Source organism: Aquarana catesbeiana, linkage group LG03 (assembly GCF_042186555.1).
Source record: "Aquarana catesbeiana isolate 2022-GZ linkage group LG03, ASM4218655v1, whole genome shotgun sequence".
In the NCBI taxonomy this organism is placed as follows: Eukaryota; Metazoa; Chordata; class Amphibia; order Anura; family Ranidae; genus Aquarana; species Aquarana catesbeiana.
Window position 1 is genome coordinate 99555930 of NC_133326.1, and position 72089 is coordinate 99628018.

The 72089-nt window shown below is 41.9% G+C and overlaps 2 protein-coding genes across 2 annotated transcripts in view; both read right to left on the bottom strand.

Moving 5' to 3' along the window:
- Window positions 1-234: 234 nt before the first annotated feature.
- On the bottom strand, window positions 235-27530 carry LOC141133919 (transient receptor potential cation channel subfamily M member 1-like). Its single transcript, XM_073623535.1, has 8 exons — window positions 27525-27530; window positions 25580-25869; window positions 24475-24703; window positions 22725-22847; window positions 13975-14106; window positions 11593-11721; window positions 10730-10981; window positions 235-492 (listed from the first exon to the last, which is right to left on the bottom strand). Exons 1-8 carry the CDS (start codon window positions 27528-27530, stop codon window positions 235-237), a joined length of 1419 nt encoding a protein of 472 aa, XP_073479636.1.
- Window positions 27531-68361: 40831 nt separating this feature from the next.
- The window catches only part of LOC141131512 (transient receptor potential cation channel subfamily M member 1-like), an 18062-nt gene continuing 14334 nt past the window's right edge, over window positions 68362-72089 (bottom strand). Inside the window, exon 6 of the mRNA XM_073618873.1 lies at window positions 68362-72089. This exon is cut by the window's right edge and continues 3428 nt beyond it. The gene's annotated coding sequence lies outside the window, so the exon portion shown is untranslated.

Consider the following 72089-nt stretch of genomic DNA (forward strand, 5'->3'; position numbering starts at 1 on the left):
GGAGGAACCCTGGTTAAAAATGTCTGCTCTACATTATGAAACTCCCAAAGATAACAGATTCAATCCCAGTCTATTCTATTCTTCCAAAACACTCAAGGTAACTTAAAGAGTGATGTACCATTTTATGGCACCAGATAACATTGTTGATCACTGCTTATTTCTTATGTTTCTATAAATTGTACATCTTTGCTAGGTTTGTAGTAATTACATCTGCTAAATGGTATGTTTTCCAAATTAAAACAGGTAGTCTGTTAATTTGGACTGATCATCTGCCTGGTTAACAGGAAGCAGAGTCTTACTATGAACTCTAGTCTTACGGTCTATCTGGTCCGCAAACACCTCTCCGTAGATCATCCAGTAAGGCATGTAGAAGATGTTGCGGGCCAATCTCCATGATGGTTCCTCATCTGGGTGCAAAATGGCCTGTCGTGCTACTCCGAAACTCATAAGCACCACCAGCATGATGATCACAAAATATAGCATGTCAATCATCTAGAAAAGTGACATCATCTTTAGATATGGAGCCAAAACCAATCAAGCATTGTCATACTTCAATGTCTGCATTCACTGCATACATACTGTAGATACATACATCTAATTAGTTGATTATTAGTTGATTAAAGTTTATATGTAGATATTTTTTTTTTTACTTTCAGATAAAGTAGTCAAAGGTTTTACTGCCTATATCTTGTTGCAGACGTTTCCCTTTACTTCATGTGCCAGAGACACCACAGGAAGGGAAATGTCTCCAAAGTAAAGAGAATTTATTATTCATATTATACGGGATTTATTGCGCTTTACAATATAACATGTACAGTTGCAATACAATTCAATACACAAGGAATCAGAGGGCCCTGCTCATAAGAGCTTATTCCAACTTATCTCAATTTACACAGTTGACACTGAAACTGGCAACCCCATTTGAAGATGTCCCCTTACCTCCTGTTCCAAAAATAATTACAATTTTGTAATACTGATTACTATTTTTCCCAAAGACAAAAATAAATCAAGCAACCCCCTGTAAAACAATATAGGCAACAATGGGAGCGTGACCTGGGCTTGGAGCTGGATCCTCAGGACTGGCAAATCATGACTTTAGCTGTCTCAAAGTGTTTGAGAAATGTTCTTTTTCTTGAAAATGCATACAAAGTGCTATACCGCTGGTATTATACACTGGCCTGGTTGGATCGCATTATCCCTAATTATCCCTTGACATGTTTTCACGGTTGTAACCAGCAGCGAACAATGGCGCATATCTGGTGGAATTGTCCAAAGGTGAGCAGACTGTGTATTCGGGTCTATGATTTGCTTCGTACATTGTTACACTCTAACATTAAGAGAAACCCTTTTGAGGCTCTTCTTTTTGAGCCTATAGATGGCATGGAAGTCCCCGATTCTTAGTTTTAAAGTGGTGAAACACAGAATGACAAATTTCTTCAAGTTTGTCAACCTTGGATATCGTATTCCCATCCTTCCCATTTTGATCATCAGTTATTGGACATTTAATATGTCTGCGCCCTTGACCCCTGGGATGATTTTGTTACTTCTTCTGTTTTCTCCTCCTTCTCTCTTCTTTCCCTTTTTTCTCTCTTTTCTCTTTCTTTTTTCTCCTCTTGGGGTTTTCCCCTCTGGATTACTCATTATGTATAGTCGTCCTTCTTGGCTGGCGGTTTTTGGTCCTTTTTCCTTTTTACTGTTGGACAACTTTCACCTTATATGTGCGATCACTTCTACTTGTTTTATAGGTGGACTTTTATCTGCCCATTGTGTACCTAATTTCATTCTCTTGTATCCTTTTTATTTGTGCACTATTTTGATCATCTTTGAATATGTGCAGTTTTTTGTATATTTTCTGTTGCTATCCATCAATAAAACTTATTGTAACAGAAAATCACAAACGATGTGAGATACTGTATATTGGTTTGCTGTCTTATTACAGCTTAATTCTGAGGATATGAAAAAACTACCATTGCAGTGAGGCTCCCCCTCTGCACTGCAACAGTTAAAGTGATTCTAAATGCTCAAGGTTCATTCTATGCATTAAGGTAAAAAAAACCTTCTGGGTGCAGCTCCCCCCAGCCCCCCTTATACTTATATGACCCCGATGTCGAACCAGCAAGGTGCATGAGAGTGGTGGCTTTTCGGGGTCCCTGTCTTCTGCCATTGGCTCCTGCTGCTGTCAAGTGACCCAATGAGGAGAGAGTGGGGGTGGGGCTGAGCCACAATCTTTTTGTAAATGGACACACAGAGAGCATCTCAGAAGCAAGCCTGTTCGAGTGCTCCTATAGCAAGAGACTTGCTATTGGGGGCACTCTGCAAAAAGGAGGGCCAGGACCGCCGGGGGGGACCCCAAAAAAAGAGGATCAGGGCTGTTCTGTGCAAAATCATTGCACAGAGCAGGTAAGTATGACATGTTTGTTATAATTTTTTTTGATTCTTTCCTTTGGAACCCCTAAAATGCACATTTTTGCCTAAGGTACCAGTAAATAGCACTTTTACTTAAGCCAGCCACATAGGCGTGCGCACAGGGTGTGCCGGGTGTGCCCAGGCACACCCTAATCACCCCGTGAACATTATTGTTATCGCTCTGTGTAGCAGCAGAAACAGGGGAAAGATCTCTCTCTTACCGGCTCTGCCATAAGAGAAGTGTTTATGCTCTTCTCTTTCACTGTGCTGGCAGGGAGATCAATGTGCCAGGGTCATATATATGTAGACACCCGCACACGCATGTGTGTTTGAACTTAAGGGTGCATACCCTAATGCAATAGGCTGCGCACACCTATGGCCAGCCATACATGGATCAAAATTTGGCTGGTTTAGCAGAGACCAGACAAATTTTGATCCTTGTATGGGCAGGCTGGTTGTACAGAAGTTGATCTATAGATTGATTTCTGTACATCCAGCCTGCTCCATCAGTGCCACCTGCTATAGCCAGCAGAGCTGATCAGTATATTCTGAAGGCGGGGAAGTCTATACAGAGTCTATATACAATAGCTCAGCGGGGAGGATACCCCATCCACCTCGAGTGTGTGAATGAGGGAATGAAGTCTTTTTTTTGCGTTCAACCTGCTTGTTGCATGAAAAAAAAATGACTCATGTATGGGCTGCCTTACCTTGGCCCTTAATTCCCTAGCAGCTGGGGCTTCCCTCGCCCTCCAACACACCTGCTTGTGAGTGGGACTCTGAGGAACACCACTGAGAAGAGGTTGTGGAGGACCAGTCACATGAAACATTGAGCCTTCTGGAGTCAGGGATAAGGTAACTAATTGTGCTTTTTACTGATACCCTATAATAGGCTCCAAAAAAGGGTGGGCTCGGGGCACAGAGCACTGTGCAGGTGACCCGACCCACGGCTGCTGTGGGTGCATTGTTTGCCACCCCCCCAAAAAAATATACCACCAGCCACCACTGTATTTAACCCTTGCAGTGCATGGAGAGCCCCACTGCAAGGGAATTTTCTTAATTTCTCTGAAGTTCAGCTTCAAGGTATCTTGCTTATGATTTGTAAATTACTGTTGTACTTTACACATTTGGCACCTTTCGGGGGGGGGGGAGCAGGTACCTGTTTTTGACAGGTACCCATCCCCCCTCCTCCTTTCCTCTCCGCCGGACAATTCACAAAGCGCAGTGGGGATCCGGTTGTGAAGCCGCAAGGCTTCACTGGCAGTTTCCCTTACAAGGAATGGCGGGGGCAGCACCCAAAGAGCCGCCTAAAAAATCGGCTGGGGTGCCGACATTGTGGGATCCCTGGACAGGTAAGTGTCCTAATATACAGCAGCGAGCACATTTGGGTTTTTTTTTTGTTTTTTTTTACATGTTTGCGTGGCCCCTGGGAGTGATATATGTTAACCCTTTGGCTGCCATTGTGGTTCATATACTTCTGAGTATGGCTGAAGTAGATCGTTAACACTTTTATATATAAAGTGCTGTTGTACCTCTTGTAATCTTGAGGTCTAATTCTGAGGTGAGCAGTTTGTCTTTCACGAGGTGGAGAAGGGGAAAGCTTGTGGTGGTTCTGGATTTTGTGTGCAAAAGAAGATCACATGGCAGACTTTTTTTTTGCAATAATTTTTACACTTGGGAAGTCTTCATTTGGTGCACACAGATGTTTTTGCACACTTAGGACATTCATTTGATATATAGAATATACATTTTTCCATTATTATATCTTATGTATGCTGATGTTGTTTTTTTTCTGCTGTAGATTTATGTCTTAAGGGCACATTGCACACTATTTTACATAAGATGGATTGATATTGTTAATTTTTCTATTGACGATTGCACATATACGCCGGAAAGTGTGTTAAATCGACAGCAATTATTTATATTCTCGTGTATTTGATCTTGATTCCAGCCATATCTGGGATAAGATATACAGAGGGGACGGAAAGTATTCAGACCCCCTTAAATTTTTCACTCTTTGTTATATTGCAGCCATTTGCTAAACATTTGAGTTCATTTTTTTTCCTCATTAATGTACACACAGCACCCCATATTGACAGAAAAACACAGAATTGTTGACATTTTTCAGATTTATTAAAAAAGAAAAACTGAAATATCACATGGTCCTAAGTATTCAGACCCTTTGCTGTGACACTCATATATTTAACTCAGGTGCTGTCCATTTTTTCTGATCATCCTTGAGATGGTTCTACACCTTCATTTGAGTCCAGCTGTGTTTGATTATACTGATTGGACTTGATTAAGAAAGCCACACACCTGTCTATATAAGACCTTACAGCTCACAGTGCATGTCAGAGCAAATGAGAATCATGAGGTCAAAGGAACTGCCTGAAGAGCTCAGAGACAGAATTGTGGCAAGGCACAGATCTGGCCAAGGTTACAAAAAAAATTCTGCTGCACTTAAGGTTCATAAGAGCACAATGGCCTCCATAATCCTTAAATGGAAGACGTTTGGGATGACCAGAACCCTTCCTAGAGCTGGCCGTTCGGCCAAACTAAGCTATCGGGGGGAGAAGAGCCTTGGTGAGAGAGGTAAAGAAGAACCCAAAGATCACTGTGGCTGAGCTCCAGAGATGCAGTCGGGAGATGGGAGAAAGTTGTAGAAAGTCAAGCATCACTGCAGCTCTCCACCAGTCGGGGCATTATGGCAGAGTGGCCCGACGGAAGCCTCTCCTCAGTGCAAGACACATGAAAGCCCACCTGGAGTTTGCTAAAAACCACCTGAAGTACTCTAAGATGGTGAGAAATAAGATTCTTTGGTCTGATGAGACCAAGATAGAACTTTTTGGCCTTAATTCTAAACAGTATGTGTGGAGAAAACCAGGCACTGCTTATCACCTGTCCAATACAGTCCCAACAGTGAAGCATGGTGGTGGCAGCATCATGCTATGGGGGTGTTTTTCAGCTGCAGGGACAGGACGACTGGTTGCAATCAAGGGAAAGATGAATGCTGCCAAGTACAGGGATATTTTGGACGAAAACCTTCTCCAGAGTGCTCATGATCTCAGACTAGGCCAAAGGTTTACCTTCCAACAAGACAATGACCCTAAGCACATAGCTAAAATAACGAAGTAGTGGCTTCACAACGACTCCGTGACTGTTCTTGAATGGCCCAGCCAGAGCCCTGACTTAAACCCAATTGAGCATCTCTGGAGAGACCTAAAAATGGCTGTCCAGCAACGTTTACCATCCAACAGAACTGGAGAGGATCTGCAAGGAGGAATGGCAGAGGATCCCCAAATCTAGGTGTGAAAAACTTGTTGCATCTTTCTCAAAAAGACTCATGGCTTTATTAGATCAAAAGGGTGCTTCTACTAAATACTGAGCAAAGGGTCTGAGTACTTAGGACCATGTGGTATTTGAGTTTTTCTTTTTTAATAAATCTGCAAAAATGTCAACAATTCTGTGTTTTTTCTGTCAATATGGGGTGCTGTGTATACATTAATGAGGAAAAAAATGAACTTAAATGATTTTAGCAAATGGCTGCAATATAACAAAGAGTGAAAAATTTAAGGGGGTCTGAATACTTTCCGTCCCCACTGTATATACTTTATCTTGTTTTGTATATTTACACGCACTTGAGACTGATAGGAAACATATACATACGTTGCATATATATGCAGGTATGTATGCATGTGTATGCACATTATAAATATATATGTATAAAAAATTTTTTCTTGTCTTCACAAATGAGGGCTATAATACTTAACAGAAGGGATTAATTGGCTATGTATTGTTGCTTTATTAAACTATGTGTTGTTTATCATTTTGTATATTTAATCTTCATTATCTCTGTTTACTTTGTAGTGTGAATTTCTATTTTTGATTAATCTTCCTATTAATACAGGAACTTAATGTACCACAGAAAATTCTTTTATGATATGTTTGTAACTATGCTTATTTCCAGAATATATTTTTTATCCAATGTTTAATACAAATTTGATTTTTATACAAATTTATGTTATTAGTTTATAGATTACCAGAGATATATTTAAAGTCCCACCCTACCTATACATTTCCATTTTCTAGATTTCGGGATGATATCTCATGGCGATCTGAGTCCTATTTAATATACCAATATCCCACCTCCTTTACTCCAAATGCACACAGGGCTGTCTTTTCGCATGGGCACGCTGGGCAGTTGCCCGGGGGCCCCCTTGCCTGGGGGGCCCCACCTGCCCAGCGAACCCAGCCAGGGCCGGACTGGCCTACTGGGAAATTTCTCGGTAGGCCGTCTGCCCTGGGGCCGCATTGAGTTGCGGCTGCAGTGCTCTGCTCTTTCCCTCTCTCCTCCTCCTCCTGTGTATCATGGAGCTGGCAGGCTCTGTGTTCAGTGGCCGTGCTGTACCAAGGTCCTGCCCCCCTAGACCGGCTCATGTAATAGTAGATTGAATCAGTGTTCTGCCTATCACACGAGCCAGTCTAGGGGGGCGGGACCTTGTTACAGCGCGGCTGCCGAACACAGACCCAGCCAGCTCCGTGATACACAGGAGGAGATGCCCGCTGTGTGCGTGTGATACCAGGCAATGGTGAGTCTAGATTAATTGGCACATTGATGCTGCATTCATGGGCACAGTGAGGATGCAATTGTGGGCACAGTGAAACTGCATTAATGGGCACAGTGAGGCTGTAATGGTGGGCACAGTGAGGGTGCAATGGTGGGCACAGTGAAGCTGCAATGGTGGGCTCAGTGAGGCTGCATTCACGGGCACAGTGAGGCTGCAATGGTGGGCACAGTGGGGCTGCATTCATGGGCACAGTGAGGCTGCAATGGTGGACACAGTGAGGATGCATTCACAGGCACAATGGCGGGCAAGGTGAGGCTACAATGGTGGGCACACTGAGGCTACAATGGTGGGCACAGTGAGGCTGCATCCATGGGCACAGTGAGGCTGCAATGGTGGGTACAGTGAGGCTGCATTGATGGGCACAGTGAGGCTGCAATGGTGGGCACAGTGAGGCTGCATTCACGGGCACAGTGAGGCTGCAATGGTGGGCACAGTGAGGCTGCATTCATGGGCACAGTGAGGCTGCATTCACGGGCACAGTGAGGCTGCATTCACGGGCACAGTGAGGCTGCATTCATGGGCACAGTAAAGCTGCATTTGATGGGCAATCATGTGTGATTGTGTAGACAGGGCCCCAGCGCACTGTATTGCCCGGGGGCATATAATGCTCTTAAAGTGGAAGTCCAGCGACCAATCTTCTTTTTTTTTTTTTTTAGGTTATTGAGACACTTTGCTAATCCCAAAATAATACTCACAGTTTGGGTGTAATATTTCCGCCTCTGTCTGTTTTCGTACTGAAGAATAACTTTAAAAATGTGATGCTGGCTGTTTCCATCTTGCTTGTGGGCATGTGAAGCCCACAAGCATTGATTTCCTGGATGCGGTGAATGCTGTTCATTCACAGCTTGTTCACAAGCATGATCATTGTTCCCGCACTGAATCTTGGGAAGCCTGACACTAAGCTCCCAGGAGACATTGCGGCGCCGGGGAAAGGCAATAAACACGCCTACTCCCATGGGAGGAGAGACAGGAAGTGCCACAATAAAGTACAATATAAAGGTAATTACAGCGATAAAAAAAAAATTTGTGCGGCATTTGAACATCTATGCAATTAACTGAAGGGGGTAAGATTAAGTTAAAAATTTGAGTAGAACCCCACTTTAAGATGGCACTGAATGCACATATACACAGTTTTGATACAGCATCACACTTTTTATAGGTAGGTGTGAAATACATGTTGAGTGCTGGCTGGCTTTCTCATACACAGGTTTACAAGTGGATTACAAGTTGTACATACAATTGTCTTTTGAGTTTATCACCTCTATTTAAGCCTCATACACACTACCAGTTTTTTTTCGTTCAACCCAGGGGGTTGAATGAAAAAAAACTGACAGCCCTGCTGTACTAATAATCCAAAGCTAGCACCACAATCTACCCTGCTGTGCTATTGTGTTCTGACAGGGCCCTGCCAGAACACTCAGGTCAGCGCTCTCAGCCATTGGCTAAGAGAGCGTACCGAATGGGAGCCGGTCGGCAGACCGTTTTCAGTCATGCCCCTTCAAAAATGTTTTTTAAAAGGAAGGGGGGACTGAAGACTCTGATCTGAAAAAAAAAGGGGGGGGGGGTTGCTGAGAACTCTAATGTGAAGCGGGGAGATACTGAGGACTCTGAAATGAGTGGGAATAGAAAATAAGGACTTTGATGTGAGTGTGGATGGAAAATGAGGACTCCCCATTTTAGACTCAAGCTTTTGCATACTTTCAAATGGTACTGTGGCTGGAAAAAGGTTGAGAAGCACTGATTTAGAAGACAAAACAAATTTAGGTTTACACTCCAGTTAAGAGCTACAGTATGTTTAAGGGTTTAGTTTACATTCATAGTTAGGTTAAAAAATGAAAGTACAGAGAAGTGTAGCACTGTTACCACCTTATCACCACCATAAAATATCAGATTGATGCATCAGATAGAGGGATCCGGATTTAGAGAGTTTCCTGAATTCTTGTGCAAATAGATGGAAATAACCCTCTCCATAAAAGAAAGCTGTTTTCTGGGTACAGTAATATTTTCAAAGCAAGCCTTGAAACGTATCTAAATTAGATTGTACTTATCTAAAACAGAAATATTTTAGTTATTGCAGCCTACTAATCTATAGGCTTCATGTACACTAGCAGGTCCTAAACTTGAGTTTAGGAACTTTTGCCGTTTTTTGCCAAAGCTACTAAACTCAACTCCATAAAAGCCTATGTGTCAATGTACACATAGGCTTTTAGCAGAGTTTGGGAGCTGCCTCCCTCAACCTCCCTCTCCTGAATGCAGAATTAAGTGTAGGATAGGAACGTTTTGACCGTCGGCCACAGGAAAACACAAAATGATGTGGTGTGATTTTGCATCGATTTTGCCACGCTTTTGCTGCGTTTTGCCTTTTCTGTGCCTGTAGTAAATGTAGGCACGGTGTACATGAAGCCTGAAATGTGATGGCTACATTATTTTTCTTTGTTTATGCTTCTTTCCACCATTTTATTTTTACCAGGTGATCCTGACAGTAACAGGGCCTGTTCACATACGGTATAGTGTAGTGACCTGCGTTTTACTGCATTGTCAAACGCAAGTCACCACTAGGACACACAAAAAACAATTGTTTTCTATGTGTCCTATCCACACTGCAACACACCCTGTAGGTGCGGTGCAGTGAGCTGCGAAAAAATGCAGACATGCTGCATTTTATTGCAGCATAGAGGAAGGGATCGCATGTCATTGTACAGCAGTGCAATGCATAGTGCTGCTTTACAGGGACATGAATAAAGTGACACTTTGTGCACTTCAAATAATATTGAGACAATAAAAAAGAAAACCGTGTGATGTGCTAAAACACACACTATGTCTATGGAGGAGCAACTTAGCTGCCCTTGGACAGAAGCATTGTAAGCCTGTGGAGAAAGTAGTGTTAGAAAGACTACTAGATTTAGATGGACTTTACATAAGTGACTAACAAATTAAAGACTAATCCCATATAACACTTTTTAAGCTGTTACAGCAACGTTTTTCTTTTGCTTTTAAAATAAAGGTTTTACATAAATGATTAAAAGCTGACCATTGTAAGCAACCCTGTCAGTGTTAAATGGTTTGTCTTAACCCTTTGACTAACAATTTTGCTGGACAGCTTGGTCTGTTATAGAAAGTTGAAACATAACAGACTTCCTGGCAGGATTTCCAGGTGACAATAAAGGAGAAAAGACAAAAAAAGGAAAACCAATTTAACCATCACATCTAAGGATTTGTATCCTGCAACTTATTGAACTTTTGTTTTGGGGTTTAAACACACTTTAAATGAGGGCCTGCCTAATCATATTTTTTTTAAACCACCACATTGCCTTTGCTCCTCCAGAACGCCGACCCATGGTCACTACTGCTTCAGCCAACTAGGTCTGTTAGCATGGATCAAAAAAAAAAACTCTTCTAGGTAAAGGTCATCTCTTCATTTTAAGAGAACTTCCAAAGTGTGCTCATACAAATCATTATGTAAAACAAAAGACCACAGGCTGCAACTACAAGTGGCATACTTTAAATAACTGCTCAAAAAAAATTATATAAGTAGAATTTAAAAGGCTTTACATTTACATGAGTGGACAAATAAAGACATTTATTTTTTCTTGCAAACTAAATCAGAAATATTTCTTAATTTGCAGTCTGGTTAGCAAATCTCATAATTAGATGTAATCAGTAAAGTCAAAGGTAACTATTTTCATATGTTTACTTACCATTTTTCCTATCATCATTACATAGGGACCAAGGTACTTGTTGACTCCAAAAATATCCAAGACACGAATATACCAGAAGATAATATCTACACAGTAAATGACTCTACCATATCCCATGTATGGCTGATTTTGAAGTCGTAGAATTGCTCCAATTATAAATATTGAAATGGCCACAAGGTCTGTAATATTCCAATACTCTTGTAACCAAACTTTCACCTTTTGGCTCAGCTTCCCTGGTTCAGACATTAGAATCTGGAGAAAAGGTAGAGTAGAAAATACAAAAAAAAATGCTTATGTCATTACATAATTTGAACAGAAGTCATGTGGTGAAGATAGTATTTCATGCAATAAATATGAATGCAGTATTATATAACTAAAAATGTTATTATCGTTTGCATAGCTGAACATATTAGTAGGTTTCTTCCCCATCTCTTCATTGCCACCCCCTGTCTCGGTCGCAGCACATTCTTCCACTGTCATATCACCTGGCCACTGCCACATCACCTCAATGGAGCCGGTTCACACACCTCCAGGGCAGCCGCGGTCCGCATTGGAAAAGGGTCCTGTGCGCCTATGGCTGTGTTTCAGGTCCGAATTCAGGCAAAAGTTTGGACCTGATTCGCTCCTGAAACGGAGAACAGGGACGCACTGGACCCCTGCTTCAGAGCTGGGGCGGCAGCAAGTGTGAACCCGGCCTTAAGGACCTGTAAGCTGCAATATATTACATTTTTGTTTTTGGGTTAATTACCACTTGAAGTTTATTTTAATTTAGTCCATATATATATACTTTGCAAAAATTGTATAATTTATTGTACTTATTTGACAGTGCATACGTTTATCATAAAAGGCAATATTGTTCTCACCTCCCTTACTTTCTCCAAACCAAGGGTTAAAATATATGAGATGACAATCCATTCCTGCAGAGAAGGCCAGCGCTCCATCTTCACCAAAATTATATAATTAAATAACAATAAATATCCTAAGTACGAAATCTGGAAAATAAAAGTAGATTTATGTATCTGATATTTGATAGTAGGTATTAAAATAGTTCATTTGTTTGCTTCTGCATGACCCTATTGCTAGTTTCCTAAGCAACAATCTTGAATTTAACTATATTATTGTATTACATGAAGGCCTAATTTATACAGGTGGCAGAAACAGGTGGTTTGGCTATGTTTTTGTTGCTCGCCGACTGCTCTTTATTGATTTTAAACAAGCTGTACACATGCATGCACTGGAATTGGAGTCACGTAGGGAAAAATAATGCTGCCTGCAGAATTTGGCAACCAATAATGTTTTGCAACTGCATTAACTTCTATTTTAGCACACCTTAAAAGTGCTGTAATCAGGCCATAAAGTCTATAGTGTTTGTAGGCATGTTTAAGATCAGTTTAGGATGAGCTTGCAAAGCATTGAGAGTGTTCAGGATGAGCAAAAAAAAAAAGAAAAAAGGGTATTTGAGGGGTATTGGTGGACGTGATTTGAAAGCGTGCCTAACGCATCTGAAATACATATTAACAATATAGGTACGTTGGTGTGCGCTAAAGGCAGCGTTTAACTTCAACGTCTGTTTGTGCTTAGCCTAAAGGCTAAATAACTGAAAACCTTAAAGATGCATTATTGCAAGGAATACAAACAGGTCCCTCTAGGTCACAATAATTAATTGTAGGCATTCTGAGAAAAGGTGCCAGAGAATAACACAAAGGAATTTGTTTTGTTCTTGATCTCTGGTTCAATAATCCCCCTTAAGATGATTGTAGAGAATTACAGAGAAAGGTCAAATGGTTTAACACAAAGATCAACTCTGCGCTGAACTCTGATCTGACCTAAGGAAGGTTCATAGAACAAGGAGATAATGAATTCCTTGAGCCCAAATAACTATAGCATGAAATAAAATCATTATGACAAGGCTAGTGCACACTCCCTGCCACTAGAATAGAAAGTGCTCATTTGACATCATTTATAGACTGAACTGATATTTTGTTTTCTGTGGAAAATATACAGTAATGGAAAACAGGCCACTAGCAAAAGCATACACGTTCACTGAATGTTACAAAAACCAAGCGATATACAAAAACATGTGGTTGTATAAAAACATTGTAATTTATAATGTAAAAAAAATGTTTACTGGTGGATTGAATTAATTTATGGAAAATAAATGATTTTTTGTTAAAGTGGTGTAAATTCTACAGGTGGCCACCTGTCTGATGGTGTAGGTAGCCTTCAAACCAAGAAGTGCTGTCAGCCTAGGGGTGTGGGATTAAAAGGGCAAGGCTAAAAATAGTGGCAAAAGACTCTTGGAGCTCACAACTATTTTTGCCCCAATTTCATAGCTAATATCTAATCATAGATGCACCCAGAAGCCTCATGGTTTGCTTGCGTGATTGTCTTTCTGTTAATCCCAGAATTCTGAACAGAACTTAAGCTAATCTATTTTTAAGTTTGCTGCTGTTTGCCTTTTTTTATAATTAGTAAGAGTATCAGAAGTTTAGGGAGATGCAAAAATGTAAGGATTTCCTTTTTAAAAACACTAATGCCGTGTACACACGATCAGATTTTCCGACAACAAAACTGTGGATTTTTGTTCTAAGGATGTTGGCTCAAACTTGTCTTGCATACACACGGTCACACAAATGTTGGACAAAAATTCAGAATGTGAGAACGCGGTAACGTACAACACATATGATGGGACTATAAAAAGGAAGTTCAATAGCCAGTGCGGCTCCTTCTGCTTGATTCCGAGCATGCGTGAACTTTTGTGCGACGGACTTGTGTACACACGATCGGACTTTCCGACAAGTTTTGGTGGAAAATTTGAGAACCTGCTATCAAACATTTGTTGGCGGAAATTCTGACAGCAAATGTTCGATGGAGCATACATACACACGGTCGGACTTTCTGACAACAAGCTCACATCGAACATTTACTGTCAGAAAATCCGACCGTTTGTACGCGGCATTAGACTAACCTTATGATTACAGAAAGCAGGCCATTTAGAACTATGTTTATGGGAGTTAAGCCTGCCATAATTCAATCAAAAGTATTTGATTGTTTGAGTATTCAGCAGCTCAGACACTATATTATACTATTGGCCCATAATGATTTTTTCTTCAAAGGCGGAACTTCACTTTGGCATAGGAAAGATTGTAGTTTTCCTCATTATTGGTGCAAAATGCATGTGAACTATTTGAGATGTGCATATAGTATTATAGATTAACACAGCTATGAATAATTCATCAACTTACTGTATAAAACCAGAACTTGACAATTGGGGCATTGTAAAATTCATAAACTTTAGTTCCAATTGGTATACTTCTTTGTTTCTTGTTTCCATTCTCTTCATCACCTTTCCTAGAGTTGACATCAGCATTCCCATCCTAGATTAAATAAACATGTTACTGGGCTGGGATTATTCCCAGCATTTCACTTCTTAGGAAGTATTTAATTATAATTTCACAAAGTTAGAAAAAGCCAAACTTGTGATAAGGTTTGGATAAAATCATACATCTACAATTATTTCAAATGATTCATTCTATATACCCTCATATAACAACACGGTGTGGAGCACAGGATGGTCAAAGTCTTGTGAAAAAGTTATCAGTGAAGAAAGGGCACATAGTACCCAACTTTTTTTTCTAAACCAATAATGCTGGAAATGGGTTTTTTAACCTCCTTGCGCCCGCGTTATATCCGATTGATGGCTACAGCACGGGCCTTGATTGCGGGCCTTGATTGCCTCGCAGGCGCGCATCGGGGAAAGCTTGTGATAGCGGTGTCCCTTGGACACAGCCATTTAACAGATTGCGGTAAATGGCCAATCACAGCGGCCATTTACCACGCGATCGGCGTGTCCAATGAGAGATGATCTCAAATGTAAACATACGAGATCATTTCTCATTGACAGCTCTCCCTCCTCACACAGAGATCGCATGTGAGGAGTGAGAACGACCTGTGCTGCAGCTTCGGTGATTGTGTGTGATTTCATCTATAGAACATCATATACAGTGCCAACATCAGTGCCAATCAGTGCCTAAACAGTGCCAATCAGTGCCCATCAGGGTCAGTGCCAGTGTCACAGTGCCCATCAGGGTCAGTGCCAATCAGTGTCACAGTGCCAATCAGGGTCAGTGCCCATCAGCGCCAGTCATAAGTGTCATCAGTGCTACATTGCCACAGTGTCACCTGTGCCATCAGTGATCAGTGCACATCTGTGCCATCAGTGCTCAGTGCACATCTGTGACATCAGTCATCAGTGCACATCTGTGCCACCACATCTGTGCCATCAGTCATCAGTGCACATCTGTGCCATCAGTCATCAGTTCACATCTGTGCCATCAGTCATTAGTGCACATCTGTGCCATCAGTCATCAGTTCATATCTGTGCCATCAGTCATCAGTGCCATCAGTCATCAGTGCACATCTGTGCTGCCACATCTGTGCCATCAGTGATCAGTGCACATCTGTGACATCAGTCATCAGTGCACATCTGTGCCACCACATCTGTGCCATCAGTCATCAGTGCACATCTGTGCCATCAGTCATCCGTTCACATCTGTGCCATCAGTCATTAGTGCACATCTGTGCCATCAGTCATCAGTTCATATCTGTGCCATCAGTCATCAGTGCCATCAGTCATCAGTGCACATCTGTGCCGCCACATCTGTGCCATCAGTGATCAGTGCACATCTGTGCCATCAGTCATCAGTGCACATCTGTGCCATCAGTCATCAGTGCACATCTGTGCCATCAGTCCGTGCACATCTGTGCCATCAGTCCGTGCACATCTGTGCCGCCTCATCAGTACACATCTGTGCCGCCTCATCAGTGCACATCTGTGACATCAGTCATCAGTGTACATCTGTGCTTCCCCATCAGTGCAGGCTTATCAGCACACACCTGTTTTCCGCCAAGGAGGCGTACCAAATTCTTAGTGAGGCCGACGAGAGCAAGGGGGAGCTCTCTACTTTGGATTCCTATTCAAATTCCGATTTTGAGTCTGATGTAAATTACGCGCCAGTCCTAAGCAGTGGAACACTAACAGACTCAGAGGAGGAAGATATTCTGCCCGCCAAACAAAGGCGTTCTGGTGAGGAGGCAGTGGCATCCACCAGCACTGCAGTGCCATCCACAAGCACCTCAGTACCTTGGCAAGAAAGGCCAAGTGCTAGTGGGGTGTCACCTCAGCCCCAAAGGGTTAGGATCCATGCCAGCCTTCCCTATTTCCTTCAGAACCCCTTGTGGCTTCCACCTCAGGAGAAGCTAACATTCCCCCTTTCACTGCCCAGCCAGGAGTCTAGGTGGACACAGAGAATTTTCCCCAATTGATTGTTTTCATTTCATTTTTACAGAGGACCTGCTAGCATCAGTTGTGGCCCAGTGCAACCTGTATGCGCAACAATTTATTTTGAGTAACCCAACATCCTATTATGCCCATCCCTATGAGTAGAGAGACCTAACAGTGGAGGAGTTTAAGGTTTTTTTGGGCCTCACATTCTGTATGGAACTCACCAAAAAAAATGTATTACGATCATATTGGTCAACCCACTACATACTGATCTTCTCTGCGGTAATGCCCAGAACCAGATATCTCATGATAATGAGGTTCCTACATAATAATGACAATACCCAGTACCCTCCCTGAAATTACCCAAATTATGATAAGCTTTATAAAATTCGTCCACTACTAAATTATTTTTCAGAAAATTATCCCCAGTTGTTTACCCCAGACCAACACATATGCGTGGATAGGTCACTTGCCAAATTTAGCGGCAGGCTGGGAATCACGCAATTCATCTCCAGCAAAAGGGCCCGCTATGGGGTGAAAGTGTACAAATTATGTGACCGAGCCACGAGGTACACATATGCCTTCACAGTGTGTGAAGGGAAGGACACCCAGCTGCATCCCGCTTATTGCCCAGACTACTTAGGAAAGTGTTTTGGGACCTCATATGCCCACTACTGAACAAAGGATATCACTTGTATGTAGAAAACGTCTACACGAGTCTGCCCCTGTTCTGTAACCTTCACAAGAAGAACACTCCAGCATGTGGCACTGTGAGAAAGAACAGAAACGGCTTTCCTCAAAAGCTCGTCAATATGAAGTTAAGAAGAGGGGAACCGGCGAGTCTGCGAAATGAGGAAATTCTGGCAGTAAAGTGAAGGGACAGAAGGGATGTCTACATGCTGTCTTTAATCCACAATAACACCTACATGTAAATGCCCAGAAGGAAGAGCCCCATCCAAAAGCCAACATGTGCCCATAAATACAATTTGTTCATTGGGGGAGTCGAATTCAATGACCAAATGCTCGAACCCTACCTTGCCACAAGACGAACATAACAAAGTATCAATTTATTTTTTTAATTTGGCCATATACAACTCCTATATAATCTACCGCAACTCCACCAAAAGCCCCCAACCCTTCATTGGCTACCAGGAGAAAATGATCACTGCTCTTATTTTCCCGAACAGCCCACCAGAAAAAATTAATTCCGATGTTCTTAGCAGACTCTCTGAACGCCATTTTCCTGATAAAATGCCTCCCAAACCAACAGGCCAAAGACGTCAGAATAGTTGTAAGGTATTTACCAGTGGAGGAGTTAGAAGTGACACCTCTTATTATTGTCCCCAGTGTCCTTCCCAACCAGGCCTCTGCATAAGTGACTGTTTCCGCCATTACCATACTTCAGTAAATTATTAGAGAAGTATGGTAAACGTAATCCTCAGTTCCTGCCATTTACCTTCACACCCCTAATGCCACTGCTTGATCTTGAACTGACCCTGGCTTGTTATTCGACCACATTTCTGCCTGTCGATTCTTTACATACCTCTGCCTGATCTGAAACTGACCCTGGACTATTTGACCACATTTATTGCCTGACTCTTGGACTGATCTTGTACCCTGCTACTGGAGTAGTGGGATTCATAACACAGGGATTTCACATATATGAGGGGCTCCAGAATTGTTTTTCTGGATGAAGAAAACTATTTTTTTGTTTTCTCATTCCCAGATTAGGGTCTGGTGACCGGAGGCTTCAAAGAGATTTGTTGGGAGAAACCTCTACCCCTGTCACCATTCTGTCCTATAGGACTTACTGCCATCATGCCTCTTATATCTTATAAATGGACAACTTTGTGTAAAAAAAATGCTTTTTTAAATTTTTTTTCCACATATTCCAAAAACTTCTGGAAAAAAATGACATGTTCAAAAGACTCATTATGCTTCAAAGATTCTACGTTGGGTTGTTTGCTTTCCAAAATGGGGTCATTTTGTGGGCGTTTCCATTGTCCTGGTGCTTCAGGGCCTTCAAAAATGTAATAGGTGGTTGAGAAATGAGATGTGTAATTTATGCTTGTAGAATGCCTGAAGGTGCTTTCAATGTTGGGCCTCTGTATGTGGTCAGGCTGTGTAAAAGTCTTACACATGTGGTATCGCCATACTCAGGAAGAGTAGCAGAATGTATTTTGGGGTGTCATTTTTCCAAGTACATGCTATGTGTTGGAAATATTTTATAAATGGACAATTTTGTGTAAAAAAATGCGTTTTCATTTTCCAAAAACTTCTGGAAAAAAATGACATGTTCAAAAGACTCATAGAATATACGTTGGGGTGTTTGCTTTTCAAAATGAGGTACTTTTGTTGGCGTTTCCATTGTCCTGGTGCTCCAGGGCCTTTAAAAGTGTAATAGGTGGTTGAGAAATGAGATGTGTAATTTATGCTCCTAGAATGCCTAAAGGTGCTACTTCAATATTGTGCCTCTCTATGTGGCCAGGCTGTGAAAAGGTCCCACATGTGGTATCGCCATACTCAGGAGAAGTAGCAGAATGTATTTTGGGGTGTCATTTGTGGTATGCACATGCCACGTGTGAGAAATAACCTATTACAATGACAATTTTGTGAAAAAATCTTCATTTTGCAAAGAATTGTGGGAAAAAATGACAACTTCAAAAAAACTCACCATGCCTCTTACTAAATACCTTGGAATGTCTACTTTTCAAAAATGGGTAATTTGGGGGGCATTTGTACTTTCCTGGCTTGTTAGGGTCTTAAGAAATGAGACAGGCCATCAGTACATCAGGTGTGATCAATTTTTAATGATTAGCACCAGAGCTTGTAGACTCTCTAATTTTCACAAAGACCAAATAATATCCACTAATTTGGGTTATTTTTACCAACGATATGTAGCAGTATAAATTGTGGCCAAAATTTATGAAGAAAAAATACTAATTTGCAAAATCTTATAACAGAAGCGAAGAAAAATGTGTTTTTTTTTTTTTAATTTTTTTGTCTTTTTTGATTTATAGCGCAAAAAATAAAAAGCCCAGAGGTGATCAAATACCACCAAAGCTCTATTTGTATGAAAAAAAAAGACAAAAAATGTATTTGGGTACAGTGTTGCATGTAATTGTCATTCAAAGTGTGAGAGCACTGAAAGCTAAAAATTGGTCTGGGCAGGAGGGGGGTTTAGGTGCCCAGTAGGCAAGTGGTTAAATCTGATGCATGTGAGTGATAGATGGCAGATGTATTAAAAAAAATACAAAGATGCAAAAGGGAGACCAGATGCAGCTATGCTATAAAACTATACATGCACCTGGGTCCAGCAGAATATTTGATTCATCCTTCCAGGACTGTACAGGGCTGGTGCAATGTTTACATTTACCAGTGTCCTTTGCCATTTAAATAAGGGGTTTAGTGATACTCCAAAAGGAGGAGGGAGGACAGATACTATAATAGGCTGATCATTATTTACTATAGGTCAGAATCTTCTTTTAAGGTAAAGGTCTGGCCCTATTCACACTGTTAGGAATGCAGAATGATGTAAATACTGCTTTTGCCCCATACACAAAAGGCAGTTGGGATCATGCAGTCTGCTGGATACCACTAAACATTTATATTTGCCAGCTGTTATTTTAGCACTTCAAGATTTGTAGAAATCTATGTTACACTCAAACTCCATTAAAAGTTTTTGCATAGAGTAGTAAAGGATTAAAACCTCTGCTATGGGAACTCTGGGGGTTATTTATGAAAGGCAAATTTACTTTGCACTACAAGTGCAAACTACAAGTGCAAAGTGCACTTGAAATTGCACTGAAAGTGCACTTGGAAGTGCAGTCGCTGTAGATCTGAGGGGCAGATCTGAAATGAGGGGAAGCTCTGCTGATTTTATCATCCAATCATGTGCAAGCTAAAATGCTGTTTTTTATTTTCCTTGCATGTCCCCCTCAGATCTAAAGCGACTGCACTCCCAAGTGCACTTTCAGTGCAATTTCAGGTGCACTTTGCACTTGTAATTTGCACTTGTAGTGCAAAGTGGATTTGGCTTTAGTAAATAACCCCCTCTGTGTATTACTACTACTGGACCATGCTCCACATGCCAAAATGTGCACAAAAGTAAAAAAATGTACTCAGCTTGTGAGGGAGATGTTATATTACTTCTGGCGAGATCCTGGGAATGTTGAGGACCTCAAATCTCACAAAACAAATAGGGTGGATTTTATTAAAGCTGGTGCACTCACAATCTGGTTCAGCTGAACACACACAATTTCAAACCCGTGTTCAGTGTGAACGTACTCTTAAATGAAAGCTGAATGTGCACTCAGTTTTAGTAAATAACCCCCACAGTGTCTTCTTGTGAGATTTGGGATATTCAGTGTTGACAGAATCTTGGTGACTGAATTGAAGTATCACTATCTTCATTACAAAAGCTAAGTGTTAATATGTTTTTTTTTTACTTCTGAACACAGATTTTTATAATTTTTAAAGTGTTCAGCATTTTGACCTGGGGGCAACTTAGCATTTTTAATGCTCTCTATGTCCCTTTTGAAGAGAGTCATATCTTTTCTAAAGACATCTGTAGCTGGCATAAAAAATTGGAGGAAAACCAAATGTTGACAGTTGTTACTGGAACGGGAACTGGGAAACAGTAAGAACCTTAGTTATGATGAAAACAACTATAAAATATAGTATTTTAAAAATTTATAGAACTCTCCTCAGCAATTAACATGAAATGGTGGTTCTACCCCTTCACACTCTATTCAAAATCTAAAGGGGTTGATTTACTAAAACTAGGGAGTGCAGAACTTGGAGCAGCTCTGCATGAAAACCAGCTTCCAGATTTTTTTGTCAAAGCTTAATTAAACAATATGAAGTTAGAGCTGATTGGCTACCATGCACAGCTGCCCCAGATTTTGCACTCTCCCATTTTAGTAAATCAACCCAAAAATGTTTTTGCACTTTAACATCTGCATGTACAACAAGTGGGCCAATGTACAGATCCTACAATAACAAAGCAAAATAGCATTAAATAGTGTTAGAGCCCTTTCACACTGGGGCGGGGGCGGCGTCGGCGGTAAAACGCCGCTATTATTAGCGGCGTTTTACCGTCGGTATGCGGCCGCTAGCTGGGGGGTTTCACCCCCCGCTAGCAGCCGAGAAAGGGTTAAATACCACCGCAAAGCGCCTCTGCAGAGGCGCTTTGCCGGCGGTATAGCCGCGCCGTCCCATTGATTTCAATGGGCAGGAGCGGTAAAGGAGCGGTATACACTCCGCTCCTTCACCGCTCCGAAGATGCTGCTAGCAGGACTTTTTTTACCATCCTGCCAGCGCGTCGCTCCAGTGTGAAAGCCCCGAGGGCTTTCACACTGGAATGAAAGTAGCGGCACTTTCGGGTCGGTTTGCAGGCGCTATTATTAGCGCAATAGCGCCTGCAAACCGCCCCAGTGTGAAAGGGCTCTTATAGTGTTCAGTAAATAACTTACTTTGTCTGTTTAAATATGACACTTCATGGATCAGTTTATAAATGCATTTAGACATATTGACCTGTATTCATAGTCAATATCTGACCTGAATATCCAGTTGGACAATAAGTGAAATCCCTCACTTCATGGCCAACACTAATAAGTATACCCTTGAGGGGACTTCTGACAAGCTCTGGGGTTACCTTTGCAGTCTACTGCTAAGTACGTAAGGATAACACTTAAAAAGATAAATTGTGCTTAAACCTGCCCTTTAAAGAGTAATCGTCTGTCCGTATGTTAAAGGGCACTTGAGATAAGTTGGCTCACATTAGAGGACACTTGATAAAAGTGGCTTTATAAAAGGGACAAAAAAAAACCTGAGAAACACTGAAGTAGAACATTAGATTAACAGATCCCAACTTAATTGAGACAACCACTTATACCAATGTTTTTTCATAATATGATTCAAATGTAAGACAGGCATTCATTTTTTTTTCACTTGTTTACATTGATTACTGTGCAGCAATCTGTTTTTCTGCATCAAGTTAATAAAAGGCCATGTGTCAACAGGCTTTTGTTTGTGTCTGATGGGTTTTGTGTTACCATGCAAGTCTATAGGAATGCAAGTCTATTGCCCCGTACACACGGTCGGACTTTGTTCGGACATTCCGACAAAAAAATCCTAGGATTTTTTCCGACGGATGTTGGCTCTAACTTGTCTTGCATACACACGGTCACACAAAGTTGTCGGAAAATCCGATCGTTCTAAACGCGGTGACGTAAAACACGTACGTCGGGACTATAAACGGGGCAGTGGCCAATAGCTTTCATCTCTTTATTTATTCTGAGCATGCGTGGCACTTTGTCCATCGGATTTGTGTACACACGATCGGAATTTCCGACAACGGATTTTGTTGTCGGAAAATTTTATCTCCTGTTCTCCAAATTTGTGTGTTGGAAAATCTGATGGAAAATGTCTGATGGAGCCCACACACGGTCAGAATTTCCGACAACACGCTCCGATCGGACATTTTCCATCGGAAAATCCGACCATGTGTACAGGGCATTAAGGAACAGTCTCAGAAGCATCTCATATTGATGTCAAATTGATTCCATTTGCATAAGGCCAAAGTACATTGATATGGGCCCTATATAAGTCTTTTAGGTATAATATGCTATTTAACAGTTATTTGAGGGTGAAAATATTCATTCAGCAGCCATACACATACAGAAAATGGTGGTGTGAGAAATTTCTTACAGCATTGTCATCTTCTTTTTCTTTTCCTTCTTCATATTCCTTGGAGGTATGGTATGAGAGGTCATCTTGGGTCCGGAACTCCAAAAACAATATTGTAGGAGGTAGGAGAATGCCCATTATTACCTGTATTTAGAAACAAAATTGTAGACAAGATACAAAGCCTGCTTTATTTAATATTATATTTGGTCCTAAACATAGTCAATCCATTTCTTGTATCTATGGTAAATGTCTTATAATAATTTCTTGCTGTTCATGCTTATTCATTTAGGATATAACTGCATTATTGCACTCCAGCAACTCTCAGACTGTGAGACAGCTTTCACATCTGAGGCGTTCCATCCAGTCTAGTGAGTCACGGACAGCAGCTTCTGCATTTCAATGCATTTACTGATTGCCCAGGGCTTTTCTCACTTTGGCCTATTTTATACAAGGCAGCACAATAAGTGAAGCAAAATTAAACCAATTAAAATAGCAATGTAATAGTTTTCATACGATTACACACTTTTTGTACACTAGTTGGGATAAAGTTACAATCCATATAGAAAATATTATTGTGATAGGATGGGAGTTCACCCTTTAATTTCATTAACCAGGGAAGGAAACTTTTTGATTACAGATGTATTCAGATTCTTTTTTTAAACTCATTTACTGCAAAATGTTTTCAGTTTCTTTTTTTCTTATAGTACATTTTGGAAGGACTGGATGAGAATTACTATGGACACTGTCGAGTCTGAACAGAAACTGTGGATTTAAGTTTTTTGGAGTTGAGTGAGAATCAGTCAGATGGCCTTGCTATTTTAAATATAAGGTAAATCTTTAAAATACATATGCTATAAAAAGACATATGGAATTAAAACAAAAGACAAATACATTATAAATCCTGTACCCTCAGAAATCAATATCTGCAGTTCATCCAGATAAAGGCTAAAAAAAACCCTTAAAAGCAAAGTCTACTTTGCTCTAACATAGGCAGACATTGGGGGTTATTTACTAAAGGCAAATCCACTTTGCACTACAAAGTGCAGTCGCTGTAGATCCAAGGGGGACATGCAAGGGAAATAAAGAACAGCATTTTAGCTTGCACATGATTGGATGATAAAATCAGCAGAGCTTCCCCTCATTTCAGATCTACTCCTCAGATTTACAGCGACTGCATTTCCAAGTGCATTTGCAGTGCACTTGTAGTACAAACTGGAATTGCCTTTTGTAAATAACCCCCTTAGACTTCCTGGATCAACATTTTTTGATATACACACAGGCCCTTGGTTACTTCCAGTAAAGTGTTTTATAGGGCCAAGTGAGTTCCTTTAGTTTGTGAAGTCTACTATATCTGGTACTCCTATACTGCCACTTCTTTCTGGCATGAGCTTTAATCGCAGACATACATACATACATATGCCACAACAGTGTGCATGCCTGCACATCATTTTTTAATAACTGTCTAATTTCCAATGACTGTTAATATCATGTATGCCCAAATGCCATCTAATCTGTAGAAGACCAGAATTTATAAGACCAGTAAATAAAAACTCCTAACTCACGGGTTGATTTACTAACTCTGGAGTTTACAAAATCTGGTGCAGCTCAGCACAGAAACCAATCAGCTTCCAGTTTTTTTTTGGGAAGGCTTAATTGAATAAGCTGAAGTTAGAAGCTAATTGGCTACCATGCACAGCTGCACCAGATTTAGCACTCTCCAGGTTTAGTAAATCAACCCCATAGTGTGCCCTTGTATGTAATGTCAGAGTACCTTGAGACCTGGATTTTTCCTCATACGCAAACGCCCCATCCACATATCAGTCAGTAACATCTGACTGCAAGTGTGTGCTATGAAGTCTCGATGTTTGGCAGCCACTGCTAGTTTTAGACAGGTAGAGTTACTCCAGTTCTTTAGCTCATATGTTAGAAGCTTCATGGCAACTTGCTCATCATGTTTGTATGATTGGTCCAGTAATTCCACAGCCAACTGAGCAAAATCCCTAAGAAAGGAAAAATGACTTAAATATATTTCAGAAGGTCATACTGTTTATTTAAACATTGTGGTCCACTTCTAGACTACCACTTCTAAGTGGTATTAAACCCAAAACCAAAACTGTATTCCATTGCAACTCACATGGTGGCTATGTTCGTTTTCTGTTTTCCCTTTTTTTCTCCCGGTAAACCTACCAGCAAGTCTACTATTTTTTTTACTTCCTTTAACAGACCAAGGTGCCCTGACAATGTAACAGTTATAGGGTTGAGGCAAACCATTAAACACTGACAAGGGTGCTTAAAATGGTCAGCTTTTATTGATTTATGTAAATCCTTTATCCCAAAAAGAAAAAAAAAACTGTTGCTGTAACTGCTTAAAAAGTTTTAATCTAAAGGCCCATACACACGATCAGACTTTTTGACCACAAACATGCAAATTAGCTGTTTTGGAGCAACATTTGACCGTGTGTACGCTCCATTGGACAAACTTTTTCTGTTTCCATCGGACTTTTGTTGGCTGTGCGAACACACAAACTTTCCAGCAACAAAAGTAAGGAGTGGTAAGCTGCAATATTTATTTTTTGGTTTTTGGGCTTAATACTGCTTTAAGTAACACAATTAGTTCCATTGTGGTTATCTGTAGTAGAGAGAATGATGTAAACATCTAACATTTTTTAATTCAAGGGAAGATAATAGGTTTACCAGCATTACCTTAAAATAGTATTATAAGAGGAGAACATAGATAAAACAATAGATATAAATTCATGGGGGAACAGCAACTAAAAATTCATTTGAGTTTAGGCTTTGGCCAACTTCATATTACTCTTCTCTTTTCAACTTAAAGATATATGTTATTTTTGGATTTTATATTGTTAAACACTAACTTTGAATTGTTGTCCAAGTCTTGGGAGATGTCATCCACAAGGTCACTCTCAGATGACTCATGAGCCATAGACTTGTATAGTTTGCATGCTACGAGTGCTTTGGCCATTGTTTCCTCTCCACGTTGCCACAGAAAAAGAGCCATCTTTTGCCTTTTCAGGAGCACAGCCCAGATCATTAACTCATGAAAAGGATACTGGAAGCGGCTAACCTCCGGATCATCCACGTCAATGTCTATTTCCTCTTCCTTTTTCTTCTTCTTTTTTTTCCCTTTAGAAGGAGGTTCATCATCCTATAGAACAGTGGTATAGCAATGCTGTTATAGGGTAAATGCAGGCAAATAATTAAAACTTTCTTAAAGCGAAAGTATATATATTCTTTTTTTTAAATTTCAGAATAAAACAGTACATTTGTATTAATTTTCTCCTCTAACTGCTTCCACCAGTCAATAAAGAGTGTATCTGGTTGAGGCCACCAAATCAATTTTACAGAGCTTTGTTTAAACAGTAGGTATGATTATACAGATTTACGGGGGGAGGGGTTTTTTTACTAAAATTGATGCTCACAGAATCCGGTGCCCTGGTGCATAGTAACCATCAGCATCTAGATTTTATTGTCAAAGCTTAAAGTGTTTGTTAACTCAAAAAAAACATTTTAGATTCTGGTCCCTTAAAGCAGATTACACAGCACAGTGCTTGTGCTGTGTAATCCGCCCCCCTCTAAACTGTAAACCCCCCCCTGAACATTGCACTTCCTGTATCCCCTCTCTAAATAGACCCCGATAACCAGGGTAGCTCCGCCCTGATCACGTGGTCTAAGTACATCCCTCAGTCATATGCTGTCCCCTCTGCTCTCCTGTCTCCCCTTCACCCCCTCCTTCCCCCCTGTCATCTGCCTCTGTGTCTGTCTCTGGACCCGCTGCTATTGCTTGTAAAATAAAATCATTACATTTTCACTGCCAGCCTCTCTATTAGAGGCTGGCATAGCAAACTATGTCATTAGTTTTACAAAACGAGCAGTGTAAATACCTAATTTGAGCCTTCTTCAGGCCGGTCACATGACTCACGGCCGCTTTACAGCTCAGAGACAGGGCTTCTATGGAGGAGACGAGCGGTCACGTGATCTCCCCAGCTGACGCCAGAGGGACATCACAGCCCCTCCTTCAGAAGCCATCTATCAGAGCTGGAAAGCGGCTGTGAGTCATGTCACCGGCCTGAAGACAGCTCAAATTAGGTAGTTAAATTGCTCGTTTTGTAAAACTAAAAACACACTGTCCTATGCCAGCCTCTAATAGAGGGGCTGGCATAGTTTTATATATATGGATTAACAATCTCTTTAATTGAACAAACTAAAGTTAGAAGCTGATTGGTTACCATGCACAGCTACATCAAATTCTGTTTGCAACAGTTTTAGTTCATCTCCCCCACTGCCTCCATTAGCTCCAAAAAAAACTCCCAAAATGAATAAATATGGGTGAATGCATTATAAAAAAAGTATTCTAAACACGTATTGATTATATAAAAGAGCAATACTAAAAATACATAAATAAGTAGTGAAATAAAAAAGCATAAGGTATCACATTCAGTAGAAGATTGTCACCTGAGTGAGAGCTGAAACATACAGGACCATACAGGAAAGGAAGGGAGGTCTTTGCCACAGGAACTGGTAAAAGGGTAGAGGCAGGGAATGGTGGGGGCTAAAACTCTGGAACCTAGCAGAGAAACATTGGGGAATGTTATACGTCTCAGAATTACAAGGCAACACTGGAAACATGAATTACTAGAAAATAAGCAGTCAGATACAACTCAGCTGTGCTGATACCTGTTGTAATGTATCTTTTTTATTTAGCCTTTTTAGCACACTTGCAAATAATGTATATCATTTTTTACATTGGTTATGCAATAAAAAATTAAATTTTTTTTGAAGGGTAATCGAAAACTTGCTTACCTCCATTCCTAAAAGCTTAAGAGCTTTTGGCTGTAGAGAAAACAGATTTAAGATATTTTATTTATACTCAACATTATGCTTGTCACAACCATAATAAATCAAATTTTCTTTCAATGTATTTATAATTTATTATCTGCATATCAGAAGTCTCCAGACTTTCTTCATTCTGCAGTGGAAATATTTATACCTAGACACTGGAATAACCAGGCCGAACTGAACCAGCTAAAGAAGAATGGAGGAATTAACAGCGATTATACAGGAATGTTATCCTAAGTAGGGATGAGCTTCGTGTTCGAGTTGAACCCATGTTCGACTCGAACATCGGCTGTTCGATCGTTCGCCGAATTGCGAACGATATGGGCCGTTCGCGCCAAATTCGTGTGGCGCGTCACGGCCCATAATTCACTGCGGCATCGCAGTGCATTGCTTGCTGATGATTGGCCAAGCATGCACTATGACCAATCACAGCGCCGCCTTAACAGAGAGCCATAATTGGCCAAAGCCAAGGAGGCTTTGGCCAATTATGGCTCAGGGGATTTAGTACACGCCCCACACTATATAAGGCCGCCTGCACGGCGGCCCTGTGCAGTGTGTTCCGGTGTGATTAGAGAGAGAGAGAGACAGTGTCATTTCATTTGAGTTAGCTAGATTAGGCAGGACAGTCAGTCAGTTAGCTGCACTTAAAGTGTATTGTGTATATATATGCATCCCAGGTGTTGCATATATATATATATACACTGTATTCAGTTTAGCTAGATCCGTTCCTGTTATCTTCTAGACTATTTACATTTAGTGCAGTGCGTCCTGCTCACAGTGTTCAGCTAGATCCGTTCCTGTTATATTCCTACTGACAGGCAGGCTTGTCTTGTTACAGTATTTTGAAGAAAATTACTGGTGTTCTTTTGATCCTATTAGTACCACAGTCAGGCAGCTAGACTATTTACATTTAGTGCAGTGCGTCCTGCTCACAGTGTTCAGCTAGATCCGTTCCTGTTATCTTCTTACTGACAGGCAGGCTTGTCTTGTTACAGTATTTTAAAGAAAATTACTGGTGTTCTTTTGATCCTATTAGTACCACAGTCAGGCAGCTAGACTATTTACAGTTAGTGCAGTGCGTCCTGCCCACAGTGTTCTGCTAAACCTACAAGTAAGTGGGGTGCGTCCTGCTCACAGTGTTCAGCTAAACCTACAAGTTAGTGGGGTGCGTCCACCTCACAGTGTTCAGCTAAACCTACAAGCTAGTGGGGTGCGTCCTGCTCACAGTGTTCAGCTAGATCCGTTTCTGTTATCTTCTTACTAACAGGCAGGCTTGTCTTGTTACAGTAAATACAGCTACCTGAAGAAAATTGCTGGTGTTCTTTTGATCCTATTAGTACCACAGTCAGGCAGCTAGACTATTTACAGTTAGTGCAGTGCGTCCTGCTCACAGTGTTCTGCTAAACCTACAAGTTAGTGGGGTGTGTCCTGCTCACAGTGTTCAGCTAAACCTACAAGTTAGTGGGGTGCGTCCACCTCACAGTGTTCAGCTAAAACTACAAGCTAGTGGGGTGCGTCCTGCTCACAGTGTTCAGCTAGATCCGTTTCTGTTATCTTCTTACTGACAGGCAGGCTTGTCTTGTTACAGTAAATACAGCTACCTGAAGAAAATTGCTGGTGTTCTTTTGATCCTATTAGTACCACAGTCAGGCAGCTAGACTATTTACAGTTAGTGCAGTGCGTCCTGCTCACAGTGTTCTGCTAAACCTACAAGTTAGTGGGGTGCGTCCTGCTCACAGTGTTCAGCTAAACCTACAAGTTAGTGGGGTGCGTCCACCTCACAGTGTTCAGCTAAACCTACAAGCTAGTGGGGTGCGTCCTGCTCACAGTGTTCAGCTAGATCCGTTCCTGTTATCTTCTTACTGACAGGCAGGCTTGTCTTGTTACAGTAAATACAGCTACCTGAAGAAAATTGCTGGTGTTCTTTTGATCCTATTAGTACCACAGTCAGGCAGCTAGACTATTTACAGTTAGTGCAGTGCGTCCTGCTCACAGTGTTCTGCTAAACCTACAAGTTAGTGGGGTGCGTCCTGCTCACAGTGTTCAGCTAAACCTACAAGTTAGTGGGGTGCGTCCACCTCACAGTGTTCAGCTAAACCTACAAGCTAGTGGGGTGCGTCCTGCTCACAGTGTTCAGCTAGATCCGTTCCTGTTATCTTCTTACTGACAGGCAGGCTTGTCTTGTTACAGTATTTTAAAGAAAATTGCTGGTGTTCTTTTGATCCTATTAGTGCCACAGTCAGGCAGCTAGACTATTTACAGTTAGTGCAGTGCGTCCTGCTCACAGTGTTCTGCTAAACCTACAAGTTAGTGGGGTGCGTCCTGCTCACAGTGTTCAGCTAAACCTACAAGTTAGTGGGGTGCGTCCACCTCACAGTGTTCAGCTAAAGCTACCTGTAGAAGGTTGGTGGTGTTCTCATACTACAGGCTGCAGTATCAGTACATATATATATATATATATATATATATATATATATCCCAGCTTAGTGCAGCTACAGGCCATTAGTATGTCTGGAAGGCCAAGAAGGAGAGGCAGACAGTCACAAGCCAATAAGAGAGGGCAAGCAGGCTCTGTGTCTAGTGCTGGTCGTGGAGACGGTGCATCCTCATCAGCACGTGGCCATGGGACACGCTTGGCCTTTTTTTCGGCAGCTGGCCATGTTGAGCCACAACATGCGGAAGACTTGGTCGAGTGGATGACCAAGCCGTCCTCATCCTCCTCATCCTCTCTCACCCATGCCCAGGGTACTTTGTCTGGCAAAGCAGCGGCCTCTTCCCTCGGCTCAATGTCATCAGTGACTCCTTCCCTAGCCCCACCATGTCCTCCTGAGGAGTCCCTCGAACTGTTTGACCACAGTGTTGGGTACATGCTCCAGGAGGATGCCCAGCGTTTGGAAGGCTCTGATGATGATACTGAGCTCGATGAAGGCAGTAACACGAGCACGGACAGAGGGGGTGCCCAAGAAGGACAGCAATCTGGCAGTCATGCTCCCCCTGCTGCAGCATACTGCCAGGTTTGCTCCAGTGATGAGGAGGGAGGGGATGATGAGGTCACTGACTCAACGTGGGTGCCTGATAGGAGAGAGGAGGAGGAGGAGGAGGAGGAGGCGGCACATCACCAACGAGGCAGGATGCCCTCCAGGGGCCAGCCTAAGGGCAGCACATTGACTGCATCACACCCCAAAGCTCCGCATGTGCAGGGCGCTGCAGTCTCTGCGCGTTATTCAAAAAGTTCTTTGGTGTGGGCCTTTTTTGAGACGAGTGCATCAGATCGCACCGCTGCTATTTGCAACATATGTCTCAAGCGTATCTCGCGTGGCCAAAACATCTCCCGCTTGGGTACCACATGCTTGACCAGACATATGTTGACCTGCCATGCAGTTCATTGGCAAGCGTATCTAAAAGACCCACACCAAAGAACAAAGAGGACCTCTGCTTGCTCCTCATCAGCTGAGATTTCCAACCCCACTAGACCTTCAGTCCTCTCTGAGACCTGCACTAAGAGGAATGAAGGTGTAGAATTAGGTGTGTCACAGCCACGTACTTGTGGGCAATCTGATTTTGGTGCACCGACGTCAGATTGTACCAGGCAAATTTCCCTGCCCCAGCTGCTGCACCGCCGAAAGAAGTTTGCTCCCAGCCATCCACATGCCCAACGGTTGAATGCTAGCTTGGCAAAATTGCTAGCACTTCAACTGCTGCCTTTTCAGTTGGTAGACTCTGCCCCCTTCCGTGAGTTTGTGGAATGTGCGGTTCCTCAGTGGCAGGTACCCAAATGCCACTTTTTCTCACGGAAGGCGATTCCGGCTCTCTACCAGCATGTGGAAGGCAATGTCCATGCCTCGCTGGACAGGGCGGTCAGCGGTAAGGTGCATATTACCGCTGACTCATGGTCCAGCAGGCATGGACAGGGACGTTACCTAAGTTTCACGGCGCATTGGGTGACTCTGCTGGCAGCTGGGAAGGATGCAGGACAAGGTGCAGTAGTGTTGGAGGTTGTTCCGCCACCACGCCTCCAAAATGCTAATGATTGTGACACACCTCTCTCCTCCACCCCCTCCTCTTCTTCTTCCTCCATGGCCTCTTCCTCGGAACCAGCGGTGCTCCGTAGTCGTTCAAGGGGCTACGCAAGTACGCAGGCCAAAAGATGCCATGCGGTGCTTGAGCTGGTGTGCTTGGGGGACAGGAGCCACACTGGGGCAGAGGTTCTGTCAGCTCTGCAGGGGCAGGTTCAGAGGTGGTTGACGCCACGCCAACTTAAGGCAGGAATGGTGGTTTGCGACAATGGCACCAACCTCCTCTCTGCCCTCCGACAGGGACAAATGACCCATGTGCCCTGTTTGGCTCACGTCCTTAACTTGGTGGTGCAGTGGTTCTTGGGCAGGTACCCGGGCTTACAGGATGTCCTGAGGCAGGCCAGGAAAGTCTGTGTGCATTTCCGCCGGTCATATAATGCCAGTGCTCGGCTGACGGACCTCCAAAAGGAGTTTAACCTGCCCAAGAACCGCCTAATCTGTGACATGCCCACCAGGTGGAACTCAACGTTGGCCATGCTGCAGCGGCTGCACACGCAGCAGAGGGCCATCAATGAGTACCTGTGCGACTATGGCACCAGGACAGGGTCAGGGGAGCTTGGTTTTTTTTCCCCACGCCAGTGGGCCATGATCAGGCATGCATGCACTGTCCTGTCACCATTTGAGGAGGCCACAAGGATGGTGAGCAGTGACAGTGCATGCATCAGTGACACTGTCCCCCTTGTCCACCTGTTGGAGCACACGCTGCATGGAATAATGGACAGGGCACTTGAGGCAGAACAGAGGCAGGAAGAGGAGGACTTCCTTAGCTCTCAAGGCCCCCTTTATCCAGACAGTGTTCCTGCGTGCCCGCCGATCACACAGGAAGAGGACGAGGAGGAAGAGGAGGAGGAGGAGGAGGAAGATTGTGTCAGTATGGAGGTGGAGCCTGGCACTCAGCATCAGCAGCAGTCTTTAAGGGATCAGTCCCAAGAAACACATGGACTTGTACGTGGCTGGGAGGAGGTGGCTGCGGACCATGTCGTCCTTAGTGACCCAGAGGACTCCGGACCGAATGCCTCAGCAAACCTACGCTGCATGGCCTCCCTGATCCTGCAAAGCCTGCGTAAGGATCCTCGTATTCGTGGTATCAAGGAGAAGGACCAATACTGGCTAGCAACCCTCCTTGATCCACGTTACAAGGGTAAGGTTGCGGACCTTATCTTGCCATCGCAGAGGGAGCAGAGGATGAAACATCTTCGGGAGGCCTTGCAGAAAGGTCTGTGCAACGCGTTCCCAGAGACTGGGAGGTTACAAACTCCTGTTTCTGGACAACGTGTTGCTGAGGCTTCGGTCAGTCAAAGAAGGAGTGGTGGAGAAGGTGGCCGTTTGACCGATGTGTTCAGACAATTTTTTGGTCCGCAGCCCCAAGGTATGATCGGTTCCAGCAACCATCGCCAGCGTCTGTTTTACATGGTGCAGGAATACCTAGGGGCAAGATCAGACTTGGACACCTTTCCCACCGAAAATCCTCTGGGTTACTGGGTCTTGAGGATGGATCACTGGCCAGAGCTTGCACAGTATGCAATTGAGCTACTGGCCTGTCCTGCATCCAGCGTTCTTTCGGAACGCACATTCAGTGCTGCTGGAGGCGTGGTAACCGATCACAGGGTGCGTCTGTCCACTGACTCGGTCGATCGACTGACCTTCATAAAAATGAATGAGTCTTGGATCACCACCAGCTACCAAGCACCTGATGCTGATGTAACCGAATAATTTTTTTTGAAATCTCAGATCCCTTCAAAGACTGCCTATGCTGATGCTGAGTGACTATCCCTGAGTAATTATCCTCTTCCTCCTCAATCATCACGCTGATAGCTTGTAAGAACATTTTTGGTTCTGGGTGCCACCACCAGTGCCTAAGGCACAATTTTTCAGCCCCTGTTAAACAGGGGCGTGTAATTACGATTTTTGATGTAATACTTTGCAGCAGGGCTCGTTCCTGCATTCCAACTAGAGTGTCTGTGAGGGGTTGCAGTGTTGTGGCACCAGCACCAGTGCCTAAGGCCCAATTTTTCAGCCCTTGTTTAACAGGGGCGTGTAATTACAATTTTTGATGCAATACTTTGCAGCAGGGCTCGTTCCTGCATTCCAACTAGAGTGTCTGTGAGGGGTTGCAGTGTTGTGGCACCAGCACCAGTGCCTAAGGCCTAATTTTTCAGCTCCTGTTCAACAGGGGCATGTAATTACAATTCTTGATCTAATATTTCACAGCAGAGCCCTGTGAGGGCTTACAGTGTTGTGGCCACAGCAACACCTAAGGCCCAAATTTCTGCTGAGTATATAGGGCAGGACCCTACTTTCAAACAACTAACTTACAAACGACTCCTACTTGCAAACGGAAGGAGACAACAGGAAGTGAGAATAAATCTACCCCTAGGAAGGGAAATTCTCTCCTGTAAGAGTTAATATGGGAAAAACATTTCTCCTTTCCACTGATGCTTTCCAATCCATTGGGACAAAAAGTGAGGTGAAATCTTCTGAAGAGGGGGAAAGACAGCAAAACAAATGTCACAGGGGTGATAACCCTTCCCTATGTTTTCCAAAAAGCTTAAAAAAGATTTTTTGTCTGGAGCTAAACACGTTAAAAATGTACCCGTTCAAAATTACAAAGAGATTCTACTTAACAACAAACCTACAGCCTGTATACTGCTGTTCAGAGTATATAGGGCCTGGTGGCCCCACACCTTTCCTTATTTTAATTTGGGTGCGGGGTTCCCCTTAATATCCATACAAGACCCAAAGGGCCTGGTAATGGACTGGGGGGTACCCATGCTGTTTGTCTCACTGATTTTCATCCATATTGCCAGGACCCGACATTACATTAAACCCGCAAGCAGTTTTAAAATAGATCTTTTCCTTTGAAAATGACATTTGGTGCAGGGACTGTTCTAAACACGGGAAACACGCGTCACTTTACAGGCATGCTATAGACACCCCTCAGGTACGATATTTAAAGGAATATTTCACTTTTTTTTTTTACTTTAAGCATCATTAAAATCACTGCTCCCGAAAAAACGGCCGTTTTTAAAAGTTTTTTTTGCATTGATACATGTCCCCTGGGGTAGGACCCGGGTCCCCAAACCCTTTTTAGGACAATACCATGCAAATTAGCCTTTAAAATGAGCACTTTTGATTTTGAATGTTCGAGTCCCATAGACGTCAATGGGGTTCTAATGTTCGTGCGAACTTTCGGTCCGTTCGCAGGTTCTGGTGCGAACCGAACCGGGGGGTGTTCGGCTCATCCCTAATCCTAAGTATATGGCCCTGTAGTATCCTTGGATTGAGTTCTCGAGTTCTGACATCCTGGGATACTTCCTATAACCAGCTTCTATTTTGGAGCTTTCTCTCGTCTAAAAATAACGGTTTGGATGGAATTTCTTTTGGTCCGGTAAGAGCTCCCCAGGCAGACAGATAGATAGATATGCGTGTGAATTTTTTTCCCCTCTTTTTTGCCTTTGTACTTTTTTGGGCAGCTCTCTTGCCCATGGGAAATAATGGTCACCACAGTATTGATGTTTTTGATGAACAGATGGTAATGTATATTTATATTGATCTTAATTTGTGCTCCTAAGAGGTATTAAGAAGGATTGCTATATTCCTGTTCTACTAATGTTATGAAATATGGGATCATGTTGTCCCAGATTATTTGCTTTCTGAATGTAACTTTGCAAAAAATCTAATAAAATGTAATATGTTAAAAAAAGTAAATATAGTAAATATATATTATCTGATTATCTTATAAAGAACATTGGAAAATAATGTATTACTGTTGATACTATAAATTCATGCAGGTTATTTATTTCAAAGTTTAAAAAAATATTACAATATGTATTTTTATTATTACATGATTTTATCACATTATATATATAGATACGATAGATAGATAGATAGATAGATAGATAGATAGATAGATAGATAGATAGATAGATAGATAGATAGATAGATAGATAGATAGATAGATAGATAGATAGATCTACTTTTGAATATTCTTAAAGAATCATGACTCATTCTTACCCTCTTTGGTCCAAATAAGTTATTATAAAGAGTTCTAAAGGACTTTCTGGTGTAGTGACAGCGATAGGCTCCACCCATGAGGTACTCAAGCACAAGGCCAATATCAATCAAGCTGACATGATAATCGGGAGGAAGGTTACCCTGTAAAAAACACATACATTATAAGTGTGATATAGCATGGATGATACTACTGACAGCACTTCATGTAACAACATATGTGTCTTATTATTAGCATATTAAAAGAACAAAAATACATTTTTACTTTTGATTAAAAAAACAACAAACTTACAATGTTAGTGGTAAGGCTTGCACCAAAACAATACAATACATTATACCAAGTTACCTAAGTTTAACTGTTTCATATAAGAAGGCCAGTATGGTGGCCTGAATTTATGGGTGGAGCCCGGTGGGTATTTAAGCAGCCCACTCGCCCATGCTCTTTGTCGGTTCAAGTGCACGATACTACACTTCACTAGGCAGACTCTTCCCAGCTCACCTCATGTTCGTGAGTCTGTGCATTTGTTCGAAAGAGCATTGCGACTTCTCTGTTAGTGGTCTTCGTCGGTGGTTCACGCTCACTGTTGCAGGTAGGATTCAAACCTTTCGTATTATGCACAATCTTGCGATTTGTTATGCTTCCTATCCTGCATCCCTTTTGTAAAAAACCTGCCTCTGAGTTGTTGTTGGTCCCGACATCATTTGGCACAGGCGTAGTACATTCGTAGGTTCCTTCTGCCTTGTTTGTCATCCCATCTGCAAACACACGATTCATTTGTAGATCCAAGCCTCCGAGCCGCTGTCAGTATTTGTCCGATATCACTCGACATAGGCTTCACTGGTTATAGGATTCACTGTCCATGGGGTTGCTGTCTCATCCATTTGTAGATGAGCATGTATTGTTTGTACAGGTTCTGTGGTTGATTGAGGTGGTAATTAGACCAACTTGATGCCTTGTCTGCACTTTGATTAGCCTCGGGGGTTTCAACAACCTGACTGAGACCCTTGCAACCGCACAATATCGTCTTGGCAACCTGACTGAGACCCTTGCAACCATGCAATATCATCTCAAAACAACCTCATACTCATCGAGACCCTTGCAACCACGCAATATCGTCTCACACAACCTGATACTCATCGAGACCCCGCAATATCGTCCTAGCAACCTAACACTCATTGAGACCCTTGCAACCACGCAATGTTGTCTCAGCAACATGACACTCACTGAGACCCATGCAACCACGTATAATTGTCTCCAGTAGTATAAAACACTTTGCGGCATGCACCTACATGCAAACCCGCATACAAAACTAACTTGCAAACACACCTCAGTGGCACACAATCAGCCACACAAACACGCAGCGGCACCCAGTTGGCCATTCATCTCAAGTGGCATTTGGGCCACTCATCTTTTCTCTGTCTTTCTCCTTGAGGTCAGTTCAGGTTTCCATCCTGCACCAGGTTGGACATTATCTCCCCAGGTTAAAAAAAAAATAAATAAACAAATGAAATAAAAAAAACAAACAAACAAAAAAATAGGAGGGGAAGAATGTACAGTTCGCATCTTCACCAGGGTCAGTCGCATGACAGGGGTGGGCCACTTCATTTCAGGTAAAAGGAGTATACACTTATGTCAACCTCACCACAGTTTCCAGTCGACCCAGTCTCGATCTGTGCCAGGACCTCACTACTAGGGCGCCAGTCAGGTTTCTGTGCCCCATTAAACTCACCCGAGGGCCACCTGTCAAGGCGGGAAATTCTGACTAGGCTGGATAGATGTCAGTTGGTTGGGGTTCTACCTCTCTACTTCTCTATTTCTGGTGCACGGCTTCACAGCGGGGTCCACACTGGCCTCGTCACCTTAAAACTTGCCACCCACGAATGCAGGAATTTTCCCTCAAATACGCCTCAGTTGACCTGGCAATCCAGGCCATCATTGGGATAGGTCCCGGCGCCTGGCTTTCCAAAGCAGACATCTCAGATGCGTTCAAACGCCTCCCTATCGAGCCATCCCTCCGGTGTTGTATTATGTGGAGGGAGTCTTATTACTTTGCCACCAAGCTGACCTTCGGGTCCAAAAGCAGCCCGTGACTGTTCAACATCTTCGCTCAGGCCCTCACATGGATTCTGTCACACCAGACCCACTTTTAGACGGTCATCCACTATCTTGATGACTTCCTGCTCATCAAACAACCAGACATACCGCCGGCAGATCTAGACAGGTTGAGAATAATGTTCAGCAATCTCAACGTGCCCATAGCCGAGCATAAAGTGGAAGGCCTGGTACACTCTATCACCTTCCTAGGTGTCACACTGGACACGCGTGCCATACAGGCTATCCTGCCTCCCAACAAACTACCTCTTACCAGGACCGTTATCCATGACTTCACCCTGTCGCAAAGGAGTACCAGAAGGCAATTGCAATCCTTATTAGGGATGTTTAATTTTGCCATGTGGATTATTCCTCAGGGGTGGTCCTTTACATCACAGCTTTTAGTTTATCTCACACCAGTGCAAGACCAGATCGAGTTCTCAAACTAGACCCAGCAGCAATAGCAGACTTAGCAATGTGGGACGAGTCCCTCACTAACTGAAACGGCATTTCAATGTTCATCCTGGAAGCGTCGGCTCAGTCACCGCAGGTGGTCTCCGATGCCGCAGCCTCTACGCGCTTTGCGGATAATTTTTTGGCCACCACTGGTTTGCGAAACATTGGCCCCCTGAAATCCTTCCAAATTCTTGGCTTCACCCAGTTCTTAACACTCTTTGAGCTGTATCCCATCATAGCAGCCACCCAGGTCTAGGGCCACACCTGGACAGGACAAACAGTAGCCTTCACTACAGATAATCAGGCCACGGCCAACATCATCAATAAGGGCAGATACAAATCACTCCCCATCATTCCATCACCAGTTTATGTTCACTGCAAGCATGTTCCAGGCAAATGCAATATCGCAGCAGAGGCGCTGTCCCGTTTCAACTTACTTTGTTTTTCCAGCAGGAGCCTGGAGCTGACCCAACGACTACTCCCATCCCACCCTGGTCATTACTGGCGATGGACTGAAGGTGCACCTCGCCAACACAACCCAGCTCTTTAACCACTCCTTGGCACGCAACACTCTGAAGGCCTATCGCACTGCTTGGAATACTTACCGCAAGTTTTTGGCCACTTGCCCCGGAGCAGTGTCAGGTGACTTTAAACACGTGCTAGCCTTTATATCGTATTGCCACACGCAGTTGACCCTTTCTCAAAATACCATCAGGTTATACCCAGCCAGCGTCCAGCATTTTCTGTCCTTACAGGACCCCAGTAAACCGTCAGTATGCATGGCCCATACAGTCAGGTCCGTCCTACAGGGCATACAGAAGCACCAGTTCGTAGCTAGTGGCAAACGCCTACCTATCACAAGTGCCATCTTCAGGGACATGTCTGAAATCCTTACTCATCCTCCATTTGGGGCTTTGCCCAGTCTAGTCATCCAAGCGGCCATCTGCTTGGCCTTCTACGGTTTCCTACAACCTAGTGAATTTGCCGTCAATGGCTTTGGCAGTCAGACATTGCTCCGACGCCACCTGACTTGCTTTCGAACCATTACACCCTTTGGACTAACAACGCCTGGTGCTCAGTGATGGTGCTCAACTGGCTACTGTCCCATCTACCCAGCCAATCTGATGCTAGCCCGTTGCTACCCTTTCTGGCCAGCCCCCTGAGTGGCAGCCATTTTATCAGGCATGTTCTGGATCCTTCTAAGCAACTTGGGCTTCAACCCCAGTCAGTTCTCTGGACATTCCTTCCAGATTGGAGCAGCTTCAGCTGCATCCCTGCATGGAGTACCAGACCACGTAATCAAAAAATTGGGCAGATGGAAGTCCGTTTGCTTTGCCACATACGTCCCAAATCCTCAGGCGGAAATGGCACAAACCTTCACCAAGCTGGTTCAATAACCACAAGAATCAATAAAGAGTTATTCCCCTATCTGAGTCTTTTGCCCCCTTTTCTTGGCATACCGACCAGACCACCAAGGCACACTTCAGGTCTATTTATGTTGTAAGTCTTGTTGCGTTTTTATGGGATCCACATCTGTCTTGGTCATAGGGCCACGACCATAAATAAGAAGGCCAGTATGGTGGCCTGAATTTATGGGAGGAACCCGGAGGGCATTTAAGCAGCGCACTCCCCCATGAGCTTTGTAGGTTCCAGTGCACGATACCCTCCCACCCTTCCCTTTTTCAGGGCACTTCTCAGCACATCCTTCTCCATAAACTACCCATTACTTATCTTGGGTATGCCCCCTTTTCTTGGCATACCGAACAGACCACCAAGGCACACTTCAGGTCTATTTATGTTGTAAGTCTTGTTGCACGTTTATGTGATCCATATCTGTCTCGGTCAAAGGGCTACGTCCATAAATACATTTTAAGAGTTAAATATATTTTAAAGGCAATATCCTCTATGCTGATTGTCACATATGTTTTCTCTTCTGCCTTAAACATATTCAGTTAATATGATGGAAATTTTTACCTACATTAACACATAAAAAATGTAACTATTATTGCTATTCTTAAACATATGCTTACTGTTATTGATACTGTATATTTTAACCAAGAAACATCATTTTAAAAAAGAATTGCAGACAATATAAACAGCCACCTGATTATTCAAAGTATTATTTTATCTATTTATAAAATAGCATATAATATACAAGTTCCTTTGATAACAACAATTTTAATGTGTTCCATTGATGCAGCAACATATCATAATTTACAGAATGAAAAAGGGACTTCACCTTCATATTAACCCATCCGAATCCACTAGCCATTCTCTGCATGGCAATGAAGCCGTGATTATGGATGATGGAAATGTTAAGAACATGTAAAGATGAAAAATGACAAACATATGCAAGTGAATGTATGGCAAACATAAAAATGGCTTGAAAATGTAAATATGGCACATATAAAACTGAGAATATTTTCCACAAGTATGCATTTTATACAGATCTTTTATCTAAAGAATTTGGATTATAGGATTATTGTAATATCTCATCCAGCCAAAAAAACACATTTATTACTTACTAATTTATTTACCTTAGTGCATTTAGTGGATGGGCACTTCCTACTTCCTGATACTCACTCTGTCATTTCTTGTCTCTAAGTTAATGAATGATCAGGATGAAAACGGTTTGGATCTGATTGGCATTTCTAAAAAGCATCTCAGTACCAACATTTTGATACATCATATTTTTTGAGAGACACACGAGGGAGCTAACAGTAGATATGTTGGGGAATGCATTATACAGTGAGGGGAAAAAGTATTTGAACCCCTGCTGATTTTGTACGTTTGCCCACTGACAAAGAAATGATTAGTCTATAATTCTAATGGTAGGTTTATTTTAACAGTGAGAGATAGAATAGCAATAAAAAATCCAGAAAAACGCATTTGTGTATATAGTTAAGCAAATGGGTTCCCAGATGATCAGATTGCCTACAAAAGGAAGCGGGGTGGACTAGTGTACAACAGATGTATTTGGAAAGCTCTGTGCAAGTAGGTTGCATTCCTTGTATGCATGCCAAGGCATATTTCTTAAAGTGGTAATGCAAAAATGTTTTTGTTACTTTTGGAAGAAGGTTACACCTTCTGTCAAGTTTATATTGCTGTCTGTGTTACTGTTGGGGAGATTCACCTCTCTCTTTGTCCTGATGACCGTTGTCATGAATAAGCTAGCAGCGGTTTTAGCCATTTCCTACTCTAGCCAAAACTTTAAAAAAAAGTTATGGCTGTACATATACTAACTTTGCCCAGGCTGTACAACATTGTAACTTTTATAATGCAAACTATAGTGATCAGATTAATTATTTTTCACTACTCTAGTAAAATGTAAAATTAAATTTAACTAAATGCTGTAGGTGTTCACTTTGTATATCATCTTCCCTTTCATATAGTGCTAAGGTAAATATACCTGATTGCCCACTTTTGTCTGTAAACTTTGCACTCTGGATAAAATATTGTTTCTTTCTTTCTTTCTTTCTTTCTTTCTTTCTTTCTTTCTTTCTTTCTTTCTTTCTTTCTTTCTTTCTTTCTTTCTTTCTTTCTATCTATCTATCTATCTAAAATAGTGATATAATACAGTAAAATATAATAGTGATACACCATTCATATGTTCTGTGGTAGGTAACTAAATACCAGAAGATGATAGCCAAATCAGTTTTTCTACTTATGGTCTTATGGCCAACAATTATATTTGAAGTTTATTACAATTCATAGATTTTGCTTTGAATAAATCATTTACCTTTTTTACATCTCTTACAAGATAATGGAGAGTATTTGGTGGACCCAGTCTCTGAAACAGAAAACAATAATCATTGGCTGAGAACATACACTATGAGGGTCACAGATTTCTCTTAAAATGGATTTAGATAAAGGTGATATATACAAGCTCACTGTCCTATAATATAATAGAAGGATAGTACCAATTATCACTGGCAAGGCTACTTAATATGGAATTTTAGGCGATTTGGAGCTAACACAAAGATGTCTTTCCCCTTCCTGGTGACTACACTAAGAAGCAAGAGATTGGGACAAGGTAAATATGTCTTGTGCCGAGGGATTGGTTAAACAACCACAGACAAAGCAAAGGTTCAATTTAAACTATGTATTTAGCTGCTTGCCTGAAGTTCCATTTTAGCTTCCATATGTCAGGCCATTGTAACTAAATGGCCAGATGGTGCCCTTACTTGGACAGGTAGACTTACCGATATGTCCTTTTGTTTTACACAAAGTCACTGCTCTGCAGCTGTTAGACAGGTGTGGGGATCAGCTAAAGGCACAGAGCTGATTGGAGTGACTTTGTACCATGTGATTGCTTTGGTGGGGTGAGAGGGAGTGTATAACAGGCCACTGATCAGCAATGTCATAGGTTTGCTTTGGGGGAATTTAAAGTGACCACCAATTATGGGGAAGGGGTGGGTTTTTTTAAAATTCCACAGGCCACCAATGATTGTGTAATTGTTTTGGGGGGTTTAACATGACATTCACCACCAATGTAGTGGGCTTGTTTTTTTTAGGGGGAGGTTAAAGTGTTTTGCCTTCATCCATGACATCTAGCCATTGCACAAAATACATTTTTAATTCAATGCAATTTCAACCTTTCGTCTTTTCATCCTTTCAACTTTTTTGGCACTAAGAACGGAAGACTTGTGCTTGACTTCAATGGGTAACTTTAAAAGGTTAGGAGCACCTTTATTTATTTTTTAACCCCTTTATACCAGCTTGTTTTATCATTTAAAAACAAATGTGGCCAAAAATTAGATCATCTTGGGATGTCTACTTTCCAAAAAAGGGTCATTCTGGGGTAAAACAGTAAAAGAAAGCTCAACTTTTCTCAACAATTATATGAAATTCATTTAGCTGCTGCATGATCGAGTAATAGTCAGAAAATTATCACAATACTGAAAACTGAAAAATGACTTGGTAATGAAGGGGGTAAAACATGATGGTCCTAAATAGGGATGAGTCTAAGGTTCCGCCAAACACAAACAAGTTCAGACTGAACCATGTGCTCTGCCAGGATGATCCCCCTGTCAAGGTAGCCTCGCATGTTGAGGGCATATGGCCTGGTATGGTTCAAGAGGGGGAAGCATGCTGTTGATCCTAATTAAACCTAATGTAACCTAGTAATTTGTTTGGAAACAAATTTGTTTTAATTTGTTTATTTTTTAAAATATTAAAATATATTTCTGTCACCAGGGTGTGGAATGGAACTTGTGCTAATATAAATATGTGCTTATGATAATTCATGCTCCAGTGTGTGTATGGCTAAGGTTGCAGTGGGTTTGGAGAAAGAAAAATGATTAACCAATGGACACAATGGCCTGCATTATACCAATCTCAGTTTGCACTGTATGTATTTGAATGAAAAAAAAAACAAACATTTGTGTATCATTTATCTTTCAGTGTCCAAACATAAGTTTGCATTACTTACTGTATTGTACAGTTCTTCTAATCTTGGAATAGTGAGAAACCTCTGCATGTTAACACCATTCTCAATTAAAAGCTTTACAAAATCTACCCGATCTAGAACCAGGGCATCCATCATTGCTTGTTCTAGGGAATTCACCTTAGAAAAAGTTACAAAACATTATTAAAGTGTTACTCCAGCTTGTCCTGTTTTACATAGAGTGGTCAATAGCTAGATCTCTGACAGATGTTACTCATCTTTAAAACATCTGTATCGGTGCATCCCTACTGTCAATTCATAGATATCATTCAATTACTATTTGTTTATTTACCTAATACTGTAGAAAAACCTTTTAAATACACATACAACAACTAACAGAAGTTTAACATTTTGACCAGATGGTCAAGTAGGATCGCTTTTGAAGTAACAGAAAAAATGAACATAAAGAAACAAGCAACAGGCACTATCTGGAAAAGGAGCTTGCACACACAGTTCAACAGACAGACAGTTGACAGTTAAAATTTTGTTTGTATGAGAAAAATTTTCTATCCTGCTTCTTTCAATTTTTTCATTACTGCTGTAGACAACAATTCTCAATTTGACCCCACTAACCATTAGAAAATCAAACATTCCTGAAAATTAAATTTTTTGAACAAAATTGTATTGGTGCATGGCCAGCTTAGGACTCCACCAATTTCTGTTGCTACACCTATCTCCTCATTGTCTCACAGTACCATCTGCTGTTGGTCGCTATATGGAATGCAGACCCTACCATCCTCCAGCAATGTGTGCAGCACTAGCTGCTCAACACAGGCCCCTCAATTTGTGCTCCAGGGCTTCCTACTAATAAATGTCCCACACATTGGTTTAGGTCAACCTATACTTTAGGTCCAGTAGAGCCTACATCACTAAGCAAATCTCAGCATGTCACGCCATCATCGAATGATCAAATGTGAAATTCTACCTTAATTCCTCCCTACACAAATATATATCAATTAATTATATCTATACGGTATATATATATATATATATATATATATATATATATATATATATATATATATTGCAATGAAATGCAACAATTAACCAATGGCACTAATAATGGTTTCTGTTAGGTATAGTACATTGCATGTAAAGATACAGTATTCTCAAAAATGAAATGATAGGTAGCAATTTATCCCTTTGATGTCAATACAAAGCATTAAGAGAGATGGACGTTGACCTCTAAAAAAAAAAAGCATAACATTTGGGGGTTCTAAGTAGTTTTCTAGCAAAAAAAAATGTTTTTAACCTGTAAACAACAAATCTCAGAAAGAGGTTAATGCACAAAAAGCTAAAAAAAAAAAAAGAAAAAAAAAAGATTGAATAATCTTTACATAAATCTGGAGAAAAATAACTTTTCTAACTACAAAGTCTTTTTGGAAAGTAAATAAAACAAATTAAATGTAAAAAAGTACCCAATTCAGAAGCTCAATCTTCCTGGGGTCAGTCTCTTCTTCAGGCTCCTCTTTGCCTTTTCCTTTCTTTTTGCCTTTACCCTTCCCTCTTGGTGCTTTAGTTTGAGGCGCAGGGGATCGCTTTTCTCTTTCCTGGGCAGACCCATCAGCTGCTGTAAGGCTTCCTAAAGGCTGGCATCACAATATAAATTAAAACATTTGGAAGAATATTGTTTTATTTGAATTTAGGGAAAACTACCATTGAAGGCTTTAAAGCAAACACTGTTTAGAAAATTGATTGCTTAACAATCGGAAGTATATTCTAGTCCCAACAAATATCATATGCTCCTAAATTGCCATAATATTTGTGTAAAGAAGTCACAATGTAACATTTAACTAGTAGATTGTGCTGAGTCTGCTGACAGTAAAAATAATAGTTCACATTTCTTTGCCCAGTATTCTGAATGGCAGGACTGCATATTTCCATATGAACAAGTAAAGTTTTTTTCAAATCATAAAAATCCCCTTCAATATTCTATTCTTATCCACCATATCCCACAAGTTCTAAAGAAAGTAAACATGGTTTCAACTATATTTTATAACCACCAGACAAAGGAGCAAGTCCTGAAACGTAAATAGTTAGACTAAATACATTTTACTAACACATCATATTCTGTATTTAAAAAAATAGTTCCTTATTGTTAAATGCTTCTCTGGATGTACACATACATACACATAATTAATGATTAGCTTTCTCACAGAATTAAAAAAGAAACCTTACCGGCCATTGGTGTCCAAAAACAAAAATTTGGCTGCGTGCAATGTCGACCCGATTCCAGGCTAATGCTAAACTAAGCTGGTCTGGTGCAGAGGCATTTGTACCTTGTGAAAAAAAAAAGATAACTTTTTTGTTTTTTTTATTGTTCAGAGTATTGTATGCACCATGAAAAGGCATGGGGGAATCTAATCATATACAGACCAAAACTTCTGGAAAATATAAACAATTATAAATTATTTAGCAATCCTATTGTGTTTGGATGGCATATGTCCACAATGGAAGTTCCTGAACGGCTTGTATTGCCTTCACATGGGTTTCATTCCACCAGGGCCGTCTTTAAGGAAGGGCAAAAGGGGCAGCTGCCCTGGGCCCTGTCATTGTTGTGGGGCCCTAAGCAGCTGCCTCATACTTGCCAACTATCCCAGTTTAAATTCCCTCTTCCCTTGAGGTTTTATTGCTGTGCTCTGTCCTGATATCTCAGTGTGAAGTTCTGTTTCTAATGCTGCCCAGCTCTGCCCTATTGTTATTTACAGATGACCCACCTGCAGACCTTGTGTTTACATGTAAATACCGGCATTGATATGTAAATAGAAGCTGCATTTATATGTAAATGGTGGCGGACTGGCAGCATTCATATGTAAATAGAGGCACTGCTGTGTATCTGCTAAAGGGCAGCACATTTCTGTGGTGTCAGGAAAGCGATTGCATGCGTTCCGACACACACAAATGTGAACGCAGGCTAAATGTCTCAGTTACATTGGTGGTCAGTGTAAATCTTCTCATTACATTGGGGCTTGGTGTAGAATCCTTTCATTCACACTAGTGGTCAGCGTAAACCCCTATTACATTGGTGGTTACTGTGAATGCTTCTATTAAATTAGTGGTCAGTGTTGAAACTCCTCTTTATATTGGTAGTCGGTAAAAAAAAAAAAAAATCAGCATTGCCATTGATCACACCCTCCCCTCCCCCAGCACTGCCACTGATCCCAGGAGTCCTAGGATCCCTAGGAGTTTTCTGTATATTAATGGATCCCCTCACCTCCCCAGTCCATGGTGTGCAGGCAGTGAGGAGATGATGTGTTGTAACCTCTAGCAACCAATCAGTAAGCAATAATGATGTGCAGTAACCTCTAGCAACAAATCAGTGAACAGTATTGATGTATAGTAATCTCTAGCAACCAATCAACAAGCAGAATCATGTGCTGTAACCTCTAGCAACTAATCAGTGAACGGTAATGATACACTCTAACCTCTTACAACCATTCACAATCATTGCCTGATCTGATTCAGTAAACAGATTTTGAGTCTAGCTGCTATTTATTGTATGTCTCAGAGCAGGTGGAGAGCGAAACTGCATGGAGGGGGCCCAAGAATTTTTTTTGCACAGGGTCCAATCAATATTAAAGATGGCCCTGCATTCAACATGTCCATGAATCTACCAATAACAGTTTATGAGGCAGTAAAGGGGAGTATTGAATTATCTCTGTTAATCCCTCATGAATAGAGAACTGGAAGAAAATCACAAGGCTGTTAGACCCCTGGAAATTTTCTTTTGTTCTTTGATATACTGTTCACTTTTAGAATTTTTTGCAACAAAGGGCCATTTTGTGACAGTCAGCCTCAACCTGCATGTAGCCACCTTTAAGAAGAATGGGCTAGGTAGTATACTAATGCGATATTTTTAGCATTGCAACAGAAGTCCTTTCTCCTTTCTGAGTAAATTTGCATGACAGCACAGTTAAATCATCAACTTTGAAAGCATTATTGATTACCTATCTATGTCCCTTTTGTCTGGACAAGCTGCTTAAGTATCCAGTGCACCAAACTGGAAACGCTGAAAAATTATAGGCAAAAATATTTATGAAATGCAGCCTTACTGTATGAATAGCTACTGGATATGGTGGAATGAACCAAAGAAAATTATAATAATGCCGTATTATGTACTTTGAGGATGGATACGTTTTATGCAAGTTTGGCTTAAAGTAGACTTCCAGCCTAGTCTTATAAATGTTCCCTTCTCCTCCTAACACCTATGCTGATTAGCCTGTGTAAAAACATACTTACCTATATTCAGCCCCCTCCAGTTCATTCACATGACCCGGCTGACACAGGGACATGGGAGCCTATGGGTCATGTCATCATTCCCAGGCTTTCCAACCTGCTGTCAAGTGCTCCTCCTCTCCCTTGCAGCCGCCACTGACATTATGTGACCAAACCACAGCAGGCTGAGAATTTTTAGGTATACATCTATATTTACACAGTTAAGTCAGCATAGGTCTTAGGAGGGGAGGGGGGACATTTTTAAGACTAGTTAGGTTGAGGCTGAAATTCTACTTTAAGTAAAAGTAATGCTGCGTACACACGATCGGACATTCCGTCAACGGATTTTGTTGTCGGAAAATTTGAGATTCAGCTCCCAAATTTTTGTTGTTGGAAATTCCGACAAAAAATGTCCGATGGAGCCTACACACGGTCGGAATTTCCGACAACAAGCGCCATCGAACATTTGTTGTCGGAAAATCCGATCGTGTGTACGCGGCACAGGAGTTATTGAAATAAATTGCCTAGTCATGTCTATATATAATCAGCATATGAAAAACAAAGCAATACATTAGTCATGTACCTTTTAAAAGAGCTGTTAAAATTGCCATTTCAATATCTTGCTGACCTTCTGATCCCATACGAAAAACAGTGATCTGTTTTGGAGATATGTTAAAAGTCATATGAAATTGAAAAAATACATGAATTAATATGATTAATGTTGCAGTCAGACTTTAATTGTATTAGTGTGTTCATGACTGTGCTTTTGGAAAAAAACATGCATGCTATAACATTTTGGGGAAAGATATATTCCACCATACAGCATAATTAACAATACTGAAATGTTTCAGGGGTCATCTGGTGTATCTCACTGTACTGTTTAAAAGAACTAGTCTATGTGACCATTGTATCACACTTTGTAATTCATTTCTTTTTTCTACTTTTTTTTTATTTAATATATAGTCACATAATGTGTTAACATCATGTTTGGGTTGTTGTAGCATGATTACTGATATAAAAGAAATAAAAAAGACCCCCCCTCCCCCAAAAAAGAAAACTTCTACATTATATAGATATATTTTTTTCTATATAGTGTTCTGTGTGGAAGGAACATACATTTTTGGTACCGCATTCCAAAATTTGATAAACATATATACATATATATATTTTGCCTTTCAGCTCTTATAACAAAAGTTATCACTTTAAATCCACTTTTTGTTCAACAATAAAACAAATCATTTATCAAACCATTTGTTGGTTAACTATTGATTTATAGCTTAATAGTGTAACCGAGGCCAATTATGTTAGATTGTATCTTTTCATTCTGATGAAAGATTAACACCAGCCAAAACTGATGCATAAATATTGGTTGGAAGCCAGTGAGCTGAATCACCCATAGGCTTCTTATGTCTTTCAAAGACACTAGTGACAAAACTTTCTTGCAGTAGTTGTGTTTCTGACCTCATCACATAATCCATAATGAAGGTGTTTCACTTTTGCAACTGGGCTCTTCACCTATTTGTTTAAGCCTCATGCACATGGGCAGAAAAATGCCACTGTTAGCCTACAGTGGGGACGGAAAGTATTCAGACCCCCTTAAATTTTTCACTCTTTGTTATATTGCAGCCATTTGCTAAAATCATTTAAGTTCATTTTTTCCTTATTAATGTACACACAGCACCCCATATTGACAGAAAAACACAGAATTGTTGACATTTTTGCACATTTATTAGAAAAGAAAAACTGAAATATCACATGGTCCTAAGTATTCAGACCCTTTGCTGTGACACTCATATATTTAACTCAGGTGCTGTCCATTTCTTCTGATCATCCTTGAAATGGTTCTACACCTTCATTTGAGTCCAGCTGTATTTGATTATACTGATTGGACTTGATTAGGAAAGCCACACACCTGTCTATATAAGACCTTACAGCTCACAGTGCATGTCAGAGCAAATGAGAATCATGAGGTCAAAGGAACTGCCTGAAGAGCTCAGAGACAGAATTGTGGCAAGGCACCGATCTGGCCAAGGTTACAAAAAAAATTTCTGCTGCACTTAAGGTTCCTAAGAGCACAGTGGCCTCCATAATCCCTAAATGGAAGACGTTTGGGATGACCAGAACCCTTCCTAGAGCTGGCTGTCCGGCCAAACTGAGCTATCGGGGGAGAAGAGCCTTGGTGAGAGAGGTAAAGAAGAACCCAAAGATCACTGTGGCTGAGCTCCAGAGATGCAGTCGGGAGATGGGAGAAAGTTGTAGAAAGTCAACCATTACTGCAGCCCTCCACCAGTCGGGGCATTATGGCAGAGTGGCCTGACGGAAGCCTCTCCTCAGTGCAAGACACATGAAAGCCCGCATGGAGTTTGCTAAAAAAAACACTTGAAGGACTCCAAGATGGTGAGAAATAAGATTCTCTGGTCTGATGAGACCAATATAGAACTTTTTGGCCTTAATTCTAAGCAGTATGTGTGGAGAAAACCAAGCACTGCTCATCACCTGTCCAATACAGTCCCAACAGTGAAGCATGGTGGTGGCAGCATCATGCTGTGGGGGTGTTTTTCAGCTGCAGGGACAGGATGACTGGTTGTAATTGAGGGAAAGATGAATGCGGCCAAGTACAGGGATATCCTGGACGAAAACCTTCTCCAGAGTGCTCAGGACCTCAGACTGGGCCGAAAGTTTACCTTCCAACAAGACAATGACCCTAAGCACATAGCTAAAATAATGAAGGAGTGGCTTCACAACAACTCCGTGACTGTTCTTGAATGGCCCAGCCAGAGCCCTGACTTAAACCCAATTGAGCATCTCTGGAGAGACCTAAAAATGGCTGTCCACCAACGTTTACCATCCAACCTGACAGAACTGGAGAGGATCTGCAAGGAGGAATGGCAGAGGATCCCCAAATCCAGGTGTGAAAAACATGTTGCATCTTCCCCAAAAAGACTCATGGCTTTATTAGATCAAAAGGGTGCTTCTACTAAATACTGAGCAAAGGGTCTGAATACTTAGGACCATGTGATATTTCAGTTTTTATTTTTTAATAAATCTGCAAAAATGTCAACAATTCTGTGTTTTTCTGTCAATATGGGGTGCTGTGTGTACATTAATGAGGAAAAAAATGAACTTAAATGATTTTAGCAAAGGGCTGCAATATAACAAAGAGTGAAAAATTTAAGGGGGTCTGAATACTTTCCGTCCCCACTGTATGTGGCCATGCACATCAGGCTTTTATATCAGTACTTTAACCACTTGACCTCCGTAAAATTTACCCTCCTTCATGACCAGGCCATTTTTTGTTATATGGCACTGTGTTAATTTAACTGACAACTGCACGGTCATGCAAGGCTGTACCCAAATAAAATGTATGTCCTTTCCCACAAATAGAGCTTTCTTTTGGTGGTATTTGATCACCTCTGCGTTTTTTATTTTTTGTGCTATAAACAAAAAAAGGTCGACAATTTTGAAAAAAAAAAATACAATATTTTTTACTTTCTGCTCCAAAACATATTCACTAAAAAAATGTAAAAAAAAGTCAAATATCTTCATCAATTTAGGCCAATATGTATTCTGCTACATATTTTTTTTTTTTTAATCTCAATAAGCGAATATTGATTGTTTTTTCGGAGAAGTTATAGCCTCTACAAACTATAGGATATTTTTATTTCGTTATTTTTTACTAGTGGCGGTGATCAGCGACTTATAGCGGGACTGCGATTTTGCGGCTGACAGTCGGGACACTAACTGACACTTTTGACACTTTTTGGGGACCAGGGACACTAATACAGTGTTCAGAGCTAAAAATATGCACTGTCCCTGTACTAATGACACTGGCTGGGAAGAGGATAACATCAAGGGCGATTAAAGGGTTAAATGTGTGACTGACCAAAGCTTTACTACTGTGGGGGAGATGTTTGTACTAGGGGAAGGAATGGATCAATGCCCCTGCTTAGCAGAGACATGGGATCCATGCCTTCTGTACTGACAGAACAGTGATCTGCCTTGTTTACGTAGGCAGACTGCCGTTCTGACTGTGTACCAAAGCATCGGCGTGTGCCAGTGGACATCAAGTCCACCGTACCCACAATCAGCTCCCACTGTGTCTAATCACAGCAGGAGCGAGCCGCTGGTGGCATGCGCACCCCAGACGCAGAAGTGCAGGATCACATACTAGGTACGTGATCCTGTGCAGCAGAGTCACCTTGTCACCATATATATACATTATATGGTCAGCAAGCAGTTAAGAGCAGCATCAGAGAGGAGCTTTTGAGCATAATGTATGCGCGTACATGTGTAAACATACGTGTATGTGTATAAATGTATTCCAATGGCCAGAAATAATTAATATTCTGGTCAGTAGAATGCATTTATACTCAATCAATGCTATACATGTGTAAACAAGTTCTAGCAGAAAAAATCAGCACATTGGGGGCATAGGTTCATACTCCTATGTGCATAAGACCTTATTCTACATTATGGAGAATCAAACATGGAGGCATGAAACTAATATTTGATTATGTGAAAATGGACACAATCTAGAATTATTCTAGATAGGCTTACATTATGCAATTTTCTTTCCTTCAATCATGGGTTTTAAAGAAAATTGCTAGATTCCCCCATCAACACTGCGCTATTGTATTCTGACAACAGGAGGTTTCCCAGCCATCTGAATACAATGATCACTGTCAGTGGCTATAACCGCCAGCAGTGTTTGAATGATAAAGCCGACGAGCTGGTTGTACTGAAGTCAACCGATACACTGACTTCAGTACGACCAGCCTGCCCATAGATTGATTGAAATTTGTCTGGTTCCTGCTGAACTGGCCAAAGTTCGATCTGTCCATTGCTGGCTTTAGAGTTATCTAACCTTTGGTATTCTTAAAAAGTCAACATGCTTTTTTACTTGTCAACTAGAAAACCTTTACCCAGAGTACATGTAAGCTGTTTGTCACTGTTGACTTCTGCTGAGATGACGTTTGCTTGCCACTGCTGTAATGTGCGCTATGTGCTTATTGCCTGGCTGTCAATAAAGTAACCCTGCCACTAGATCAAAGAACGTCTTTTAAAGAGCTCCAGGCCACTTCCAGGTGTGACAGATAGTTGTCCTCACAGCTGTTCTTCCTCTCATTGACTCCTATTTCACTGCTGTGTCTTGTAATAAAGCGGAGTTCCACCCAAAAGTGGAAGCTTCACTTATCTGCCTCCTCCCCCCCTCCAGTGCCACATTTGGCACCTTTTTCGGGGAGGAGCGGGTACCACTTCCGAGAGTTCTCTCCGTGGCGAGATCACTCAGAAGTTTAGCCCCCTACCTCCTTCTTCCACCCCGGGTCATTCAAAAAGCACAGCGCACTTCGTGCATGCGCAGTAGGGAACCAGCTATGAATCCGAAAGGCTTCACTGTCGGTTTCCCTTACCACGAATGGCGGCAGCACCCGAGAGCCAATGGAAACATCAGCTGGGTTGCTGACATCGCTGGATTCCAGGACAGGTAAGTGTCTTAAAGCGGAGTTCCACACAAAAAATGGAACTTCCGCTTTTCGGAACCCTCCCCCCCTCCGGTGTCACATTTGGCACATTTGGGGGGAGGGGGGTGTCTAAGACAGGTATTTGCACCCACTTCCGGCATAGACTCCCATGGGAGTCTACGCCACTTCCTGTCCCCACCGCGCTGTCTGCTGGGAACACACAGCTCCCAGGAGAGAGCGGGGACCACTTGGGACGCGCAGCGCGACTCGCGCATGCGCAGTAGGGAACCGGGAAGTGAAGCCGCAACGCTTCACTTTCTGATTCCCTCACCTAGGATGGCGGCGGCAGCTGCCGAGAACCGAGTGGGTTCTCGGCGTCCCCTGCCAATATCGCTGGACCCTGGAACAGGTAAGTGGCCATGTATTGAAAGTCAGCAGCTGCAGTATTTGTAGCTGCTGGCTTTTAATATTTTTTTTTTTTGGCGGTGTGGGTGAACCCCCGCTTTAATATTAAAAGTCAGCAGCTACAGTATATGTAGCAGCTGACTTTTAATTTTTTGCTGGGGGGGGCGTGGCTCTGCTTTAACTTACAGGTCAGCAGAAGTAACCATGGCACCCAGCAGGAAACACCATTTTGTACATCCAGAAGTATCAGCAATAGAGGGCAAAGATTAAACACACCACCCACCAGAGAGGTAGGAATAAACCACCTTTTTGACAGGGTATTCCTCTTTGATGTTTTTAACACTGGCAAAAGGGTTACTTAAGGATCCAATGGATTAAATGTTCCAAAGTGGAACATCCGCGCATCCGTCTCCTCCCCACCTCCGGTGCCACATTTGGCACCTTTCAGGTGGGAGATGGGGAGCGGGTACCTGTTTTTGAAAGGTACCGTTCCCCACTTCCGGAGAGGGCACCGCAGCCGCCCCCTCCTCCTTCCTCAGCTGCCGGGCCAATTAAGAAGTGCAGCGAGCTTCACGCATGCGTAATTGGTAACCAGACGTCAAGCCAAAGTGTAACAGTTCCTTCACTTCCACTACAATCACTTCTTGTAGTTCTTCAGCCCTCTGAGCTCCCAGTCTCTCACTAGACTAGTTGATTCATTGCCACTGAATCCCTTGAGCTCCTCTAATCTTCACGGCAGTAGCTTCCTCAAGTGTCAACCCCGCCTCTCTGCTGTGTCCCTAGCTTGGCACTCAAGATACTTCGCAAACTTCACCCCACTGGCCTGCTCGGTCCCTGGCTTGACATACAAGGCTGCTCTGCAAGCGTCACCTCTGCTGGCTGGGTCCCTGGCTTGATATCCAATGAAGTTTCCTGATTCTTCACCGTCCCAGGTTGGTGAGATTACTGCTCCAGTACTTGCTTCAGCTACTCACTGTGGTCCCTGGTAATAAGGTGGATGGTCCCTTAATGACGACAGCTTCTCCTTTACCTCTGACCATGACAGGATCTCCGGCCAGCAGAACCGTCACTTCTGGTTGGTCTGCAAGTCGCAATCCCAACCCTGCGCTGCTCTCTTGCTTCTGGATAGGCCCTCAGACAGCCTAGCAGCCACATGTGCCCAGGATAGGCCCAAACTCCGGCCTAGCAGCCCGGGCAATACAACACACTTCCTTTTTTGGACTTTGACAACTTGACAACTTCATGGGGCACTAGAGAACTTTGTACAGGAAAGTATGTCTTTGAAAACTGCTTGTATGCTACCTTTAACTACTTCAGTAAAATTTCTTTATTGTTCATCTGAATTGCATGGTCTGAATTCTCTAAAGGGGTGCATGAAATGCATGCGTGCATGCCCCCCCTTGGCGGATGTGCACAATCACGTATATATACGTGATCAAGCGCACAGCTGCCACCCTGTAGCAGTAAAACTGCTATAGGGCGATCAGCAAGTGGTTAACTAAAATTTTGCCTGGCAGTAGGTTTTGACCTCTCAATCCTATAGTGAAGTTTTATTTTGAATAAGTAATTTTTCTACTTAGACCGAAACTAGGACAACAGAAATAGCTATCAGGTTGAAGACTGACTACTTAAAGTGTGTTTAAACTCAAGATTAAAGTTGTACAGGCAGACTTTTTTATCTTAATGCATTCTATGCATTAAGATAAAAAACCTTCTCTGTGTAGTAGCCTCCCCAGCACCCCCTAAAACTTACCCGAGCCCCCTCTTTGTCCAGCGATGTCCACAAATCCCTTGGCCTTCCGGGACTCTCTCTCCTGATTGGCTGAGACACAGCAGTGGTGTCATTGGCTCCCGTGGCTGTCGATCAAAGTCAGTGAGCTAATCAGGAGAGAGAGGGGGCGGGGCCAAATGGAAGCTCCGTGTATGATTGGTCACACGGTGCTGCAGCTCAGCTCGGGTGCCAATATAGCAAGCTGCTTGCCGTGGGGGCACTTGACAGGTGGAAGGGGCCAGGAGCAGCAAAGAGGGACCCAAGAAGAGGAGGATCGGGGCTGCTCTGTGCAAAACCAACTGCACAGAGGAGGTAAGTATGACACATTTGTTATTTTTATTTTTTTTAAAAGATGAGACAATCACTTTAAATATTGCAGCTTACCAGTCCTTAGATATGGTTGTTTCATTATTGTCCTTCCAGGTTTTTTTTCCTTTATTTTCATCGGGTAAGTCTGGGAATGACAAACTTCCTGCCTTATTATGACTACACTCACCTCCACTGTATTAAGGCAGGAGCCCTGGCTGTCATTAGGCTGCTCTCCTGATTTGGACTACTAAGCTCTTCTCCACACTTCATCGCCATTACATAAAGATGTGCTATTTTGTAGTTTCCCCATAAGTAGATAGGAAAACTGATCACACCAATTTATCAGTTCACTGCTCAGGAAGATTCTAGGACACTAGAATTTTGGCAAGACAACAGCTAATGGAGTCAATACATCTAAAAACATATAAAACAAGAAGTTAAAGTGGTTGTAAACCCCACGTATATTCACTGAAGTGACTAGCATCAGGTGATACACAAAGATGAAACAAACCCTCCTACATAAGTTGTACCTATTTATCTGCAGCCATCTGTTTTTTAAAGTTCTTGTAAAACTCAGAATTTACACATAATCTGTCAGCCTCTCTCAGCAGCACAAAGCAGGGAGCAGAGATGTGAATTAACACACTGCACGGCTCAGGAAGAAGAACTCTGAGCCTGATTGGAAAGGAGGGACACACCCTCCCCCCCCCTTCACACACTACACAGAGAACATTTTTCTCTTGGTGTCAGGGAAAAGCTGTCAGAGGTGACTGCCGATAACAAAGGAATGAGGAAGCAGAGAAAAATCACACTGATAACTTTGGATAGAGACAAATATATGAGACACAACCAATTTAAAGCTTAATTGGCAATTGGCAAATGGCAAAAGAACAGGCCTGATGTAAAAAGGTAAAAGAAAGAAAAAAACCAACATGTGCTTAAAGGTAAGAGAAGGTAGAGGTGATGGCCATAGCATACTTTCCATTTAAGTACAGCTACAAAATAAAAGCAAACATCTGATTTGTTGCTCAAGGCAACAATTCAGTTGGAAACAGGTCATAAGTAGGGATGAGCTTAAGGTTCAGTCCGAAATCAAGTTTGGACTGAACTTTGGCTGTTTGAGTGTTCATGCTGCAGATGACCATTATAAACTACAGTATATAGTAATTGTATTTCTACAGCTGTGCCATTTGTTTGACAATCCTCTGTCCATTAGCCTATAAAATGGATATTATATTTTTTTTATTTGGCTTCCATTGACATCAATGGGATATGGAGTCAGCACCTGAACTTTAGTTATGACATAATTAAGGAAAATAGGGAAGGGGAAACGGACATGGACCTTACTGACACCAATTTGCTTGTCCAGGTCTAATACAGCAGTGCCAATGTTCTGTGAACCCACCTTGTATAGAAGCCTGGTATGTTTGGTTCATCCCTAGTCATAAGTTGTATTACAAGCATCTGCGTAGTAAATTTACCCTGAGTCACACCTGTGTTGTTTCTTGTATGAACAATTTTAAGGTGGAACTAAACAAAAAATGAATATTTGCTTTGTTATAGGTAAAACGTAAAAATATTTATTGTACCCAAGCAATATCCAGAAAAATCTCTCTTGTTTAGAATTGCTGTGCACTTCTTGGTTGGTGACTGTGCCTAATCACTCCTGTGCCTACAACCTTATAGCTATATACACTGGGTATAGAAAAGAATCACCCCCTTTAAAATAATCACATTTGGTTGCTTTGCAGTCTGAAGACAGACACAGTTTTTGTTTTATCTAGCTGTATTTACTAGTGCAACTTATAACATCTAAGTGAAAGATATAACACCAACATGTCAGATAAAAAAATTAAAACATTCAAAAACAGAATCACTGAGTTCAAAAAAGGATCACCCTCTTATGTTGGTATTTTGTTGGACCACATTTTGCCTTAATTACAGTCTTTAGTCTGTTGGGATATAGAAATATCAATTTTAGTCTCATCTGACCACCTTAAATGCACCTTGAAGATTCTGAGGCTACATGGAAAAAGATGTTATGCTCAGATGAGACTAAATTTGCATTTTTTGGCCTCAACACCAAATGATATGTCTGGTGGAAATCCAATACAGCTCACCATCCAAATAACACTATTTCTACAGTAAAGCATGGCGGTGGTAATATCCTGTTATAGAGGTGTTTCTCTACAGCAGGGACTGGAGCACTTGTCAGAATAGAAGAAAAATGGATGGGGCAAAATATCATCAAATTCTTGAGGAAAATCTGCTGCCCTCTGCCAGAAAGCTGTCAATAGGAAGAAGGTTTACCTTCCAACATGACAATGATCCAAAGCACACCAAGCAAAAATGACCACACAGTGGTTCAAAGAAAAAAAGGAGGATATCCTTACATGGCCTAGTCAGAGCCCAGACTTAAACTCCATTGAAAATCTGTGGAATGAGTTGAAGACTGCAGTCCGCAAATAGTCACAATCAAATTTAGCTGAACTTGAGCAGTTCTGCAAAGAAGAGTGGGCAAATATTACGAAATCTAGTTGTACAAGGTTGGTAGAGACAAATCCCAACAGACTAAAGGCTGGAATTAAATCAAAAGGTGATTCAACAAAATACTGACATAATGGGGGTGATCCTTTTTCCAACTCAGTGATTCTGTTTTTGATTTTTTCTTTTTCTGTTGGTGTTATATTTTTCACTTGGGTGTTATAAGTTGCACTAGTAAATGCAGCTGGATAAAACAAAAACTTCAGGCTGCAAAGCAACAAAATGTCATTTTTTTTATAAGGGGACGATCCTTTTTTATACCCACTGTATCTGCAGTGTGGGATCTGAGGCACTGTTTCCTCTTACTGTCTCAGGAGATTTATGGTAACATTTAGTGATGTCACTACTGTACTGCTCTTTGTTCTCTCTGCTAGACGCTCTATTATAAGGAAGCCAAAGCCCTGCTTCTTTGAAGATGGCTAGCTCCACACAAAGACACAGTGCACAACAGGGCATGGTAAGTCGGTAATGGGGAAAGATTAGCTGCATGGAGACCACAAGCAACACTGGTGACTAGTCTTTTGCCCTCAGCCTGCCTTTTTTTGGGTACAACATCCAGAATTCAGTTTAAAATGAGAAAACTGACTCAGATTCATATAATAGTCTCATGGGCTTAGGCTTAACACAAAACATTTCGTAGAGGTTACAGAATGTCCCATCTCCAGTCCCAGGCTGGCAATTTGGCTAAATGCAGCTAATGGAGGTAAAAATGTGTGTATCCATGGCCTAGGGAGACAGAAGCGTGGTCATATACATCAAATGCCTGGTTTGGTTTGCTTATTTTGTTCCTTCTGAAGCAAATGAGTAACCAGACATGTTATAGTGAGGTAGGCTTAAAGAAAATAAAAACCCCTCTACTAAACCAGTGTGAACCACAGCAGAGCTTTCTTAAAATAGAAGGTATCTGCATATCTCGCATGCATTGCCAATCCAAAAATAAGGGGAATGGGTGATGCCATGAAAATGTTTTCTTTTTGCCCACGGACCGACTGTGCATCCCAAACTGCTGGTTTACAGCATTGACACAGCCTATTAAAAAAGAGCCATTTATTGGAATGACTGTGATGTAACTGCATAAATAATATGCACATTTTAAGGTAGATTAAATTGCATGTATTGTCTTGGGATAATCAGAATAAAACCAGCTTATGGTGCCATATTGTTGAAATCTAGCCCCAATTAGATGTTTCAAACTGGATCCATCCTGTGTTGTGGGAACTTTACCAGTACTTTCCATACTCCTGAAAGGCTGCTGGAAATCTCAAATTCATTTTCATGTGTGTAGAAAAACATTTTATCAAAATGTACTTTTATACTCATTATGGCTGTTGAGAATGTGTGCCTTGTAAAACATTCCCTCTGTGCGGTAGCTCAGGAGACAGTGGTGTGAGCCGTGCTTTATTAAATAATAATCAGTGTTCTCAATTCTTTCTTTTTGCTCGGTATACTGCAATACCATAGCTCAGAACAAAACACTCAATTAGGAATGCTGATAAATGACCATTACATTTCAATTCTGTTCAGCTAGTGATAGCTTTAGCGAGTTTCTAATGCAATCCAGTAAATGCAGCAATTGTACTAAAATCGTGATGTTCACTTAATTTGTTTTAAAGTGTAATGCCCTGCAAAATATACACAAGCTGTGGAGCAAATCTGAATCTTATTGTTGGATGTGAGAAACATCTTGGTACGTATATATATGTGTGTGTTTGTGTGTGTGTGTGTGTGTGTGTGTGTGTGTGTGTAAGGAGGGTGTACCAGTACAAATAGCAGGTATGTTCTAGGATCACTTAAAGTTTTATCCTGTATGCATAGATCCTCCCCTCCCTGCAATGTCTACCTTGGAAAGAACAGGCAAGGTAACCAACCTCAACCTGCACATGCTCAGTTGTGTTTTTTTATGCTGGAGAGAACAGTTACTTGTTCTCAGCGATAGCCAGGTCACATGATATTGGCATCACACATGTGGGCGTGTATACAGGCTGCAGTGAGAAAATCTCCACCTCCTGAACACTCAGCACTGGAGAAACTGTGCAGTTTATGATGTAACCGTGGTATACAGATCATCCAAAAAGGTATATAGTGGCAATATTTTAATATAAAAAGAAGATTTATAAGCTGTTGGCACTGTGGGGGGTGAACTATTTTCATATTACCGGGTTTAATAACACTTTAATAAAAGAGAATGGGGTGAAAGGTGTAGTATGTGGGTTGCTGTTTCCTGCACCCATGTGCATCAAAGATGCATTGCCTTATTCAAAATGAACTCCCTAATGCTCCTGGTGGCACTTTAAATGGGCTTTAATGCCAAGGAGGTGGCTCAGCTTCTGTATCATGGGATCACTGGGATTGGCTCTCAGAGCAATTACATGATCAGGAACCCATCCTCGCAGGCTCAGAAGTCATAGCCGCAAACTGTTGGTGACGCCCCACTTAGTGTGCTGGGAGCACGCAGTGAGCCCTCAGGCCACCACAGAGAAATATTTTTCGATGGGTGGGCGTAAAAGCTAAATTTTCTTGCCACAAATATGCTTTACGTGGTAAGCAAGAGGTAATAGTACCACAGGGCGCTAACACACATAAGGTGTGTTGTGGTAATACACATGTTACTGATATGGAAAAGTGTGATTCAGCCATAAAGTTAGTAAAAACAATTCCTTTTCTACCACTCATCTTTGTAGTCTGTTTTAGGGCAAATCCTGCTTTGTGTACTTTGTATCCTTTGTTAATGTCTTCCTTCTATTGAAAGGTTTGTTTTTGTTAAAATAACCATTCTCTTTAACGGGGTTACCTAAATAAACAAAATGTCATAATAACAATATAAGTTAAAGTGTATCTACACCCAAAATCATAAATGTAATATGTTGCAGCTCGCAAGTCCTTGGTGTTTTCTTTTTTCAAGCTATTTTTTGTTTTATTTTCACCTGGTGATCCTGCAAATATCACAGTTCCTGTCCCTAGGTGTTGCTCCTGTACTGATCTTTGGAGGGAGCCATGGTTGTCACCCTAGGCTGCTCTACTGATACAGACTACAAACATGTCCATATCTCTGTCACCATTACAGGGCAGTGCATTTGGTCATTTACAGAAGATAACTAGGAAGAAAAATATTCTTCTGTGCAGCTCACAGAAAGTGACAAAGACACTGCATTGCTGGTAAGAACAACAGGTATTTTCTGTATTTGCTGAAAATGGTCTTAGCTTCAATATATTGAAGAAAACACTTACCAGTTCCCTCTTAAATTCAAAAGTTTTGAGTTTGTAATATTTATTTACTTAGTAACACATTGGCTGCTCTTCTCACCTTTATATCATGCTTTGCGTATACAAGCAGACAACATTGGCTTCTTACACAGTTAAACATCTTCAATCTTACTTTTTGCTGTAGGTTTTATGTAGCTAAAGCTAGTTTACTTCTGATATATTTATATAGGAAGCTCTACAGAACCATAAAGAGCCTGCATTTTACATTTACATTTTACAGATGTCTCTATAGCAACATGTACAAAGTAATAAAAAGTGGTCAAACACTAACCCATTATTTAAGTATTCATGACTTTTGTTTTCTTAAAGAGGAATTACTTTGTGCAATATTGGTTGAAAAAACTAATTTTATTCTGCCACTGTGCATGTGATTAGGCAAATCATGTATTGTAATCATTTTACATACTAACGCAGGAAAGCCAACCTTTCTAAACAAAGGTTCAGTTTGCTGTCCTTTAGACTGGGGGGGGGGGGGGGGCGAATGTGGCCAGTGGGAGTAGAAAATACCCCAGCATCAGTGGAAGTGGACAGTGGGGTTAATTTACTAAAAGTGAAGGGTACAAAATCTGAAAGAAACCAGCTTCCATTTTTTTGTCAAAGCTTAATTGAACAAGCTGAACTTAGAAGCCAATTGGCTACCATGCACTGCTGCACCAGAGTTTGCACTCTCAAGTTTTACCAAGTCAACTCCAATGTCTCAGGCTTGGTGGTGTGTGGACGCAAATAAATTACATGGAGCCTGTGGTCAGTAGGAGGAGGAATAGTTCCCCATCATTGGTATAGATTGGAGGAATAGTGGCCTATCATTGGTATTAGTGGAAGGAACAGTGCCCCATTGTTGGTGTCAGGGGGAGAAATAGTGATCCTCTGTTGGTGTCAGTGTGAGGAATAGTGCCCCAAGGTCCAGATAAAGGCAAGCAAACTGCAGTTTGGAGACCACTGCACTAGAGACACCCTTGCAATAAGATTTGTCTCATTGCAAAGGGACTTGTCCATGGCACATCCATCCTGCCTCGTGTGACCTGTTTCCATTAAGTGGTCAGAGGTAAAAAAGTTGCAGCATGAAAAAGGGAAAGTCTTTGTAAAGGACAGTGCTAAAGAAGGGCAAGAAAACATTCTGAACAAAAATGTTTTAAAGCCGGAGGGGCATATCCGGATGTAGCAGGGAACAAGACGTGTTCCAGAGGAGCTCCGCCGATCCTGGCTAGATCCGTAGCCATCCTGCCTTAAAAACACATTATTCTACCCTACACTGCTCCCTAAGTGTTGCCGGGCGCCAACTGCAGCAGAGACCGGGGTTATTGTGGAGGCCGGCCGATTGACAGAGCTGTAATAGGCCCTCGGCCGGCTCCACATCCCGGAGGCATTCCGCCATCTTGAGGCCTACGGAGTCCTCGCGATCCCCGGCCTCGAGTACCGCAATCGGTGGAGGAAGACCTCAGTGCACACATCAGAGCCTTCCAGGGAAGCCACGGGACCCGGAGGACACAAGCGGGGACACCGATCGAACCGCGGTGACCTTCGACTGGCCCCACAAACCGGACGTAATCCGCCGCCTTGCGGCCTGCGGAGCCTCCGCGATCCGCGATCTGCATATTGCAAGAAACGCATCTAGTGGGGAGTAAGATAATGAGTCACAAACCCCCCTGGGTGGGGCGGCATTTTCATGCCACTCACTCTGGATATTCCCGTGGAGTTAGTATTTTGACTCATAAGTCCCTCCAATTCGAGTTGCTGGATGTTAAGCTGGACCCTGGGGGTAGATACGTACTAATTCATGCAATTATTGACACGGTGGAGATGGTGGTTGTGGGTATTTACTTACCACCCCCGGCTGACATTTCCCTTCTACATAATCCTATCCCCCTCCTAGCTCAATACCCTATAGATAATGTTCTTCTGGCAGGGGATTTCAATATAGCGCCAGATCCGTCCCTGGATAGACTCACCCCTGACCCAGCCACGGACTCCTCCTTATCTAGACGTGCGGGTATCTTTGGTTTTGAGGATGTGTGGAGATGGAAGCACCCTTATGAACGCTCATACACATGCTGCTCCCTTTCACACAATACGCTATCTCGCATTGATCTCATCTATGCCAGTGGCAGTCTTCTGCCTAAGCTTAGGGAGATCAAGATCCTCCCCAGAGGAATATCGGACCATTCACCAATGTTCTGTGTTATACAGACTGTGACACCCCCTACTGACAGAATCTGGCGTCTATCTAGATTTTGGATAAATCACCCGACTATAGAGTTTGAGATGGCCACCTTGATTAGACAATACTGGTTGAAAAATGCTAACTCTACTTCACCGGGTAACGACTGGGACGCATTTAAGGCCTATATCAGAGGATGTTATATGTCTTCCATAGCTACAGAGCGTAAAAATAACCAGATTACACTTGAGGAGGCGGAGGCCAGGGCTCAGGCTCTTGAGTCTGACTTTGCCCCTACGGCTAACCCTCTCACAGGACAAGATATGAAAGCAGCCTACAGGAAGGTTTTGCTTATTAGGGTGGCCAAGGTCAATAAAAGACAGTTGGTTCAATCACAAAAAAATTTTGAACAGGGGGAGAAGACGGGGAGACTGTTAGCCTGGCTTGCTAAAGAACAATCCACGTCCCCCACTATAGCGAGAATCGAGGCGACAGACGGCACAGTAAAGACAGACCCATCAGATATAAACACATGCTTTATGGAATTCTACTCCAATCTGTAGTCGTCGAGAGCAGGATACTCTGAGGAAGAGCTATCTGGGTTCTTAGATGAAGTGGAATTTCCTACTCTTACCCCGGAGGCAAGCAGTCCTTGGATAGCCCGATCACATTAGAAGAGGTTCAGATAGCTTTAGGTTCTCTACAATCTGGTAAGACTCCTGGGGCGGATGGATTCCCTCCTGAGTTTTATCAGCAATATATTGAGGAAATGGCCCCAAGAATACACAATATGTTTGTTAAGACACTGAAGGAGGGAGTCCTCCCCCCTTCTATGGCACAAGCAATAATAGTCGTGGTACCCAAACCAGGGAAAGATCCCCAATTATGTTCGTCCTATAGGCCCATTTCCCTCTTGAACTCTAATACAATGATTTTAACCAAAATTCTCGCCAGACGTCTCAATGAGGTAATACTATCATTAGTGCATGAAGATCAATCAGGGTTCATGCCGGGAAAGGATACAGACATCAACCTGCGGAGACTGTATGCGGTCTTGCCCTCGGGGGTTGGAGACGTTGACCAAGCGGTAGTGGCCTCCCTAGACGCAGAAAAAGCTTTCGATTCTGTGGAATGGAAATATCTGTGGGAGGTCCTCCGCACATTCGGATTTGGTCCCGTCTTCATCTCCTGGGTTGAGGCAGTGTACAGATCTCCGACGGCCAGGGTACGTACTGGAGCGGTCCTCTCTCCGTCTTTTCCCCTTAGTAGGGGAACAAGACAGGGATGCCCATTATCCCCGGGGCTCTTTGCGCTGGCAATAGATCCCATGGCTATCCTTATTAGGTCTACCTCACAAATACGGGGTATAACTATAGGCCCACTACAGGAAAAGGTGTCATTGTATGCGGATGACACCTTGTTATACCTTAAAGATGACGGGCAATCATTGACACAAGCACTTCAGGTTATAGATAGATATGGGCGTTATTCCGGAATATGTATTAACTGGGGAAAATCAGTATTGTTCCCACTGCACTCTGGGGTTGCTCCTTTGCATTTGGACGCACAGCTTCGCCGGGTATCACAGTTCAGATACCTCGGCGTAGAGATACATAGAGACCTTCGTCAATTCATTGGCCTGAATTTGGCCCCGGTGATGTCTCGGGTGTCCCACCAATTTTCCTCATGGAAGTCTCTTCCCCTTAGTCCAGTGGGCTGCGAAAGATGTCCATCCTGCCCAAATTCACCTTCCTATTCAGACAAACTCCTGTGCCCATACCTATTTCCTTTTTTAACAAATTGGACAGTTTGGTCATATCCTTTGTATGGAATGGAATGGCCCCTAGAATTGCAAAAACAATCTTACAACTACCGGTTACATTGGGAGGCCTGGCACTCCCATGTTTCTTAAAATATTATTGGGCGGCAGTCCTGGTAATGTTAAAGTGGTGGTTGGCGGAGGAGCCCTCTAATCCAGCATCTGCGGTGGAGGCCGCGTTGCTTGGCTCCTACTCGGAGTTACGAAATCTCATACATAGGGGGCCCCGCTCCAATCCAAAGATGTCTGTGCCCATGAAAACGACCATTAAGGTATTGGATGCGGTGAACACGAAGCTAGGGAAACAAAATGAGTGGTCCCCTGTAACACCACTTTGGGGTAACCCACGGCTGAGTCATTTTCAGTCAATACCAGATCCCATCATATGGGCTAGATATGGAATAGTTACCCTTAGTGATATTGTATCGCAGGGACAACTGATAACATTCGATGATCTGAAGAGTAGAAAAGGCCTCCCAAACCAGATGTTTTTTAGATTTCTCCAGATAAGACATGCTTTTCACTCTCAGTTTCCCAGTCCGGTGATCTTGCAGATGTCAGATTTGGAAACTGAACTCCGGGCACCTGAAGGCACTAGACTGCTCTCGATCATATATAATAAACTTGCCCTGTTGGACATGTCTAGAGTCTCACAATTAATGTTGACCTGGCAGCGTGACATTCCTGACCTGACTGATGAGGACTGGGAGGAGGGGGTGCAGCAGTACCTAACTCTGACCATATCCTCTAGGGATAGATTTACCCAGTTGAAATTTTTGCACCGGGCTTATTATTCCCCATCGCGCCTTGCCAAAATTTATGCAAATAGAACAGCCACTTGTCCTAGGTGTGGCTCAGATTATGCAGATTTTTATCATACTGTGTGGTCATGCCTAAGGATAGTAGTATTTTGGAAGACAATCCTGGATGATATTAACTCGGTGGGCAAAATCAGGGTTCCCTATAGTTCTATCCCTCTCCTGTTGGGCATATGTGACTTTCTTGAGGCCCCCAAGGGGAAAAAATTATTTGTTTTTTACACAGCGATGTATGCCAGAAAGGCGATCCTCCTCAACTGGAACCAGCCTCAACCACCCACTAAACAACTATGGCTCTCTCTTATCAATGCAGCTCTGCCCCTATATAAACTAACGTATATGGGAAGAAACTGTCCGAAGAAATTTGATAGAATTTGGGCGGGTTGGGCGGAGGCCAAACACCTGACCATTCCATAGATGAATTAAGTACCCTATCTTACACTCTTGGTTATCTACTCATCCCTGCTTCATGTAATTCTGCCCCGGATACGGCCTGCCCGATACACAGTTAGTATATAACTAGGAATGGGGGATCCCTTCCGGGCTCCCCCCCCTGCCCCCCCCCCCCAAGGGGTCTTTCATTGCGACTCTGATTTGAAGTTTTAAAAATTGACTCTCGTCATTGATTGTGTGGTTGAATTGTATTATCTTCACTGTACTTATTGACTTGACATGGTATGGATGATCATTGTACAATATCTGTCTTGAGCTAATGTAACTTGTTTTTATTCTGTTTGTTTGGGACAAATAAATAAACTTTATGTTAAAAAAAAAAATGTTTTAAAGCCAAAATTTTAGGCAAGAAACACGTTGAGGTAAAAATTGTGTACCATGAGACAGGTTGGATGAAAAAAACACAGATGAGTGGTCTTTCGGGAGCATTCTATAAACAGGAGCCAGGAAATTCTAGAAAGAATAGCTCTGTACCAAGAAGCACAGTCAGTTTGTAAAAAGATTAAAAGACAGGTATCCGCGCTTAGGAGACTAAAGTACTGCAGCCTGCCTAATTCTGAACACCACCTAGATGGAGTCCAGAAATATATATATATATCTACAAATAATAAATGTGAACGCACAAATAGTGAAATGACAAAAGTGAAGAGACAAGTGCTATTTCCTCTGAGGTTCAGTCCCCAAAAAAATGTGTGTATGTATGTAAATCCACTCAAGTGTATATATGTGTATACAAATACACACAAGTATCCGTGTATAAAAAACCCAAACAAGAAATAGAAAATAAAAAATAAAAAATAAAAAAATAAAATGTAAAAGTCCCAAAAAAATCAAATAACAGTCTGTGAGCAGTGATCTGTGCACAAACAAATTAGAAGTGCTAAAAATTTACAATCAGTTTGTAGCACTGCAGGAAGCAAATGCTGCATATATAATAAGCATAAAAGAATACTCCAAACATGTGTGAGTGTGTGTATGTTTATATATATGTTTATATATATATATATATATATATATATATCTTTTTTTTTTTTTTTTTTCATTCACATATGTATTGTATCTAAAATATATGGTTTTCCTTTAAGGCAATACTGAAAACCCCTTCAAATGTGTGTAATAGATATTTTAAGAAACATAAATGTAGCACGGGCTATAGGGAAAAGCACATTTTCCATACAAGTTACCATTTTTCCATTTCCTGTGATTTCTATTTCCTTTGATTTTCATGCTGTCAGCTGATTATCACATAGATGCCTTTAATGGAATATTGTCTCAGGAAATACGTAAAATCCCGAGAATTAGTCAGAGAAATAAAAGCAGGCCTTCACAGAAAATGCACACAAGTACTGCATTGTACTTTCTATGTGAGTGATTTTATAAATGAAATATTACCACATTTGTGTGCTCATTAGATGCGGTCCCATGATCAGCCAGACACTGACAGTATACAAGGGTGAAGAATGGCAGGGTACATTGCATGAGGAATATGACACAGTGACCAGTCACACACGAGGCAAAAGGAACACAGGAATCTTTATTAGGGGAAAAGGCAACATAAACATTTGTTGTTTTCAGCCAAAATATTAATTTGAATCACAACCATTAGTCTGTAAGCTCTAGCAAGCAGCGAGCTTATGTGGATCCATTGTAGTTAATGTAAGAAAAGGAACGTCAAAATGCAAGTCACCTTATATAGAAATATGTTATATTATATACATACATAGCTATAATTAAACAATTTTACAATCACAAAACTGGTCCTTTAGTTTATATGCTTGAATTCTTCAGATGAACCCCATAATGGAGAGAAGGCCCATAATAATTACAGTTCTTCTCCATGAACAACTTACTGAAATGCAACTTTAAAAACTCTAAGTAGGTCAGAAGAACTGTAGGGAATTTGGTAACTGCCTTATACTATATGTGAGACACCTTAGTATGTATTTAACAATATAGTAACTGAAAATGTACTACAATCTACATGTTTTGTGCACATGCTTTTATCTTTTATAAAGGTGAATTCAAATGAAATAGTCTTAAATTTATGATTGCAAAAAATCAAAAGAAAAAAAAAAGTAAAAGAAAAATAATAGCTTAGAGGAAAGGGGAGGAATGAATTAAAGTGGAACTTCAGTCATTTTTTCAACTTTCCATCTAATAAATCTTCTGCCCTTGTTGTTTTAACTTTGGATAGTAAAACATTTTTTTTCTACCAGTAAATACCTTATACAGCCCACTTCCTGTTTCTTGTCTGGTCATCAGCCTAGGCTTATGACATCATGCACAGCTCTCTCTCCCACTCTCGTGAGAGTTGGCCAGGAAGGGAGGGAGGGATGAGTCATAAGAGGGCCAATGAGAGCTGCAGAGCTGGAGGTGTGCCTCTGTGTGTCTGTGTAAATCCAGGAAGTAAACAAGCAGCAGCTTCAGCTGCCCACAGTTAAAATGGCTGCAGCCAGACTTAGCGGAGGGAGATTTCTGCAGCATATTTGGCAAGTACAGAGTCTCAGTATATAAAAAATAATATGTAAAGAGGTTGGAGGGAAGCTTCAGAATGGCAAAGATGTTTTTATTACAAATGATGTGAGCAGACTGCAGTTCCTCTTTAAGTAGCATTAATTAGAGTAATATAAGCATTAATAAATAGCAACTTTTTTATTTATTTGTAAGGTTGCTTTAACTGATGGTATTGATGCCATGTTCAGATCAAGGTTCTCCTTCTCAAAAGAAACAAAGTAAATGCATGTAACAATAATGTTACATCATATTTTATGATTAAATTTTCATAGGCTGGGTGTAGACATTAAAGCGGGGTTCCACCCAAATTTTGAACATTATCTCTATGCATTCTCTTCCTTGCCTAGATGCTGACATGCTGTGTAAAAAAATTTAAATCGCCGTAATTACCTTTTTTTTTTTAATCTTCTTAGCACTTCCTGGTTTTCCTCCCATGGGAGTAGGCGTGTTTCTAGCCTCTCCCAGACCTCGCACAGTCCCCTGGGAGCTAGTCTCAGGCTTCCCAGCATGCATTGTGCAACAGCGTCATCACATCATCTCTGTGAATGCTGGGAGCACAGCATTCACAGCATCCAGGAAATACATGCTTGTGGGCTTCAAATGCCCACAATGAAGATGGAAACCGCCTTCAGTGAATTTTATAAGTTATTCTTTACAACGAAATCGGACACAGGCAGACTTATTACACAGAACATGTGAGTAGATAATCATGAGAAGAAAAGTTTGTGAATGAACTCCAAAAAAAAAAAAACGATAGATAGGTGGACCCCCGCTTTAACTGAAAGTATCATTTTACATAGGAGCTTGTTAGGGCCCACTGTCCCAAGAGCTGCCGCACACTGAACCGCATCGGTTCAACCTCTTGGCGCCAGCCCTACGCATATATGCGGCCGCTCAGCAGGTGGGCCTTAATGCTGATTGGCCACATATATGTGACCCTGTTAAGACAACTTATCATGCTGAGAGCGCACTCCCTGCAAGCTCCTAGTATGGTAGAAGGTAGGGTTCAGTAGACCCTCAATGCCTACCTGCAATCAGGAGCTTTGCGATCATGTAACCTCTGTGACAGCCAATCACAGTGGTCACATGACCCGAATGCCCGCCTCGCCTCCTGGCGTTCAGAACTCTTAAAGGGATGGGAGGCAGTTGGCGCGAAGAGGTTATGTGTGGCAGCTGTCCATTCCAGCTGCAGTGAACCAAAAGGACACACAATTGTTTTCTGTGTGTCTTAGCGGTGATTGGTGTTCTTTCAGTGTGGAAAAATTTCAGTCACCGTACTATATATGAACTAGCTCTTAGGGCTCATGCACACTGCAGCTCAAAAAAAAGTTGCTTTTACAGGCATTTTAACTTCTATTCCAGCTTGAAGAATCTTGTGCTTTTTTGTGCTCCTGTGCATGTTTTTATTGAGCTTCTTCAAGCTTTTTCAAACTCCTTTTGAGCTCCTTTGAGGTTTTTTTAGCATAAGCATTTTTTTTCCCGCACAAACCCTCCTAGATAGTATTTTCTTAACCACTGTATAAACAAAACAAAAAGCTGGACCAAACTTTTTTGCTTCTTTGAGCTTTTTTGAGCTCTTTTGAGCTTTTTTTTTAGCTCTGTGGGGCACTAGCTCCTCTCAAAGACGTGTGCTTGGTGGGGGGGGGGGGGGGGGTTCTGCCTGTAGAAGCATATGCCTGAAAAAACCTGAAAAAAACCATAGAGGGTTATTTACTAAAGGAAAATCCACTTTGCACTGCAAGTGCACTTGGAAGTAAAGTCGCTGTAGATCCGAGGAGGATTGGATGACAAAATCAGAAAATCAGCAGAGCTTCCATTCATTTAAGATCTACCCCTTAGATTTGGAGCGACTGCACTTCCAAGTGCACTTTCAAGTGCACCTGCAGTACAAAGTGGATTTGCCTTTCATAAATAACCCCCATAGTGTGCATGGACACCTTGGATAACATTGAGGGGATTTTCCAGGCAGAAAAAATAAGAGCTCAAAACCCTGTAGGAGCCACTTCTTTGAGCTCATTTGAGCTGCAGTGTGCACGAGCCCCAGCTGCTCCTGTGATAAAGATTAAGTCCTGTCATATCAGCAAAAGTGTCTAGAGAGCTGCTGCTGAGGGTAGGAACTCTGTTGAAGTTTTTAGGGTATATCTTCTAAGCTGAAAGGCCTAAAACCAGTTGATCTTAGTAAATCTTAATAAAAAATTAAAAACAGAGCTAAAGAGCAAAAAATACAAACAAACAACCCTCAATTACGTAAAAAGAGACAGTAGTGGTCACCAACACCCATACAAGTGCAAAGGCTTAAAATGTAAAACAAACTGTGTTGCACTGCCTCAATGTGTTAAAAAAAATGATGCCCCTAGAAGACATCTATTAGGACGAAATGCACGTAAGGCGGAGCCTAGTGGGGATGTCATCACATCTGCTGGAGCGAGTGACCTTTTGTTTGAAACCTGTATACCCCACTGTCTTGTGAGTAGTTTTACCCTGCTTTTAAAATTAAAGAGGTAAAATTTTGCTACACTATAGAGTTTTTCATGTGCTTTCACTGAGTGCTGCCAATTTTGTTGATGCTGGAAACCACTGTCTGAGGAAATGCTGAGTGCATAGAAGGTCACATTTGTCCACCTGGAGTTGGCTATTGAATGGTGAGCTTGCTTAGACCCCCATGGTATCGGGGTCTAGGAGTCCAGTAAGCGTCCTTATTACTTCTTTGGTGGAG

Coding starts and splice junctions, on each gene's coding strand:
- LOC141133919 (XM_073623535.1), bottom strand. Junction 22,848..24,474: donor GGAAAAATCCAGGTCTCAAG/GTACTCTGACAT, acceptor TTCTAAATACAG/GTAATAATGGGCATTCTCCT. Junction 10,982..11,592: donor GTTTGGAGAAAGTAAGGGAG/GTGAGAACAATA, acceptor CCTTTTCTCCAG/ATTCTAATGTCTGAACCAGG.